The sequence below is a fragment of the Nelumbo nucifera genome, chromosome 1 (genome assembly GCF_055504915.1).
Source record: "Nelumbo nucifera cultivar China Antique chromosome 1, China Antique-T2T, whole genome shotgun sequence".
Taxonomy (NCBI): domain Eukaryota; kingdom Viridiplantae; phylum Streptophyta; class Magnoliopsida; order Proteales; family Nelumbonaceae; genus Nelumbo; species Nelumbo nucifera.
Window position 1 is genome coordinate 189883013 of NC_142649.1, and position 61446 is coordinate 189944458.

The 61446-nt window shown below is 35.8% G+C and overlaps 2 protein-coding genes across 3 annotated transcripts; both read left to right on the plus strand.

The window, feature by feature from the left end:
• The first annotated feature begins 205 nt into the window (after positions 1-205).
• Positions 206-32915, plus strand: LOC104596218 (MADS-box protein SOC1). Of its 2 annotated transcripts, none has more exons than XM_010257287.3 (8): positions 206-668; positions 829-1018; positions 29561-29639; positions 31413-31474; positions 31588-31687; positions 31793-31834; positions 31992-32033; positions 32443-32915. In XM_010257287.3, exons 2-8 carry the CDS (start codon positions 837-839, stop codon positions 32608-32610), a joined length of 675 nt encoding a protein of 224 aa, XP_010255589.1. In that variant the 5' UTR covers positions 206-668; positions 829-836; the 3' UTR covers positions 32611-32915. The 2 variants fall into 2 exon arrangements, with proteins under 2 accessions (XP_010255589.1, XP_010255590.1); XM_010257288.3 differs by having other exon boundaries at positions 540-678.
• A 10327-nt stretch (positions 32916-43242) lies between these two features.
• On the plus strand, positions 43243-45056 carry LOC104596219 (protein STAY-GREEN homolog, chloroplastic-like). Its single transcript, XM_010257289.3, has 4 exons — positions 43243-43507; positions 43622-43795; positions 44083-44250; positions 44363-45056. The coding sequence occupies exons 1-4, from the start codon at positions 43376-43378 to the stop codon at positions 44705-44707; spliced, it is 819 nt and encodes a 272-aa protein (XP_010255591.1). The 5' UTR covers positions 43243-43375; the 3' UTR covers positions 44708-45056.
• Positions 45057-61446: the final 16390 nt, after the last annotated feature.

Sequence of the window (61446 nt, forward strand, 5' to 3'; positions counted from 1 at the left end):
CGCCACCAACGGATTAATTAATTAAATAACGTCCAACAAATAAAGTTGGGTCGGACGCGACGCACAAGGGGGAGCCACGTGAAGCGGTCTGTCTCCATTTGACAAGGCGAGAATCGTGATCAATACTGACGATACGTGTCAACATTTAATTCGAAATGTGCGTACGTAATTGTACGAAGGATATTGACGTGTTTCTAACCCTCGTACGGACAAATTATTTTTTACTTGCGATCATCTGAGCTTTTGCTAGAGCAAACAAAAGTCTTCTCTCTCTCTCTCTCAGTCTCTCTCTCTCCCTCTTCTATTCTTTCCCTTTGCTTGTTTCCTTCGTTTTCGTTTAGTCTCTCTCCTAAATTTCCCGACTCTCACCCCTTTTTTTTCCCTCCTGTAACTGTGTTTGTTGTGGAATTTACCAAAACAGGAAAAGAAAAGAGATGAGATGAGATAAGATTTTGGCCTTCCTTTTTTTCCTCAACTTGTTGCTCTTCTTTTGTTCTCTTTTGACAACTTAATAAAAGGGGAGAGAGAAAGGAATAAGAAGAATCTGGAGTGTTGTAAAATTTATGCGAAACCTCCCTTTTCTGGGTTTTGGGTGCGCTTTGGTGGGATTTCAGTCTTTCCATTTCTGGAGCTGATCGAAGCTTTTTCTAGATTTTTCAGCAGACTAGGTAAGATATGGTAATGTCTTTCACTTCTTTCTGAGAGAATGAACCGTATTTGGGCGATCTGGAATTCAATTTTCATATATCCAATATCAAATCAATCCTTGGCGTCGTCATCGTCTTCCTTTTTCTCCTCCTCTCTGACTGTTTTCCTGCATTTCCAAAGGTGCCAAGATGGTGAGGGGGAAGACCCAGATGAAGCGGATAGAGAACGCTACCAGCAGGCAAGTAACCTTCTCCAAGCGTCGAAATGGGCTGCTGAAGAAGGCGTTTGAGCTTTCGGTTCTCTGCGATGCTGAAGTCGCGCTTATCGTCTTCTCTCCGAGAGGAAAGCTTTATGAATTCGCTAGCTCCAGGTACGCCTTATCTTCTGGCTTCTGCTCTCAAACTCTTCACGAAATTCATTGTTTAGTTGCTGATATTTAATCGCTTCGTTAAGAAAATTGTACCTTTCAAGTTTTATTCATAGATTATAGTTTTTATTTTTATATATTTGTATCAAACAAATTACAAATTACTCGTGAACCGAGATAAGAAATAATACAGACTATGCAGGTATAAGTTTTTCCCGCAATTGTACCTTGATCTCAGGCTTTCTATGTTAAAATATCTTTTTTCTTTTTTCCATTTTATTCTTCTTTTCTCTTTTTGTAATTTATTTTTTATTTTTATTTTTATTTTTGCTCAGCAGTACTGGTTCAGATCTTTACCAACCGGTTTTATTTTCTTTACTTATTAGTACACATATACGATTTTAGCTAGAGATCTTTTGATTCTCAAGTTGCCCTCCTTTCTAGGGTTTTCTTCAATTTTTTTTTTTCTACTCTAGTTTATTAGTTTATAGTTTGTAATTTGTACTCGCAAGAAGGAATAGAAAGAAGAGAAAAACGACGACCAACAGGAACAGCAAGAAGAATTTATTCTAGTCTGATTTGAAACGCAAGGCGTTTCTTTTCCTCTTATTTGAAACCTTCTGCCAAGCTTTTCTCAGTACTTTAGATACCTATGGTGCAATCAGCTCAAAACTCTCTCTCTCTCTCTCGTATTCGTTGCCTACATTTCAATTTTCAAGTCGGTAAATTTCTCTTAATCCAATAAAACCCTACTTGTCTTCTTAATTGGTCTTTGTCTCAGCTTTCATTCAGATGCTTGCTGCACCGAGTTTTGAACAAGAAGTGTGCATAGTTATGTTTAGCTCCTCGATCGATCTATCGATTTAATTCTTTATTCTCATCGTTGGCAAGTTCAGTCATCAGCAATAACTTTTGGTTTTAAGTATCAGTGTGTTTTATTAATTCCTTTGAGTTTCTCAAACTTTGGAGTGTTGATCGCAACCTGCAACGTTGTTCTCTACAATTTTTGAGTCACTGAACTGATATTAGGGTTAATATTAAAACTAAAATGTGTTGGAGAAGCTGTTATCAACACTTCTTCCCTTCACCAAATGTTTTTGAAGCGGGTGTGACATATAAAGCAGAAGTGTACTCTCAAAGTTAGACAGATGCAGGAGGGAGAATGTACTAACGTACTTGTTATCTCTAGCTTTTGTGGGGTTTTACTATATAATAATAGAAATTCTCCTTACAAGTTGCAACACTTATTTTCGCTAATATCTCATGCTTTAGTAAGTCAGGCCTCTTTCTTCTATTTAATCTTGGGTTAAGGCTGAGATGTTGCTTTCCAACTCAAGAAAACTGATTAACTCTTCATTTTGATTCCGAAGATGAACATTACCCAGATGTTAACATCAAACCTTCAAGTCTCAAGGTGAATATATTAATAGGGAAAAAAGAAGAAATATATATGTGCTCTTACTTATTTTACTAACTTTTCTAACAAACTTTGTTATAGAAATTCAAGCGTCCTAATCCTATACATAATACCCTCATCTGGGAGATACCTTTCCAATCTTCAGCTTAGTTATCCTTTTATATTTTTGAAACCCAATTTAATTAGTGTTTAGCCTTGTTACTCACAATCGACTTGATTAGGGCAAAAAGGGTGAAATTGACATAATGTTAAAACTGCTCTAAGACAGTTAGCTTAATTGGTCGGTGGAACAAAATTCAAGGATAAGAATCAGATAAAAGGTAAAAGACCGAAAAATGTCTAATACAAAGGCCATGAAACAAAAAATACACTGTATTTGTAAAATTGTAATTAGTGCTGATGTCCAAGAATGAAGATGGTGTGGAGTACTTTTATCTTTTATTATCAATGTCAGTGTTTCTAAACTATACGCTCATGAGCGTCTTCTCTGTATTCTCCAATTCATGATTCATCAAAACATTTTCAATCTCTTGTTAGATAGCAATTTTTTTTTTTTCAAATCTGGGGACTAGGTTCTAGCCATATTAATGTCTACTAGAGATCTTTAAGTGAGTTTCTGTGGACGCTAACGTAGGTATATATTCTTTTAGAAATAATTTGAACTTTGGGTGCATATGACCTGAAACTGAACATATCCATGAATAGGAGATGCAACTAGCTAGTTGGGAATTCAAAAATATATGCTACTTTTCCAAATAATTAATCAACGGCAGTAATTAACGTTTAACTAAAATATAAAGAAATGTATATCTATTATCTACACAAGTTAATTTGAAGAGAAACATAGAAATAAGTTCACTGTCTTTGTGCTGAATCTGAGAAGATATCTCTTTTGTCAACCTAAAACAACCATTCATTCACAGTATGATATTGTTGAAACTTGAGGCATACATCTTCAATTCACTACTTGTGGATCTTTGATGCCTAATGGCGGTCTCCTTAAACGATAGAGTCCAGTGGAAATATACGAAATGACGAACTAGAAGAATATGCTCAAAGGAAGAAAATTTAACTTAAGTAAAAATAAAAGAAAAGCAAGAGCCAATATGAAAAATGAAACATAAAAAGCATATCAACAGTATCTTGACGAATTTCACTAATTATAATAAGAAGCAGTCAATCCTTGTATATGTACTTTTCAAAAGCGAAAAACAAGCCTTCAATTGTCGTTTCTGTTTCACAACTTCACAGCCTTGTCCTAGTGCATGGCTTTTGATGCATTAGGCACAGTTCTTTTTTTCCTTTTTTTTTTCTTTCTTTAATTTATATTATATATATATATATATAGTTATCATGAACATTGAAGAAAGAATTATAAAAAAAGATTTTAAATTAGATTGAGACAATCTATCTTCCAATAAACTTTACCTATCCATTGAAGAAAGAAAATCAAAGTTGTTTCTTGGTTTCGTTTATTTAAATTAGTTGAGATATTTTTCCTACCGCTCTATTATTAATGCTCCATACTTCATACCCATTTCTATAATTAGTAATTTATTAATTAAATTCGTTAAACTTCCATTGTCATAGACTTTTCTTGAGTTTGTATTGGAAAATGTTGTATGTTTCTTTATTTTTGAACAATCCGACGCCCAAGATGAAAGCTCCTCTCTAATGCTTAGGTTTCATTCATTCTTTTCTCTTTTATCTTAATATTAGTATTTGGAGATTAGCGGAAGCTATATTTTTATTTTTCGAAAGTGAAGGAGGTTTATTGTGAGAAGCAAACTGAACTTTCTTTCCAATCTTAGTTTCTTGATTGTGTACATAAGAATCAACATAGAATGCATGTGCAAAACGTTTTAGAAGAAGATTCTTATCGGAATTACTTATGACTAGCTAATAGTTTCTAATGAAATCTCTTTCCAACATGATTATTAGTTTCTAGAGGGCTTACAATGTAAAACCTCATTTGGAATACATTACAATAATAGAGAGTTGAAGATTAAAACCTAGTGATTTAAGATTTTAGACTTTTGTTGTGTGTTTGCATGCGTGCACATGTGCATGTGTGTGAAAGTGAAGATGTTTGAGAAGTTGAAATAAAAACAAAGGGAGACTATAATAACAAATCATCTTAGGAATGAATATAGAATATGCACATGCCAGTTATTTTCTGATATATATATATATATATATATCATACACTCAACCAAATATCTAGAATAAGTTGTTAATAAACTGTTGCAATGCGGTTAATCATTTAGCTCTGTTGAATGATTTCAAGTGTCTATAGTAATCAAATCAACTTAGGAAGGGGAACAGATATTATGAATGTATATAGTGGTAAAAAAGAGAGCGAGAGAACGAATATTGTAGAACAAATATGAGATTAGGCCTGCAATTTGTTTGTATAACACACATTCATTTTATATGTACATGTATATATTTTTTATTTAATATTATATATTATAAAATAATACATATAATATTTTGTATTATATATATATATATTATAGCATATATTGTATGTCATATAACATAAAATAAAATATTGTGTATAATTAAATTTATTGTATTTAATGAATTAGGCCCAAAGCACGACCCATTCTTGCTCTAATATTGGATGTGCTAAAACATATTTTTCAATATTGTTAAACTTGAACCAGATAGCAGGGAACCAATTTGGTGGTCATGGGTCAGTGGTTTGACCATGCTTTTTGGCCGCTTCATTCTTTCAAATAAAAATGTGAATACAGAAACAAAAACTTAAAAGATTTAAAATGGTTCCATGCTATCTTTTAAAACTAATTTACCATCAAATTACGCTTAAAACAATAAATACGAGAGGGTATAAAATACATTAGCACATGCAAATGCGGTAAAATCGACGAAATAAACATTTCTAAGAAGTGGGCAACCAAGAAACTGTTTTTACTGCTGCTTCCCTGTTTTGGTGGTCCAATGTATTGGTCAGTGTCAACCTGTTAATAATGATAATCTTTATTTTATCAAATCAACTCTAAAACAGTACAAATACAAATATGTACAATGCAATACTTGTATTTGTACTGTACATAATTTGTATTTGTACTCTTTCCAAACTAAGCTTTAATCACTCAATATAAGGGCTTAGAGATCTGACTCTAATTCTCTAACTATTAATCAACTTTTAATTGCTTAAAGTAAAGATAAACCTACGTGTGACTCAAATGGGCATCGAATAAGGACTCCAACTCCTAAAACAAGTCTATGTAATCACTGTCAATCTTACTAAACTAAACAAACAAAAGACAATTACAAGATATAGGCACTAAGGCTGTTTTTGGATGCAAAACCATGTCAGTGCAAATTATTTGAGTGTAAATTCTGACCTATTTTTGTTTCAAATTTTAGATTATTTTGATTGATTGCAGTATAAATGAAGTAAATTAAGACATGAAGCAGAACAAAGTAAATTCAAAACAAAATTGAACAGGAATTTGCATTCTTTTACATTTGGACTCCCATACATTTGTACTAGTGCAAATAAATTTGCACTGCAACCAAACACAGCCTAAAAGTTTTAGATCCTATTATTGATAAAGAAGATTCAAATATAATTGGCTGAAACTTGAAGTGACCAACTCTATTGAAAATAACTAATTTACAAAAACTTAGGTGGGTGCTTGGTTTGTGTTTCTGAAAAAAGGATGGTATGAATCAAGAACTATACCCTTTTTTTTTTTTAAATTGCAATGTTTTTTCTTTTCTTCTTCTCGTACCTAGACAATGCAAAAGCTTTTGCTTTGTTAATGGTTCATTTTTTAAACCATGATATGTGAGTATTGATTATGTGATTAATATGTATATATGCTTTCACTATTTATTTTTGGGGTATTTCATTCATGGTTGTTTGTGTTTCATCTGGTTCATGAACACAACCATCATTTTGTATGCTATTTCTGATTTTGGAACCAGGAATCCTCCTGACGATCCAAACTAGAAAAATGACTTTTTTTTTTTTGAATAAAACTTTTTATAGTCTTTTCAATTAGGAAACATGGTTCACTAAAATAAGCATTGACATGGTAGTTATATGGTGTGTCACACACCAACATGGCTCCAATCACGATGTCTCTATTTGGTGATGATCAAGTGGATCCTAGAGGGTAACACTTGAGATTGGGTATGGGTGTCCGTGAGTTTTTTGTGATTTGGCTTTCATAATTTGATGTATTCACCTCTATTTGTAATAAATTTTGTTTTTCGATTGCAAAAAGAATGATGACCATATGATCACAAGTAAATAGTGAATGTACATGTACACATGATTCATTTAATCAATTACATCTCACATATCATGGTTCAAAAGGTGAACTGTTAGAGAATAAAAACCTATTTAGGGACCTTACCTAATAGTTCAAGCTTTAATATTTCCTTGAGATAGTGTCAAAGCCTGTTTAACTAAGTGGTCTAGTGTTCGATCCTTATCACCCCTTGTAAGAACCATCGTTTAAAATGTCCTTGAAATCCCTAATATTTCCATAGTATATTTCTATTTCCATGGGTAGTGGTATAAAATTTTATTAGAACTAATATATTTCTCAATGAATATTACCAACACTATGTGGAGTACAAGAGATTGTTTCCACTACATAGTTTTATTTCAATTTCATACCTTTATCGCATCATAGATATTGCCTTTAAAGTTGTGTGCATGCTAAGAATGATGTGAAAGTTTTCTTGTTGACTAAAATGCCCTAACTTTGAATTTTCTCCCTCTCTAACTTTAAGGGCATTTGTACTACTTTTCATCTCATTCAATTAGCTCTAATTAAGTCTTATATTTAAGGAATTATCTCCCATTTTCTTTCATTTAATCCTATATTGAAGGTTTTTTAATTTTCATCAATATCCTATTAAATTCAATACTTTTAACAATACAAAACCATGTATTTTAAAACCAACCAAAAAACAAAGGTTCAAAATATTGATACAGGCCGATATACGTCAGTTGGGGCATATTAGCCTGTATCGACATGCATTTTTAAGTTTTTTTTTTTCTTTTTTTCAAACTGGTTTAGGGGGTAACCAGGTCAGACCCCAAAGCACCCACTATAGGGGTGTATCGGGAGGTCACCAATACAATACATATTGATACAGTATGATACGCTTCAATATTCCGAACCTTGCTAGGAACAAAGGTTTTCTTCCATATAGGTGGTGGTATGAAATTCAATCATTTAGGTCGAATGGGTTATCTTATGATGTCATAGTTAAATAAAAAATTTAAATAGAATTAAATACAGAAATTACAAAAGTAGAAAGTTATAGAAAATTAGGCACATCTCTATTATTTTCTGTTAATCATATTAAAGAAAAATGTGTGATAAACAAGATTTTTTATTATTGATGATGGAAATGAAATACCAAATTTAAAACTAACCCAAAAATGATACTGTTTTCGTGTGGTGGCAGGTCAACAATTCAACTTTTTAGATGGAATGTTTTAATAATTGATGTCATAATTAAATCATAAAACTTGTAAAAAGTAGAAAAGTTGTAATAAAACATTTGGGCATATCTCCAATATTTTATATTAATCAAATTATAGAAAAATAAGTGTGATAAACAAGAATTGTTCGTATTGATAATAGATATAAAATACAAAATTTAGAACTGACCCTAAAATGATTTTCTTTTGTTTGATGGCAAGTTAACAATTCAACTTTTTGAGTCAAATTTGTCAACCCTTGATTCATAATTAAATAAAAAAATAAAAATACAAAAAATTACAAAAACAAGAATTTTATAGAAAACATTTCGACACTTCTTAAATATTTTTATATTCATCTTATTAAACAGAAATAAGTGTGATAAATGAAAGTTATTTCTATACACATTAAAATTTTGGACACATTATTACTATCGTCATCTTCATTAAAATTTCCACACGCAAAGCATGTGCGGATTTGTTGGTACACACACACACACACTAGTATAAGGGGGCATGTTAGAAAATAAAAACTTATTCAGGTGCTTCATGTATCATGGACAAAACTTCTTTTGTATTGTGTGGTTCACAATAATTGACATTTGAAAAAAAGGTGTGGTTATAGGACCATACCACCCTTTATTTGAACCATGAATCAAACACCACCTTAATACTAGAATCATTATTGAGCAGAGATATTATTTTTGGAGCCATGGTTCAAAGTACTGGTATGCCTCTGAACCATGTTCAAAGTATCGACACGCTTCGTATCGGTACTTAGATTAACATGGAAACAGGGTTTTTTTAGTTTCTTTTTTTTTCAAAATTTGGTTTTTAAAGACATTTTTAATGGTTTTTTTACTGAAATAAACCAGGGTCCCAAAACACCTGTAAATAGGTATATTGAGACTAAAAGATACGATACGATATGCCCGATATGGGGTGTATGTATCGTATCAATACTTTAAACCAACAAGCATACAAAATGTTGGTTCCATGATGATGTGTACGAAGTAGATGAAACACAAGCACAACCTTGAACATATTACCCCATCTCATTGGATAGATAACTCAAGAACAAAAATACACCAAAACAAAACAAAATAGACAAGTTTTTCCCTCAAGAATAAGTTGGAAGAAAAGTTGTGAAGGAACTTTTAACTTTTAAGAATCTAAACACTCTTTAAAACAACATTTTAGATTAAAGCCCAACTTTGATACTGAAAAGGCATGATATCTTAAAAACTTGTAACCAGCCAATTGGAATTGTAAAAATGGTGACTAGTCATACAATATTTATTCAAATTCATTGGTGGTGAGGTTAAATGGTCATTTTTTCCTGGAATCATAGACATTTTCTTTAAACTGTGTATACACACTACTGTAAGATCACGTGCTATGCACATTTGAAAATAATTTTTAACTAGGGGTGTTCAGTATATGTTCTAGACTGCCGAACCAAATCGAAATTGGTGGTTTGGTCTAGTCTGGCCTTAAACAGTTTGGTTCGGTCTGAGAATTCCTCAGACTTTTTTTTTTCTGGTTTGGCCTGGTTTTTCTAAATTTTAAAAATCAGACCAAACCGTGAACTATATTAAATCGAATTATTAATAATATATTTATTATACATATGTCACAAGTATGTATTTGTTTCAATTTTTAACTAGTAATTTGATACCCAAAGGGCTCTTTATGCTTGAGAAAGTGTAAATGTAATTTATATAATAGTAACATGCGGCAATTGTTAACATTTCAATTTGATATTTAAATTATATTTAGTATATAAGTATGGATGTTGTTTGGGCTTTCCAATTGGGTTATGTCCAATAAAATGACCCAAACTGTATTAGAAATCGGACCAAATTGTAATAGAATGGTTTGGTTTGAGAATTTCTCAAACCGCAATTTACTGATTTACTGATTTGGTCTAAAATCTTCTCCAAACGGGACTGTGAACACCCCTAGTTTTAACCATGTATGATATATGGTATTTGGATTTAATTTTAATGACTAATATGGAGCCTGAGGAAAATATGTATTCAATGGCATAGACCTAAAGCCTGGCCCAGTAGATCTGTTCATGGGCTGGGCTTGGACTTGGCTTTTGTCAAAATTTGAATGGGCCTGTCCTGAAGCTTGAGCTTGAAACAATGTAAATTTGGGCCCGAAGCCCATCCTGTGAACAGTTCTATAGCCCAGATCCATATAGAATCAGGTATAGGTTTATATTTCAGGCCCGGGGTCTAGGCTAGGCCTGGGTATACCCCATATTATAGCTGCTAAGCCTGATCCGGCCCACGATCACCCCTAATGAGAATCCAAATAAATATAGATATATGATAAATAATGTATAGTAGAAGATAAACGATTGGGTATCCAAAAACTCAGAAAGAACGTTCTAACTTGTATTATTCCAACAATAATAGCAATACCAATATTAATGAACCAACAAGAGAACACATTAGGATGAGCTGAAGCATGGATGGAACTTTAAGTGTTCGATCTGCAGCTAAACAAAGTAGAAATAAGTCCACTAAATATATGAAGTAATTAATGGGCAAAAATCAATTTGGGAGACCAAATGCTATTCAGATATAAACATTAGTTCCTTTGGTTAATGCTAAGACAAAGGCTTCCAACCCGGTAGTACCTTGGAGCAACAAATGCCATTTGTTCACAAATTGAATTGTACAACCATCAAAGCAAATTTGGCTACTGATAAGGCTATACTGCTAAGAAGCAACCAATTTTGGATACCTCAGTATTAGGAGGCTGGAGAATTAAAAACGAAAAACGAAAAAGGAAACTAGGGAAAGTGGAGAAAAATAGTTTCTTGCTTTGGGGAATATAAAAACAAAAATAATTTATTTTGAATGGAAAAACACCAAAGCAGCAGCGGTGGTGGAAGCTACACAAAAGGCATTACTTGAGTATCTAAAAGTACATGGTGTTAACTGTTACGAGGAAAAATGAACAAAATGCAGAATAAAAAGAAATCAAATAAAGGTAGAATGGAAATCACCTCAAGAACATGAGGTAAAAATCAATTTTGATGCACCGGCTACAAAGGAACAAAGTGGCAATGTGTGCATAGCGAGATATGATAGGGGAAGACTACTTAACTAGAGATCAAGACCAATAGCAAGAAGTAGCAGAAGCAGTGGTAACAAGAATGCAACGATAATCACAAAAGAAAAACACTTAAACAGCATACGGATCGAAGGAGACTAGGGACTGGTTATAGATATATGTAGGAAAAGATCAAGATTCTATAGAAGATAAGGACACTTGTAGCAGACATAGAGTATACCAACAACAAATCAAACCAAAATGTGACCTTCATACATCTTCAGAGAAGGAAATCAATGAGCAGACTTTTTTGGTGAACATGGATGATCACAATGAATAAGTGAACCTACTTAAATGAAGGACAACATCAAACAATATATTACATAATATTTACTAATATTTGAGGAAGGGCTATACTCAGAATAATGTAGTCAATTCATGTTGTAACCAAAAGAAGTTTCTTTCACCCGATGCTAATCTTGTAAGTTTATAGTTTAATATCTGAAAAATATTTCTTATTTCTCATATTTTCTTTATTTTAGCATCATAATAAAAATGGGCTTAAATGTTTAAAGTATTGCTAAACCATGGTTCCTAGAAAATTTGAAGTTGTAAATATGTCTTCTCCCTATTTGTGGGATAAAAACTTGTCCTTCTAATGGGTTTTGGTATCAATAAATAGGTACCTGAAGTTCCTATTCAGTGAAACTAAGATCGTGTCTATCCAATATAGTTTGAAAGCATTATGGCTCCTATTTTATTATTATATACATACAGTTGTGGATGAATTGAAACCTAGGTGTTTGACAAACCATGGAGGTTTGCCATGACAAAAGGAAAAACTCAGCGTAGAAGGTAGGTTGTGATGAGATTTCGAAAGAATGAAAACAGAAATACCAAAGAACTTCTTTATTTTCATATCATAAATATGAGAGAGATTTTACATATTTATAGATGATGGGGAGGTCGGTTGGTTGAGATCTTAAATCTTGTACAACTGTCTTGCCAGTTTTGCAAGTTTTAGTTTTAACCGCCTAACTGCCGTGTGTCCTCACTAACACCCCCCCCTCAAGTTGGAGTTTGATATGCCCAACTTGGATAGGAGAAAATGGAATTGGTCTACCCCGAGAGCTTTGGTGAACAAGTCTGCAGGCTGGGATTTGGTAGAAAGATGTCGTAGCTGAATGGTCTTCTTTTGTACATGTTCTCGAACAAAATGACAATCTATGTTGATGTGTTTCGTTCTTTAGTGAAACACAAGATTGGTGGTTATGCGTATGACTGCTTGACTGTCACAAAAGAGTGGGATGGGTTGTGTCAATGGGAGAGTAAGGTCACAAAGAACATGTAGCCAAATCAACTTGCTTGTAGCCATTACCATAGCCCGATATTCGGCTTCAACAGGCGAATGGGAGACTATTGCTTGTTTTTTAGTCTTCGATGAGAGGGCAGATGTTCCCAACATAGTAACATATCCACTTGTGGAGCGACATGTTAAAGGACACGTGGCCCAATCTGAATCACAATAAGCATGAAGGGATAGGGCTGAAGAGGAAGAGAAGAAGATGCCTTATGTTGGATCAGCTTTGATATATCGAACTATCCTCTTGGCAACCTGCATGTGTTCCTCTCGTGGGGCATGTAGGAATTGTGAAAGCATATGAACTGGAAAGCTGAGTTTAGGCCATATAATGGTCAAGCACACAAGGCGGCCCACCAATCTTCTATACTGTAAAGAATCTTCTAGTAATGGATTATCTATATCCACAAATTGTCGTTGTTGTTCTATGGGATGAGATACTGTATTAGATTCAAGCATTCTAGTTTTAGTAATGATGTCCAAGGCATATTTACACTGACAAACAGATATGCCTGAGTCTGTTCTAGTGATTTCCAAGCCCAAAAAATACCGAAGTGGGCCTAAATCCTTGAGATGGAAGTTTTCATTGAGGTGGGCTTTGAGGACAACAATTCAAATTGGGTCATCTCCCGCAATGACCAAGTCATCAACATATACAAGAACAACCACGAAGGAACCAGGTTGAGTGGATGTTTAAAGAGAATAATCTGCCACAGATCGAGTGAATCCAAATTTACGAAGAGCATCAACAAACTTCTCAAACCAGCAGTGGGATGCTTGTTTAAGGCCGTACAAGGACTTTTGAAGTTTGCATACTTTGTTCTTTTCCTGTTTAGGAAACCCCAAGGGAATGGACATGTATACTTCTTCTGTCAAATCACCATGTAAGAAGGCCTTTGACATCTAGTTGATGCAATGCTCACCCTTTAATAGCAACAAGGGCCAACAAACAACGGAGTGTTGTCAATTTTGCAACAGGTGCATATGTATCATGATAGTTTTGCCCTTCAATTTGGTTATATTCCTTGGCTATGAGACGAGCTTTATATCGGTTGATTGTATCATCCGCCCAAAGTTTTAATTTGTAGATCAACAATTGTCCATGTATGGTTATGTTCTAGAGCAACAATTTCATCATCCATTGCTTTACACCAATTGGATTCCTTGACAGCTTGAGAATAAGAAGTTGGTTCTGGGGGTAGAGAAGTTGTGGCATTTAGAGTAGTCAAGAAAGTGGGAATGCTGCAAATATAATCTTTTAGGTGTACAAGCTTTCGTCTATCACGTTGTGGTCGTGAAGACTCAACACGGGCGTTATGGACAGGAGTGGGTTCAGAAGGATTTATGGTGGATATGTGTTTTGAACTTTCGATTAATGGTTCAGTGGGTTGCTCCCCTGAATTGATGTTAGTGAAGGAAATGCTAATAGGATCCGTAATGGGGCTAGCATTAACAATATGATGATGGGTTGCTGGTCAATAAAGGGATCATCATTTTGTGGTAAAGGAATGGCAATGTCCGGATTGCTGTCCAATGATGTTGTGTGTTGCTGTTCAAAAGGGAAAACATCCTCATAGAATGGCACATCACGAGATGTAAAGAACTGGCTAGTTTTAAGATTGTTTTGACCATAAGGATAACCGACAAATATACAACGAGAAGCATGTGGGGCAAATTTATCTTTGTTATGAGGTTGTTCTTGTGTATAGCATACACACCCAAATGTGTGGAAATGTTCATGACCAGGAGCTTTGTCAAATAGCATCTCATAGGGTGTTTTTCCTTGCAAGGAAACTACAGGTAGGTAATTGATGATGTAGGCTGCAGTTAGAACACATTCTCCCTAAAATGATATTGGCAGGGAAGCTTGGAATCGCAATGATCTAGCCACCTCAAGCAGATGTCTATGTTTCCTCTCAACAGTCTCATTTTGTTGAGGTGAATCAACACATGAATGTTGATGCATAATACCATTATTCATGAAATAGGACTACATGGGTCCTGATAGAAATTCTTCACCATTGTTAGATCTTACTGAACGAACAAATGTAATGAATTGTGTGCATACCATATTACAAAATAAAACAAAGAAAGAGTATGTGTCTAATTTGTGTTTCTTAAGAAAGATCCAAGTTGCGCAGTTGTATGGATAGAAAGAAACGAGCATCATCATGTGTCGGAGTATGGTAGGAACCCCAAATATCATAGTGAATTAGATCAAATGGAGTAGAGGCTCGAGACACTCTTATTGGAAATGGAGTGCGAATGTGCTTGGCCCGTTCATAGATATGCCAGAGAGATGAGATAATTGCCTTGCTAATGCATGTTCGAGTCTTTTGTGCCAAGTACTGTAATTGTTTGTATTAGTGATCAAGAGAGCAGCTGAAGGATGTGCAGGCTGAAGGTAGCAGATCCCATTAGTCAGCATTCCTTTGCTAATCACAATCATGGATGTTAGGTCTTGAAATATACATGAAGTAGAAGAAAAAACAACAGTGCAATGTAACTGTGTGGTGACTTTACTTGTTTGTATTGAAAACCAGGAACATATAGCACATCATGAATAAGGAATTTTGGGCTTATCATGACAGAGCCTTTGTGTGACAGATAGAACTGAACCATCTGGCAAGTTTATTGATAGAGGAGAAGGTAGCGATTCATAATGTAGAAAATAAATATTTCATTGGGGTCATATGATTAGATGCCCCACTATCAAGAATCCAATCAGAAGGACCACTGTAGTTGAAAACTCTTACCAAACATATTTGAAGCACAGATGGGATACCTGTCCGTATTCAATAAGCATAAGAGTTGGTTGTATTGGTCAGGTGTAAGAGATATTGGCGTGGCTTGGGAAGGTCCACTGGTTGTCGTAGCAGCAACTTGTGAGCTACCGGTAGAATTAGTCTTTGTCGTGGTTCCACGGCCAGGCTTCCGCTTTTCCCAGCCATTAGGATATCCAATAAGCTCATAGCACCTATCCTTAGAGTGACCTTGGCGCTTACAGTGCTCACATCGTATTCTGGGCCGAGGATTGAGGTTTCGATCACCAGATCTGGAGGCAACCAAGGTAGTAGCATCCAGAGGATACTGAGTCTTCAGAGACATCAAAATTTGGTGTTTTTGATCTTGAATTATGAGTGCATAGGCTCGATTGATGGTAGGAAGTGGATCTGAAGCCAGAATGGTGGATCTGACATTATTGAAGACATTGTTCAGACCCATCAAGAACTGGTATAGCCTATCTTTCTCTTGATCTACTATCATTTCTTTGATTGCACTGCAATTAATTCCACAATCACAGTTAGGAATGGGTGACAAATTACCCAACTCATCCTAGAGACCTTTCAACTTTGCGAAATATGAAGCAACTAGAAGATCTCTCTGGTTCAGGTTGGAGAGATCTCGCTTGAGTTGATAGATTCTTGCAGCTTGTCCTTGAGAGAAACGTTCTTCAAGTTCTTTACACATGTCTCTAGCCGACTCCGTGTATGCAACACTTTCATGAAGCTCACAAGCCAAGGAATTGAAGATCCATGCTATCACCATGGAATTAACTTTGATCCATGCCCGTTCTTCCACCATAGATAGACTTGGTCTCTGCAGCAAACCATCCACAAATCCGTATTTATCTTTTGCTCTCAGAGCAACGCGCATTGCACCTTATCAGAGGGATGCAAAGAATACAGAGAACTTGAATCCAAATCTGTAGTCATCTTCGGTATCTTGAAAAAAAGAGTTTAGTGAAGAACCTTGATATCTGTAAACTGTGGCAGCTATCGTGCTAGAATGATGACCACTAGCCGATGGGAATTCATCCGTCAAAAACACGGGATGGACACAGCGAGAAGGGATGCGGCGAGTCTTGGTCGTTGTCAAGGCTCTAATACCATGACAAATCATGGAGGTTTGCGATGACAAAAGGAAAAACTCAACGCAGAAGGTAGGTTGCGATGAGATATCGACAGAATGAAAAGAGAAATATCAAAGAACTTCTTTATTTTCATATCATAAATATGAGAGAGATTTTGTAGATGATGGGGAGGTCGGTTGGTTGAGATCTTGAATCTTGTACAGCTGTCTTGACAGGCCAGCAGGTTTTAGTTTTAACTGCCTAACTGCCACGTGTCCTCACTAACAGTGTTCCAAATTGAAACTCCTCTTCAAATCCTTATTTGTAGGGCTGTTCACGGGTCGGGTTGGGTCGGTTTACTAGCGTTTTTCCAACTGACCCGACCTAGTCGGTTTACCTAGAAATGAAACCGAATTCGACCCAGTACTAAGTAAAATTGACCTGGTCGGTTTGAATCGGGTTGGGTCGGTTTATTGGCGTTTTTCCAACCGACCCGACCTGGTCGGTTTACCTAGAAATGAAACCGAATCCGACCCAGTACTAAGTAAAACCGACCTGGTCGGTTTGAATCGGGTTGGGTCGGTTTTGTGAATGATTCTCTCGGTATGAATGGTAAAGGATTCAAGTCTAAGAAAACAAAGGCTGGATGCCTAAAAATTAAAAATGATTTGATGGATTAAAACTGATATTTTATATATAATATGTATATTTCTGAAATAAAGCTGAAATATATATATTAAAACTGAAATATATATATATATATATATAGTAAAACTAAAATATATCAGATATATATATATATATATATATAGTAAAACTAAAATATATCAGATATATATATATATAATATCTGAAATATATTATATATAATATATATCTAAGTCGGTTTGGGTCGGTTCAGTTTCGGTTTTCACACATGAAAACCGAAATCAAAACGAACCATCGGTTTATGTTTTTTTGTAACCCAAAACCAATCGATGCTAAAGAAAAACCGGTCAACTCGAATTGGATCGGACCGGATTGGTCGGTTTGGTCGGTTTGGGTCTTGTTATGAACAGCCCTACTTATTTGAGATCTAGGTGTTTGAAAATTCAGTATTTTAGGCAAATTAAGTTTTAGTAGTAATAGCGAATTCATACAAAATATCAATTAAATATAATAAAATAATGCTTTCATTATCTATGATAAATTCTAATTAATTTATTTTGTTTCCAAAATTCTATCCCTTTTCTTTCCCTCCCTAAGAGTTATCTATTGTTCTTGGAAAAATTTATTGGTACCAATCATAACATTTGTTTACGCTTTCCATCAATGCAGAATGAAGCATATTGTACATGTTCAGCAACTTATTTTCAGCCTATTTTCCGCTTAAATCTTTTTGTTTGAATAAAAAGATTTACTGCAAAATATTAATATAATATGATGCCCATGTATCATTTACAATATTTGTATTACTAGTCCATTTCTTGATCTTGTAATCCGGATTATTGCCTTGCCTTCGTTAGAATCCTTCAGCATCTCTCTTCCAAATGCTTCTTCACTGGTACACCATTTTCATTATAGTCACAATCACTGTACTCTCATTTCATGGCATCCATCCCTACACTTATTATTCACAATTTGGAGACTTCTTGCTTAGGGATTTTTTTGTTCTTCAATTGTGGTTTAGTTTTTAATAATTTCCATTGATGATCTTCTCTTGCCATATTTTTTTTAATAATTTCACTGTGCCCTCATTGATAATCTTCCTCTGTGCTTTAATTTTAATATATAACTATTTCAAGTTTATAATATAAATAATATTTCAAAAATATTTAAAATCTTACAGTTGGGGCCAGGGTCCCTGACTCCCCATCTCTATCAGAGTAGTCTATCAGAGTAGTCTCCATACCCTACCCATTTTGGGGGGTTGGGGGGTAGTTCTGGGTACCTAGTCGAGATGAGAAAATTGCCATCCCTATTCTAATTTACCTATAGACCCAGTTCAACCCAAAAAAATTAATCCAACCTATTAATTAATGTAATTCATGTAAAGTACAAATTAATTTAAAATAAGGTAACTTAATTTACTAATTTTAGAGTATGTTAATAAAAAGATGTTATTTATTTTAATTAATAAGCTACTTAATAAGTTAATTGTGTAAAGTTGCTGATTTTTAATTTCCCCTACTTTTATTTTTTGTTACTTTTTGATTTTTAACATTTTCTTGATAAATATTGCTTTTAATATGTTAAAAATTTCCATTATTTTTAATGATTTCATGACTTTTCTCTTATTTTATTAATTAATTAAAAAATAATGTTTCTATTCTTTTTTTATTTTTTGATTTTTCAAAAAATGCCCTTTATTTTATTGTTTTCTCTGTCTATTAACAAAATTTTTAATAATGTTTTTTTTTATCTTCCCTTGTTGTGATTTTTCTATTATTTTATAATTAAAAAATTATTTTTAATGAAAATGTCCCTTATTTGCTCTTTTTGTTTGGAAATTTCACAACCGAGTTGAACTGATCAAATCAGATTAGTCTTGTTCAGTATGAACTAGTAATTGAACCTAGTGGATGGATGGTTTCCGCATATTCAAATAACCTGGGCATGCACTTTTTGTTTTCAAAATTTGCTTAAACAAATCAAATTGATGAAACGAGATTGGTCCAGTTCGGTATGAACTAGTAATTGAACCTAGCAGGATGGACAATTTTTGAGTATTCAAATAACTCACCCATGAACTTCTTCATGCATAGCGACTTTTAGGTCTTTGGTTCATTTCTTCTCTTGCTTTCTTCTTCTCTTGGGAAATTGACAAAGAAAAACAACTTGGTCCATTTTTTCTACGCTCAATGCTTCAAAAAATTAAGTTCGTTGTAGTGGAGATATAAGATAAAGGAGAAGTTCATGCTCAAAGAAATTATTTTTAGAAAGTTAGTAGTGAAAATTTCACATAATTTACAAAAAATAATTAGTGGATTTTAATAGAAATTTTCTAAAAGTATAACAAAAACTATTTTATTATGTTGGGGAAGTTACACTATAGTAGTAGAAATGAGTGTAAAACCAATCCCAGGACAGCATGAACTTTTCCCCTAAGTTTGTGTGTGAAAATGGGTATTCCAACAACAATGATAACAAATAAACAATTCAGCCAAATAATAGAAAAACCATGGGACCTATGGTCCGTACAAGTCTCCCACTAATTCAGAAATTAATGGGTACAATAGTCTTCTCTAGTTGCAACTAGAGGCTTACAGACATTAAGAAAATAATCATTGTCTCACAAGAACAGCATTAACATCACCAAATGCAAGGTGGATACAACACAAACAGAGGTTTAAATCTCACAAAGTTGTTGTAAATCTGAACTGAGAAGTAGAGAAAGAAAGAATCACCAAATCTGAACTGAAGTGGGATTCTCAACTCCAGCACTTAATATCATCAATAACGGGCTTGAAACACCTCCGAGCTTGACCTTGAATGGAGCAGAAAAGTCAAATCTCTTATTCTCTTCTTCACACTCAAAAAACCCAGAAACCCTCGGTTTTGTGTTTTCTTTTCTCTCTTGTTTTTCTCAATTCGGGTGGTTACAAAACCTGATGCCCAAAAACAGAAAGGTGTGAGCCTTTAGCTTCCACTATACGGCTCCTTTTGGGAGCAAATAAAGGTAGGGTAGGCCCCTCATATGGGCTGGACCCACACCCAACATATTAAAATGTTAATTAATAGTAAAATTAATATTTTAACAAAAAAACATATCAATTAATAATGTTTCTAATATTTATTTTCAAGATATATTTTTAAAATTTATATAATAGATTTGGCAGACCAAATCAGATCAATCAAGATCTATTTGAATCGGTAATTAAATAAATTGGGACAATCACTTTTTCCAACCCATTAGAGTCATCTTCTTGACCCATTTTCTTGCTACAATGTGAGCACAATAGTGTTTCAATGTTAATACAAATAATGATGTGTGGGACTCAAAACGTCTTAGGGAGAGAGATTTTGTTAAATTATGATAAGATTTTTAATTAAAATATTATCTATAACTATAATAATATTTTTAATTAATTATTAAATTTTGTTGCTTTACTTTTATTATTTGTATTATTTATTTTTTCTCTTATTTAAACATTTTTATTCATCTGACTTAATTATATTTGATGTTGATAATTACTCAAGATAATATCAATTTGAAACTTCATTTTTGATGATACAAACCTAATAAAAGTCATAATAAATAATAAATTGTTCATACGTTGACGAAACAAGTTCTTTTAACCAAAAATTGTCTTGTATACTACTTACAATTTATCCTTTTACATGAAAGCCAGGAGACCTTATATTTGGAACAACAAGAACTAGTCCTGACCCAATTATTAATTGGTATACAAACCATAAAACAAGGAACTTACATAATCAGTTCTGTCGGTTTAGTTTTATCCGGTAGACCTGGCCTATTGATAGCTCCAATGCTTGATATAGTGAGAATTCTCATTGACCTTTATCCTTTTATAAATGTTCACGTCACTTGTAAATTTCTTCTTTATTGTTGTGCATTATTTTAACATCTATTTAGAACTTTACAGGGGATCATTCTTGTCAATCAACAATTCTATGATGAGTGGTGTGAGAGAAAGAGAGTGAAACAAAGAGTAAGATGCACATGAGAAGAGAAGACTTAAGGCAACAAACCAACCCATTATGTTTCTCTAAAATGAAAATAGATGTTTTATTAGGAGTGTTTATGGGTTGGGTTACGTCAGTTTGAGTTATTTTCTTCAATCAATTTGACCTAATCGGTTTATTTATTGACTAAACTGAAATTGACCGATTCAAAGCAAAACCGACTTAAACATGAAGGGTCAGTTTGGGTTTGTTTATCAGTTTAGCTGGTTTTTACATATATTTTAATCTGAAATATCTATATCTAAATATCTATTTATATTTAAGTTTATTTCTTTTTAGTTTTTATGCAAAACCAAAATATATATTTAAATTGATTAGTTTTTTATGCAAAACTGATTTTTTTGTCAATATATATTTAAATTTATACAAAACTGAATTAAATATTGTACTAGGGCTGTTCACGGGTCGGGTTGGGTCGGTTTACTGAGATTTTTTCAACCGACCCGACCTGGTCGGGTTACCTGAAATTGAAACCGAAACTGACCCTGTATTAAGCAAAACCGACCTGGTTGGTTTGAGTCGGGTTGGGTTGGTTTGGGTCGGTTTCGGCTCTAAGTTCAACCATAGTAATAAATTGGTAGATTAGAGAAAGAATATTGAAATTTGATGTAAAAAAGGACACCTAATTCTATTAGAGAAAGAAGACTGAAATTGGTAGGGGGCGGACCAAGTTAGAATAGAAGTTATCAAGAAAATAGAAAGTCAAACTGTATTAGAGAAAGAAGACTGAAATTTGTATATTTCAAGAAACCTTCTAATCTAAGTAAAAAAGGACACCTAATTCTAATTGTATTTGGTTGCCTATTTGGTGTAAAAGACCATAAAAAGTAGGATCCTTTGATTCTTTTCTTTAAACTTTTCCAAAAAAATTTCTTGTCTAGTTGTCTTACAATACTTGCCATTAATGTCATTCCTAACTAGAATGCTAGAAATTAAGTTAGGTTGTAACTAGGATAGAAACAACTTAGTTAAGTAGCAACTAAGTAGGTTGTAAATACTAACTAGGAACTAACTACTAACTACTAAGTCAGTTCGGTTCGGGTCGGTTTATGATTTTTTATAACCCAAAACTGACCGGTGCTAAAGAAAACCCGGCCGATTCGGGTTGGGTCGGTCCGGGTTGGTCGATTTGGTCGGGTTGGGTCTTCTTATGAACAGCCCTATATTGTACCATTGTATTATATTTGTATTGGTTTTGCATTTTAGTTTTTATCATAAATAACCAATTCTTTTTTCAAAGTTCAAATAAAACACAAATAAAATATATCAACATTTAACATATAGGGTAGAGACTAATTAGTAATTACTTAAGCATACATGATCGATTTGGTTTGGTTCGATTTTCGTATTTCATGTATGAAAACTGAAACTGAACCGATTTGCCAGTTTATTTTCTCATACAAACTGAAACTGACCGGTGGTTTTGAAAAACTGACCAATTCGGATTGGGTCGGGCCGATATGGTCGGTTTGAGATTTAATGTAAACACCCCTATGTTTTATATTAAACTAATAAATATCCAAGTTACAAAGCAGTCCCTAATGGGGTAGATTATTAAAATCTTTAATTATAATTCTCTTCCCAAATTGCCCTCTCTCACACTCTCACACTCCCTCCCAAGCTAGCATCAGTTAGTTTGATTAAAAAGACACACTGTAACGTTGGTAGCAAAACAAGCAGTTAGTGTTTCGAAACTCTCGAACAAGGCAACTTGAGAATTTCAAGTATGGCGGCAACCAAACTCTTACCATACACCAAAAATGACCCGATCAGCTTGAAAACACCAATGGCATCACACCCAGCTCTCATCCATGGGAAGACAAGTCTTCAACTGATTAGATGGTAGTCATGGTGGCTCACAGCTCTTAATATTTAAGACACAACGAACCATTAACTTAACTTCTTGGCACATGCTCTAACAATAACAATACATTATAAATGTTAGGGGTGTTTATTATATGGTCCAGACCCCCCAAACTTCATGAGCCAAACTAAAATTGGCAGTTTGATCTGGTCTGGCCTTAAAAATATTTTAGTGTTTGAGAATTTTTCAGACTGTAATTTTTTGATTTGGCCTGATTTTTTGAATATATATTTATTAATGTATATAACATATATAATAAATATGCTTATATATGTATTCATTTAACATTTGAACATATTCCGTAACTCTTAATTATATAAGTATTTTGTTAATGTTTGATGTCCAAGGAGCTGTTTATGTTTGAGAAAGTGTCAATGTAATTTATATAATCTTAATAGATAATACTTGTTAACATTTTTATTTGATATTTAAATCATATTTTTTTTTATTTATGTAGGTATGCATGTTATTTGGGCTTTCTAATTGGGTTAAACTTGATAGAATGGCCCAAACTGCATATGCTAGAAACCGGATATTACGGTTTGATCTAGCTTGTTTTCTATACTAAAATAGTTTGGTTTGATCTGAGAATTTCTCAAACTGTAATTTAGTCTGAGATCTTCAAACCAAGCCAAACCAGATTGTGAACACCCCTAACTATTGTCACAGTGTTTAAACCCCAACTACTACTATTTAAGGAAGACAGTAATACACAGTTAGAGATGTAACATTCCAAATACCCTGACAACATCATAAAGGTTACTTGAAAAATGATGACCCTTAGACAAGTGTTAAGACTCCCCTTAAACCAAAACCTGTAGTCCGTTTGGCATTGCACTTAACACTTTAGCAAATACCTTTACTGAAGCATGTACACCAAGGATCTATTAACAAAGAAGTGTTATAGGAGTTAAAAGTCACAAAATCTCACAAACATTTCTTCAAGGAATTGCCATGCAATTGACGTATACATGCTGAAATCTGCAATTATAGAACAATCACTTACTGCCCATAGCCAACCATTAACCTTCAAATCTGAAATTCCATCCTCTCGGTTAAGCCAAAATTCTCAATAATAAATCAACAGCCCAAAGAAAACACATGCTCCTTCAAATAGACATTTGAAACACTGACTTGAATAACCATATATCATTCTCTACACTTGAAAGGCCAATGGAAATAGCCACTCAACTTTCAAAGGAAAGACAAGCTAATCAAAGAAAAGGGAAAGATAACGAGAGCAAAAACGTAAGGAAATGATATGAGATCTAGGACAGCAATCAAACTTGCAGGACAAATTAGTTTTTCTAAATACAAACCAATGGCAAAAAATAAGGGAAAGTAAATACTTAACATGATCATCATCATCTAAGCCTTATCGCACCTATATGGGGTCTACCCTTACCCGTTCTAGCTAGGGATGTTTGTGCATTGAGGGGTGTTGCCAAAACCAGGGAGCTTGTACATGTTTGTAGGGCTTACACACTAGAGTTGGACACCACTACTAACTCAAAATCTTAAGTCATTAGGTTGTGGACCAATCGTTGTATATAAATCCCTTGCACCTCTCATTTCTTTCTAATTTGGGATTCTACATTTCATATACTCACATGTGCATCCCAATATGGTGAGCATGGGTCGGTTCGGTTCAATTCCAAGGCAGAACCTGGAACTCACCTTGTAACGGTTGATTTTAGGTTTTTGGAGATATAACCAACCCTGTGAAGATTGGTTTCAAGGTCAGTTTTGCCCTTGGCGTTTCTAGGGTCTACTTGTGGAACTTGTTCTTTCTTTACCCCCTCCCCCCCCAAAAAAAATGGAATATGTTTTTTAAAAACTTAATTTTCAATAACAATAAGAATAATAATGATAAGAAGAAGGATATAGTTCAAACCTTACCATTATAATTTAAATTTTGTAAATATTACCTTCTACATTACTTATTATACACATTCAAATATTAAATTGAAGAAAAATGACCAAATCACTCAAGTGACTCGATGGTCCAATAAGACCATGGTTATTGTAACTATGAGTGTTCATGTTCAAAGCTTTACATCCTCAAAGTATTTTGAGATTTATTTCAAGGCAAGTTTGGTTCCAATGCCATCCAAGGCTGGTTCTCTGGATTACATTTGAGTAGGGTAACCTCCTGGACCTTGAAACTGGCCTGAGTAGGGGTTGGTTCCAAGAATTTGCAACCAAATCCCATTGGTAACAGATTGGGTAGAGATGATTCAAAGTCGGTTCGAAGTCGATTCCATTTGGTTCTGGGTAGAATCTACTGATTTGTTCACCCCTAGTTCTAGCCCCTTTGTGACAGGTCACATCTTCTTATGGGTTGTCAAAGGTCTTCTATGAATGTGACAAAACCATCATAGTTAGTTTTCTCTCATTTTATCACTCATTGAAGCTACTCCTAGGTCCTTTTGAATGACTTCATTTTTAATCATATCCTTTCTAGCTTTTATATTCATCCATCTTAGAATATGTATTTTTGCTACATTCTTTTTTGGACATGTTTCTTGACTACCTAATACGTTGCACTATACAGCCTAGTTGGCCTTACAACTGTTATATGGAAATTTCCTTTTAGTCTAAGTTGTATTTGCCTACACATAAGAATATTCTGAATACACATCTCCTATTTGCCCATCCAACTCTAATTCTATAGACTCCTCAATCTTTCCTTTATTGTGCACTATCAAACCAAGTTACTAGAGAATGTCACATTGAGTTATGTTTTGGTCTTCGATCCTAGGTGCACCCCGATTTGTGTTCCTATTATTATTAAATTTACACATCGTATATCCTTGTTTTAATCCTACTAATTTTAAAATCTCTTGTTTCTAAGGTATTTGTCCATAAGCCTAATTTTGCATTTAAGTAAACACTTAACAAGATAATAAGAAGAAATAGATAAAGAGTCTAAAACAAGATCAAATTAAATGGATACCAAACAAGACAAGAACCATAGCAAAATTAAAAAAAAAGACTAGAACATAAAAAGGGACTTAACAAACAAACCTAAACTTAACCAACATATCTGAAATCATTATTGTTGTCATCTTTGTCGTCTTTATCAAAGTCTACCTACTTTGACACCATGTTGTCATGAGTGGTGTGAAAAAGAGAGTAAGATGAGTTTGGGAGTGATTATTTAAAAAATAAGTGCTTATTCTAATAAACGCTCACGAGTGCTTGGTGAAAAAACACTTATTTCAAACAGGGGTAGTATAAGTATTTCCAAAATGATATGGTGGACCAAGACAAGCAAAAAAAAACAAAAAAGCACTTAAAGAGCTCAAATAAGTGCTTATTTGTGTGATTACGGCCCAAAGTATGTGCTTATTTGAATAAGAGCTTAACTCGCAACTTAGCCTAAAACAAAGAGAAAGATGTGTGCTAAAAGAGTAGACTTAAGGCAATAAACCATACCAAACCTGTCTCTCTCAAATGAGAAAGATGTTTTATATTAACACTAGAAATACCCAAATTACATTAAAGTCCTTGATTATAATTTGTTTTTTCTTTTCAAATTACCCCATTTCTTCATACATAATACAATTTGAACACCTACAAATTTTATTTGAAAATGTTTGCTTAACTTATCAATCAAATTATATTAGATTCTTGATTATCATTTATGGTGTCAAGGTGTGCAGGTTGCCAGGCTTGTTTTCATGAGCATTGTGTGGACTACAATGGTCATGACTCATGAGCCTGTCTAGAAACTGATCCTTCATGTACATACATAAAAGATAAACTTCCAGTTAAAAACTAATAGAGAAGAATTTGCCATTTATTGAACAGTTTCCATTAACTAACTTATTAAAGATAAATTGATGTATTCCATAAACACATTACACATACAGATCTACATTTGCATGTACTTTCAAAGTAGCAATTTGGCTAGATGAGGCATTGCTTAGGTGGTACCTCAGTGAGGCCTAGGCTTAAAATGAAGCATATGGTAATTAAGAGGTATCATGCATTATACTACATTTATAAATGTATTTTAGATTTTTAGTGTGCCAAGAACTAGATCAATTAGCAAATAAAAGCCAAATGGTAGTTTACCAGCAAATAAAACTTAACATCAGAGAACCTTGCATTCCGATGCTAAATGATATAAGCTTTGAAATTTTCACAATGTTTTGATTCTAATCATAGGCCTAATCTGAAATGTCATATATGAAAAGTTCATTGGCAAAATTGTCAAACAGAAAACCGATCCTTCACACTAATAGTTATTTTACCTCACGAACTCACCCCCAAGGAACCAAAAGAAGAAGAAGAAGAAAAAGAAAACCTTGGACAAGGGCATCCAGTAATTGGTATTTTTCTAATCTGCTCTCATCTGCTTACCTTGGTTAGGTAGCTAGTTTCATGTAGAGAACTTTAAGTAGCCCATAAATATTCATGGCAATGCTGTTTGGAACTGAGCTCAATATATTCTCTCTTCACCCTCTATTCATGTGAGAAATTTCAGCTTTTAGCTCTTTTTGAAGAGGAGTTTCTATCTTTCAAACTCCTTAAATCCAACCTCTATTTTCTTTCCTTTTACATATAGTTTGTTCAGTTATGTAAATTGATGTAGGCACATGTGGCAGGGCCAGGATGGCACCACGTAGTAGGGCTAGGATGCAATCCTGGCCATCCGCTGCTAACAACCTCCAACCAATCTCAGACGAGTTCAAGTATAAATAAGTGTGTCACTCTCTTGGTAAGATATCTTGTCTCATTCCTACTCTCAAGCTCTCTAGCTTTCAGGTGGTTCCGTCTGAGCTCTCTCCTTAGGCCTCGTCTGACCCCCTATTACGCACTTGACTAACTTGACTGTCGGAGACTCCACCCCTGGATAACACCCGAGGCCTCTGATGTGGTCTCTTATTCTCAGGTTGGGCACATCAGCCATCAGACACGACAAACCCTTGGCTAAGGAAGTGTATTTACCTTGTTGCCCTCGGCCCATCCTTCGCAGCAACATAAATGACCTTCTTTAACAATCCCCTGACTGCAGATCCTATGGAAACTTGTCCAATGTTCTTATCATTATTCTTCATTACAAACCCCAAAATGGTGAGATCCACAAGATTTTTGGAGTTCTCACCTATTAAGAAGTGGAACAATGAGACCTTCAAAAGAAGAAAGAAATGAAAAAATAGCAAAGGCCAGTTGGCCTTTTGAAGCTATGTTTAATAAATAAAAAGAAAAGCAAAATCCAGGATGAGTCTTAGTTTTCACTAAAACTCAAGCTGTCAAGCAAACCATCACAATCCTAAATGGTTTCCAAACCAAAAGTGACAGAGTGGAGAGTGAAAAAAAAATGAATTGAATCAAATAAAAGCAAGATGGTAAAATACACAAAAATCCCTTTGATGTTTTTCTACATTTTTCTCTAGATATTGATGAATTGTTAAGGTATTATTATCTTCTCTTTGTCACTCATACCATAACTAGACTACTTCAGTCTTCATATGGTCATATATCTTCAGTTGAAAGAAACAAGCAAGACCAAGGTACCAATTTACTAAAATAAACTGAAATGTGTATGAGCTACCTACAGGTGGCTTGGAAGTCTTTTTTTGACTGAGAATAGAAGTTTGAGAGCGAGGTGGATGAGATAAGAGAAGGCAAGATATTCCTTTTTTAATTTTCTCTTCTTCATCTTCCTTCTCCTTTGCCTCTTTATTCAATCTCAAATGTGGAGAACTGAGAAAACATCCATGAATCTTTTCTTTGCTCTTTCCTCAAGCCTCTGAAATGGATCATAATAGGTAGAGAGCAGACTTGAGTGGATTAATGAATTAGGAGTTGGTGATATGATGTTTGGTGGTGGTTTCCTATGATTTTGCTAACTTCCCAATTTTCATTGACCATATGAATTTTTCTATTCTCTAATGGAAGTTGTAAGGTCGGAGAAGATGGTGACTGGGGGGGGGGGATTAGGCATGCTTTTATTGGATATATTTAACTATTAGTCTCAATCATCATGCGCCACAATCTGATTTAATCCAATTAACTAGAGTTTTAAGGACTACCCGTTTCCTCTATTTTATCCTTTATAAGGCCATATTTTCCATTATAGAGATTCCCCTCCTTGTTGACTAGAGTATTGGAATGAGTTAAGAAATCTCTTCTGACTTTCTATAACTAGTGAAGGTTCTTAAATTAGTTTAATTGACCTAATTTGGTGACATCCAGGATCGATCATTTTGCAAGATATTAGTCTGGCAATGGATCGTTATTGGAAATATTGGTCCAAACCATCCAAATTAGTGAATGCTTTGAATATGTAATGCAGATAGACCCATGCAATACATTTTATATATTGAATAATTTATATCATGATAAATTGAATTATAATAAGACTAAATGGAAAATAACCTGTTGGACATGAACAATCAAATCAACAGTATATAAGCTAAAATGGAAACATGACTTTGTGCTAACAAACATCGCAATGACATTAATATTCTTTTTAAATGTAAGCATTTGTTGGTACTGATATACTATTATAATCTTATTTGGTTGTTTTGTTAAACTAGTCCAGTAAATCTATTAACCAATCTACCTAGTTTAATTACTTGCATTAAATCAACAAAAGTCAATATTTAAATATCTTTACATTGTTATATGATGTCAAACAAGCAATCCTTTAGCCACAAAGACTTCATATCTAAAAGTAGCTTTGGAGCCATGTTATGTTTGGAATCACTGTGATTGTATTTTATGTTACATTGTTAGTTTAATTGTTAAATGTCCTGCATTTAATTAATTAAATAATTAATTTTTCATTTGCTTCTGAATGCTTCAGCATGAATAAGACCATAGAACGCTATCAACGATATGCAAAAGATGCTCAGAGCAACAAAACAATAGAACAGAATATGCAGGTCAGGCCTTATTTCCTTTTGGTCATTAAGAAGAAAAAAAAACCGATAGAATTATTCCTTTCTACACAAATAGGATTACTACATCTTACTGTCAATTTTAAGCTATTGGGGCATCAATTTTCTATAACAAATTGATCAAGGAACACCAGGAATTTTTACCTTCATAATGGTTCCAATAACTGTTTTGTGTGGTCTACTGATATGAACTTAAGCATGATAAATTCTTTACTCCTTTTGTCCTTATTCTGAGTTATGGGAAATATAGATGAAGCACAATAAAATTCAAGATAACTTTCAAATCATCAAATGGGCCATTCCACCTGCACTGAAATAATCCCATCTAGTTTCTATTTGCATTTGAATACATATATAAATTCAATATTTTAAAAAGGGTTTGTTATTTTAGTGTAATAAAAGGAAGAAATAAGCTTGCTTTTGGGAATGCTAATAACTGCATTTATGTTTCCACTATTATTCCTATAATGGATCTATTTCACATGATGAGCTAGAAATTTAAAATGATAATTAGTTGAAACAATTCCAGTACATGTGATTTCCAGATACCCTTATTGCTCCCAACTTCAAGGGCCATTTAGGTGATCTCAAGAGAATCCTCCGGATAGTGACTTTATGCTAGATGTGACAAGACCACCACCAGCAATTAGTCTTATACCTTGATCGATTATCACTCTCTGAAATCAATTTCTGTCAATCTAGCCGTTGAGTTTTGGGGGGTTTATTAATACAAACTTGTGAGAAATATGTGTTGTCATATCACACGCGAGTGCCATTTCAGCTAGAAAAATGAATGTGTGAGAAACATCAAATTTGATGTTTTAGGTAGAAATAACAATTTGTATTGATCAATTCAAAACATTTCAAGTAGAAAAAGTCTATCTCACAAATTTACATTGACCAACCCAAAACACAACAGCAACACACCACTGTACCAAATACCTCCCTACTTCAGCACCACTTATTTCTACTACCACCACCACCACTTTATTTCTTGGATATGATCAATCTATATCTTTGCATGCCATGGTAGATTAGCACCAGTTTACTCTTTCAGAAGGATGGCCCATGGTTTCTTACATTGTAGGGGTTTTCATTTGTGTTTTAAATACTAACTAACTCAAGCTACCATTCTGCACTGGATCTGTCAAGTTATGCAAATCACCACGAAGGGGCTGAATGTATATTTTGTAAAGACTAATACCAAGACCAATCAATTTCTTCAATGAACCCTAAAATTGGGTCCAAAGATTTTCACATTGGACCTACTAGTGCTGCCCATGTTGGGGTCTAGCTAGAAGCCCTTTAGACAGCCTGCCCAGCCCAGCCTGATGCATTATCACTCCTAGTTATTGAAATATAATGCTTTTGTAAAATGAAGGCGTATTACTAACTTTAACTTCATTTGGCTCTTAACTGTTTCATTTATATCTTAAATTTTACATCAAGTTATAATTTTACATCCAACTGGCTCTCCTACACTTATACCTTGTACTAAGGTCTTAACCAATGAAAATTCACGCGGGTTGGGGCAGGGGACGGGGAGGGGAGGTGATTGGTCAAACCCTCAAAGGTGAGAGTGGATGGGTATGATACCAGAATAACTTAGACCATTCAGAACCCCATCCCCAGCCTAGTGAATTTTGATGATTTTTTTTTGGTTATTATACGCTCAAGTGTAGCAGATCCAGACTGCAACAAACCCCTATCTAGCACCAATTCCTTGTTTATCTCACAAGAATTGAGTTACAAATGCAGCATTTGAAGCATGAAGCTGCAAATATGGCAAAGAAGATTGAGCTTCTTGAAGCTTCCAAACGGTTCGATGACTACTTTGGAACTTTTGAACTTTCTCAGTATATACAGCAGCAATTTCTATTTGTGTATCATATAATTTCTTTGTGGTTCAAAACTTTATAATTTGATTTCTCAGGAAGCTATTGGGAGAAAATTTAGGATCAAGTTCTCCAGAAGAACTGCAGCAGATAGAGAACCAGTTGGAGAGAAGCCTAGTCAGCATCAGGGCAAGAAAGGTATACTATGTCAAACCACTTACACTAGATTTCTCTCTCTGGTTTATTTAAGTAACCATGAGCTGAGCTGATAATTTAACACAGCTAATCTTGCTTGTTCTACAGACTCAATTATTTAGGGAGCAGATTGCAAACTTAAAAGAAAAGGTAATTTATAATTTTGTATAAACTGAAAATTCTTAACATAAAATGCTCACATTACTTCTATTGACTGATTATGACTTGTAAAGATCTTCATTAGAGACATTATGTTCAGAATCACCAAGTTATATACTAATTACTATTATTTTTTCATCAAATTCAGGAAAAAATCCTGACAGAGGAAAATGCAATATTGCGCGAAAAGGTTATTTCTTTTTACTCATTTTTATGAATTTCTTTGGCCTTCTTGAATCAAAGATTTTCAGGTGGCATAAACAACACTCATACTTACCCTACCCATTCATCATCTTCATCCCCAGTTCAAAACTTAAAATTGCAGTTTTGTCAAGGACATAAAAAAAAAAAAAAAAAAATTGATCTTTATCTTGGTGTAATATCATGGACTAATAATAAGTCCAGTAGTGGGATGATGTAATTAACCTCCCAAATCAATAGTTCAAAATGGTATTCAAGGCTTGGAGGTCTTCCAAGTAGGGACTATTGGTTTGGATGATGAGGGGGGTAAAGAAACTAAAGATACATGGAACTTAGTTTCTATCAATCTGTTGAAGAATGGTTGTTGAGTTTACTGATTTTGCATCTTTTGATTCTAGTGTGCACCGCAACATATGGAACACCCAACCCAGAATAGAGAAATTGATTTATATGGTCAAAGCAGTCAGAATTCAGATGTGGAGACGGAATTGTTCATTGGGAGGCCTGAAAGAGCTATTACGCTCTACCCTTTACAGGGTCGATTGGTTGGAGATGGCTCAGTATGAAACCTTCCAAATCTTCACGGGAGGAAAGACAATTCAATGGTGATCCATTTCTGTCTATTTCAATTACGTATGCAGTAATTGCACCAAATTATTTTTCTGCAATCAACCATACAAAATAAATCCATTAAGCATTTATTTAGTGCATCTGTTCGTAGGTTGTTAGCTAAAGCATCTACTCTAGAGTCTGGACTCTAGAGTCAATCTAGCTTATGGAGGATATGTTTTATGTAATATTGTATAATTCTAGCTACTGTATCGTGTACATTTTCTCGTAGAACCAAAAGGCCCAGTTATTTTGTTTTCAATGGAAGCTAAGTTTGACTTTGACACTTTTGACTAGGAATGGCCATTGGGTTGGATTGGGCTTTGTACAAAGCTCCAAGCAATCAACCCAGTTCTTTTGTTCATAATGGAAGCTAGGTTTTGAGTTTGACTTTGATAACATTGACTAGGGGTGGCGATTGGGCTGGACTGGGCCTTGTATAGTGATTGAGTTAGCATGCACTTTGTAGAAAGCTCCAAAAAAAGAATTTTAATTACTTATCGTGTTGTACAACTTTGCCTCTGGTAGCATTCTCATCCCTTTAGAGCCGTGTTGACTGTTGAGTGCAACTACACTTTTTTTCTCTGGATCAGCAATTCAAATAATGATAAAAATATTGGTATCGAGTATCGTATTGGACCACTTGGATATGAATATGTTTTGGAAACGGATGGATATGGACGAAAAATATAGATATGTCAAAAAATGCATATAAATTCATAAATATATTAATAACATTATATTTAAGATTAAAATAGCTATAATTAATGGAAGCGCAGCTAAAGTCAAGATCGGTGTCCGAAGGGAAAATGATGCCTTCGTCCATGGATTCAGATAGAGATTAGTTGAGGATCTTGTAAAGGCCACTACTGGTTATATAGGATCGAGAGGTCGAGATTGAGACTTGAGACAGAAATGGACAAAGAGTATTAGTTTACCGTTTAGTTGACCCATCTCATCTCTTCGCCATTAAAACATGGGAAAAGCACAAACAAACCCATTTCAGATTTTTGAAATCCAAGCCAGTCCATACAAAACCCAAAGTGAGAGCTCACATCCTTTGTGTAAACACTGATTTACTAATTGATAGGAATCACACACCCAATAAGCGGAAGTTGTATTTCTTATATAGAGTTACAAGAGTTTGAGTTTGAGTTGAATTGAACATTTATACCAGATAAGAAAACAACTATACAATCATCAGTAATTAAGGAATCTTAGGATAAGAGATTGATGATCCAAGAGTTATCCGAGGACTCTTAGGATTTATCCTCCACATCCCCTGCAAGATCAACGGGGTAAGGTTGTGCTTGGAGCATAACTGAGAGAAGTGGGAAGATGACAGGCCTTTGGTGAAGATATCTGCCACTTGGTCATGAGAGCTGATATACCGAACATCCAATTGTCGGTTTAGGACCATATCTCAAAGGAAGTAGAAATCCACTTCAATGTGTTTTGTGCGGGCCTTAAACATGGGATTTGCAACAAGGTACATGGTGCTAACATTACCACACCAGACAGTGGGTGGTGATGAGAGTGAGACATGAAGTTCCTTTAGTAAAGAGGTAAGCAATACCAGTTTAGTGGCAACATTGGCAAGTGCCCATAGTTCAGATTTTGTGCTAGAGCGGGCCACTGTCAACTTCTTCTTGGCACTCCAAGATAATAAATTACCACCAAGAAAAACATAGAAACCACTTATAGATCTTTTGTCATCTGGGCATCCAGCTCAATCGGCATCGGTGAAAGCAGTGAGGGAGGAGAGAGATGAGTGGTTGATGACAAGGCTCACTGAGATGGTGTGCTTCAAGTATCATAGGATGCATTTGACAGTCTACCAATGCACTATGGTGGGTCGATGAAGGAATTTGCACACCTTGTTCATTGCAAAGGAGAGATTCGATCGCGTTAATGTCGCATATGCAGCGGTCCAACAATGTTTCGATATAAGGTGGGGTCATCAAGAGGTACACCATCAGATGACGACAAAGAGGAATTTTGTGGGACTGGTGTGGAGATAGGTTTGGAGATGAGCATTTAAGCTTTGTCAAGTAAATTGAGGATATAGCGGCACTGAGATAGAAAGAGACGATCACCGTTGTTATGAACCTCCAATCCAAGAAAATAATGAAGAGGACCTAAGTCTTTGATGGCAAATGTTGGGTGAAGTTGGACCAGTAAGTGATCAATGGCTAGTTGAGAGTTGGATGTAAGGAGTATATCATCCACGTAAACCAAGGCAATAATTGTGACTGAACCCTTATGCAATATGAAGAGAGAGCTGTCACATGTAGAAGCAGTGAACCCCTCTTGAATCTAGGAGTATAGACGAAAAAAACTAGGCCCAAGGAGACTGCTTCAATCCATAGATAGCCTTGTGAAGCTGGAAAACATGGTGTGGATGATCTGGGTCTACAAATCCCAATGATTGAAACATGTATACCTCTTGCGAAGTTCGCCATGAAGAAAGGCATTATGAACATCAAGTTGACAAATGGGCCAGCCACAAGAATGAGCAATGGTGAGAACCGTTATGATGGTGGTGGGCTTCAAAACAGGGATAAAAGTATTGGTGAAGTCAATACCGGGTTGTTGAGTAAACCCCTTGGCTACCAAACGAGCCTTGTATCGATCAAGGGAGCCATCACCTTTCTTTTTAACTTTATAGACCTAGCTACACCCAACAATATTACCATGAGAGGGTGGAGGCACCAAGGTCTAGGTACCATTGTGCAATAAGGCATTGAATTCTTTGGACAAGGCATCAAGCCATTCAGCAAACTTATTAGCTTGAAAGAAGCAACTTGGTTCAGAGAGGGCATCATTATGTTCAACAAGTAATGTGCTAGGTAGGGGATGACGAGTGGTGAGAGCATGTTGGTTGGATCGAACAGCCATATGAGAATAAGGTGGAGGTAGAACAGGTGTAGTGCAATCTAATAATTCCTAGATGGAGTGCATGCCATGTGGCGGTGGTGGTGAACACTTGTCATCAGATGACAGTGAAGAGCCAATAGCCGAAGTAGGATTTGTAGGAGGTGGAGAGGCGAGAGAGGCATCAGTCGTGGTATCCTGTGACATAGTATTAGTAGTAGACTCTTGCAAACACTCATTAGTAACATTAGTATCTAAAGCAAAATCAGATGTAAAAGGGGGTGGAGGTTTGAGTGGAATGGCAACATAAGTATCAGTGGATCATGCAAGAGGTGAAGATGAAGAAGGGAGAGCATAAAGAAATGTTGTTTCATCAAAAGTGACATGGCGAGAAATAAACAAGCGGTTAGAGGATGTATGATAGCATTTATACCCTCTATCATGCGGGTTATAGCCAAGGAAGACACAGGGTTGTGAACGATAATCCAATCTATGCTTATTGTAGGGACGGAGAAGAGGATAGGTGGCCGATGAGCTTTTCAAAGGGAGAAATATGTTGGGCGACTGGTGAGGGAAGGCGATTGATGAGAAAGGTGGCCATTTGTATGGCATCATCCCAAAAATGAAGGGGAAGAGATGCATGGCCTAGTAGTGCAATAGTTGTCTCGATAAGGTGCATGTGCTTCCATTCAAAATGCCCATTTTGTTGGTGGGTGTGAGGACATGAGAGACGTTGTTGGATGCCAAATTCACACAAATGTTTAGTGAGCATGCGATATTCCCCTCCCCAATCACTTTGGAAGGCCTTAATAGTAGAAGAGAACTGATTCTCAACAAGCTTCTTGAACTGCAAAAAGGCAAATGAATACAACGTAATAGCAAAATCCATTGCAAAAAACCATAGGGGTGGGACCCCAAACATTAGAAAAAATAAGATTGAGCGGTGCATTGGAGCATTGTTGAGAATGAGAAAAAGGTAATTGCTTATTTTTTTCCAATTGACAACTCACAAATTGTAAAATATTCATTAGTAGAAGACAAACCATAATGACTAAGGACTCTTTTGACAATAGACAAAGACGGATGCCAAAAATGAGACTCTTTTGACAATAGACAAAGACGGATGCCAAAAATGAGACTCTTTTGACAATAGACAAAGACAGATGCCCAAAATGAGCATGCCACCGAGACATGGACACTTTTTTTTACCAACAAACGTTTGAGGTGATTTATTGGAAGAAATAAACTCAACATCTTGAATGGAAAAAGAATAAGGTAGTTGATAGAGACCATGCATGCTAGGTCCTCATAGAAGCTCCGTCACCGTAGGATCCTTCACAACAAAATGAGAAAGGTGAAATTCAAAAAGCACATTGTTATCATGAGTAAACTGAGAAATGGACAGTAAATTTTTAGAGAGGGAACATGGAGAATATTGTGTAAATGAAAAGTGGAGTTATTATGAGAGAAGCACAAAGAACCAATATGTTGAATACTCAAACATGTACCATCTCCTACACGAACTTGGTCAGTACCAAAGTAGTCTGAGTGTTGCTGAAGGTTGTTGATGTTGGGAGTCTTGTGATTTGTCGCACTAGAGTCAGGATGCCATGTGAGATCATTAGGTGAAGAAGAAGTGGAGGCCTGGTAGGATTGCATGGGAACAGATGCATCAATTTCACCAATATAAGAGATATCAAAATGGCATCGACAGGTCTGAACGACATGTCTAGGCTTCAAGCATAACTGACAAATAATCTTTGGTGTATTACCATTAGAAGGATTAGAAGAATGAGATCTAGAACGACCACCCCTGCCACCGTGATAATCACAACCACCTCGAGAATTGTATCCACCACATGACTAGAAGGTTTGATTCTGATTTGGACGATGTTATTGTGGTCGAAAGGTGACCATATTAGTTGAGAGTAATGGACTAGATGAATCAGTGAAGTGATTCTGCTTCAACCAGATTTCATGACTTATCATAAGTCCATGGAGATATCAACAGAGAGTTCATCGGCATTCATGCGAGTTGTAATAGATGTCATGACGATTCATATTCCGGCCCTAGGCCAGCAAGGAGATAAAGTAAGAGATCTTGTTCTGCTACCAATTCAAAAATAGTAGCCTGACATTTAGCCAAGGATCTGGCATTTTGAACATACTCATTTACCGATTGAGCACCTTTCTTTATAGTTTGTTGTTGACGTCGAAGTTGTAAAATATGAGCCCGAGAAGGAGAACCATACGAATAGGCCAGGGATTTGTAGGTAAATCAACTACTTGTGCAATAACATTTTCATTAAAAAAGGAGATAAGCCAACTTAGAACGAGTTGATCATACCTATGCCAGTTAGAATATGCTGGATTTTGTACCTTTTTTGTGTTATCTATTGGATCATGGATTTCTCTTGGTGGAGTGATAGATTTGTCTACCAAGCCCATCAATTCACAAGAGTTGAGGAGAAGATAGAATTGAGCACACTAGATGTTGTAGTTGTTCCCGTTGAGTTTGATGGGGAGTACCTGAGTTACACTAGGTGTCGATGTTAGATTTGATGAAAAATCAAAGGCTGATGTAGATGCTGCCGAAGGGCTATTAGTGGACATGTTGGTGTTGATGGAAGCCATGAGAACTAAACTTGGATCAACTGGGCGCTTTGATATCATGTAAACACTGATTTAGTAATTGATAGGAATCACACACCCAATGAGCGGAAGCTGTATTTTTTATATAGAGTTACAAGAGTTTGAGTTTTAGTTGAACTGAACATTTACACCAGATAAGGAAACAACTGTATAATCATTAGTAGTTAAGGACTCTTAGGATAAGAGATTGATAATCCAAGAGTTATCTGAGGACTCTTAGGATTTATCCTTCACACTCTGCATCTAGGATGCAGAAAAATTATGCCACGTCATTTTTTTGAAATCCAATAAACTTAACAAAATCCAGACCTTAATGGGGGCATCTAACTCAAAAAAACTTAAACATCCCACCCAAATTTCTCTCTCTCCTATTTCGTTTCTTCCTCTCCCCATGACCTCATCTTTCTCTCTCTCTCTCCTAGAGTCCTAGGACCTCACCCACAATTGTCATTGGCTGCCACTACAACCTCTACTATCTTCTTCTTCTCAACCCCATAGCTAACTAGCACCGCCACTGCAATTGCAACCTTTTCTCTCTCCCTTTTCTTTGACACACCACATTCAGTTATTCAAGTTCTCAAATTATGCTTAAACATCACTAAATATCAAGTTCCACTCCAAATTTAGGTGACCATGAAACTCATGATGAACGCCTTGTAATAAGGAAATCCAAATACCATGCAAAACCAAGACAAACACAAATTGACACAAGAAAGTCCTTTGAGTCCATTAGAAATTTGTCATGTTTATTATTGGTTTACCATTATTTGAGGTGCATCAAGTATTCTTTTCGTTATCTAGCAGGTTCATTACCTTTACTTCAAATATCGTCTTCTCTAACTTTGGTATGGGTGTCATTAGATTTGACACTATATCTTTGTGAAAGTTCACTCAGTATTTATGAATTATCTAAACCTAAAAGATTTAAATCCAATTAATCAGGAAATTCTAAGTGAATGCTAACACTGATATGAATCTTAATGCCAATCCTGCCAAAATGGAGCACTTGGAAGGAAGAGTCATAAAAAATGAATAGGGTTTTGTCACAAAGCATCCCATGAGCAAGCCAGCTAGTACCATTTTGGATCAATCCTTTTCTGTTGAACATCTTTAAATCCAGCCTCTATGAAACACTCATTGTACCATGATAACAGTTTGGAGTGTGGGGAGATTTTGTAATGCTTTCCGTTCTTTTGGTGTATGTTAACACTTGCTCATTCTCTTAAGACAATATTGAATTGAATTGACTAAGAATTGTTGTCCACAAAACACTTTGGTTTGGTATGATTTTGAGTTTTGTTGTCTATTTTATGTGGGAACTTGTTGCCTTTGAGGGGGGTGGACGCAGAACATCAATAGAATACTTAAAAGAAAAGGATGGGAGGAAACTTAAAAGATGGAACTCTAGCAAACATATTACAACAGGAGATGCAAATGTGCTTAAATGTTTTAAGCTTTGGTTGCAGCGATAATGGTTCGCAGTTGCAGTGGCTCCTTCATCAATAAGACCGAGGCGGTGGTTGGAGGGAGAAAGGAGCTCAAGGGGAGGGGAGAGGGGGAAAACGAAATAGGGGAGATAAATATGAGCGGGATTTTAAGTACTTTAACTTTTTGGTGAGTTGCATCCGATGAGTGCCACCGGCAGCTGAGAGTGGCATCCGGTGAGTGTCAATAGCAGCTGTTCATTGATTGAAATGGAGATGGGGAAGAAGGCAAGAAGTAGGATAAGCCAAAAAGTTCCTGTTAACTTGGGGACTTCCATTAAGTTGGATTTTGAAAATTAAAACTGACGTGACAATGTCCTATTGGTGGATGCAGACGATGTGAGCTCCCAAAATGACATTTAAACTCAACTTTTTTCAATCTTAGGATAGATTCCCACGCCAACTTAAGAGATGTTTGTTTCCCTGCCTATCTAGATGTAACTGCCTTCGTTTCTACCGTTTCCCTCACCTGCTTCAACAGTATGGGAGGAGGCAGAGATGTTTGTCTCATTGCCCTTTTAGGCGGATGTTCGACACTTCTCTTCATTGGACTCCTCTATCCTGTAGCATGTTTCCATCTAGACCTTTGTTGGGGAGCCTGATCTTTCTGTCCATCACTCTTTCCACTGCTTTTCTTTTGTTCAGATTCTTTGTTATTGTTTAGACCATTTACAGAACTCTTCAACCTCTCTAGCAATGTTCCATTGGACGAAGAGTTCTGTTCATTTTGTTCAAGAAATTCACCGCGCTAGGCTTCTTGGCAACAATTGTGTTATTGTTCTTTTTCTCCACCTTGGGTTCAGGACTGTCTTCACGAGCTGCACCACCTTTTCCCAATGGAGGGCACGAGCTACGTCTTGGGTTTTGGTTAGAATTCACATTTAAATTCTTGCTGGTAGTAGAGGTTGCCCTTGGCTTGCTTTATATCGATAATGGACTTCTCATCAATCACTATCATTGCTAATGTTCTTGCTGTTGACGGCTTTTGATCTCCTTTCCTCTAGATAACTATCGTGGATGCCTTAGCTGGTATGGAGTTGTGTTTTCGACAAGCAACGATGGGACCTTGATTTAGGTTTTACAAACAATGAATCCATTGGCTCAAAACTCAATTTAGATGGAATAGGAACGGATGGTGGTTGGGGTGGTTCATCAATTGATCTATCCGGTTTTCTAGTATTTCTTCTTGCCATCTCTTTAATGACGAGCTCTCTTAATGCAATGGCAGCGACAAATTTTGAGGAGTTCTTGGCGAAGAAGATGATGGCATTATTGAATAGAAGTAGCAGATCATGGAAGAACTTGCTGCTGCAATTGTTGTACTGCCCTTCTTCTAGTTGGGCCTGCACCAGTTCGAGGTCTACGTATTGCCGCACTAAGCTCGTATACTTGGTCGTATGTTGCAAAGTCAAAAAGTAGTTTATCAACAATTACAAAGTGGTTTCCAAGCATTCTAAGTGGTATTATGGGGTTTTTGAAATCCAAGCCAACCCATACAGAACCCAAAATGACATTTAAACTCAACTTTTTCAATCTTAAAGGGAGAGTGAAAGTGAGACAGAGGGAGAGAGAGGGAGGAGAGAATGAGAGTGGGAAAGAAGAGTTCTGGGTCTGGGAAGAAGAAAGTTGTAGGAAGAGGAGAGTTGAGAGTGGGAGAGACAACGAAAGAGGAGAGAGAGAGGAGGGAGAGCGGGAGAGATCTAAATAGTGAGCCCAACAGGGTCATTTTAGTTTTCACATGTTAATTGGTAATTTCGAAATTAAAAAAAAAGGGATTATAGCCGATAAGGGAAACTTTTGGGCCCCAATATCAATAAGAATAATCTTTTTAATATAATTATTAAAATATGTTAAATTTTTAAAAAAAAAATATCAAATAGGGGCAAAAATACTATTCATCTCCTTCCTCCTTCAAACCATCGAATAAATCTCCCCCAATCCCGATTTCTAGGCTTTAAAAAATATCAAATAGTTCTATTTCTAAATTGCCTGCAAAGAGAGATCTCTGCATCTCATTTGCAAACAAGAGTTCTTGAAGGATCTAAGCGATATGTGGGGTGGGTTGGTAAACCACAGCTCGCCTACAAGGGTCGGACTCATTAGAATCCTTTGTTACAGCAAAACCGACAAAAAAAGAATTGCAAACTCAAGAGAAGTTATGGAAACTCTCTGTAATCTCTCGAGATCTTTCGATGACTGGCAGTACATGAGTATCGACTGCCTTCTGTTTCTTCTCAGGGACCCAGATACGAGGTACAAAGTAATGGAGATGGCAGCTATGCCTCTGGTCGATTTGGTTGAATTGCGAAGTCTCGTGGGAAGATCAAGAGTAGGAGACCCGATCACAGAAGCACTCCTAATGGATTACAAAGAAAACAAATCGAAATTCAAGAACAACAAAAGGGTAGAGGTATTTGAAGAAGAAGAAGGGAGAGAGAGAGAGAGAGAGATTGAGGTGGGAAGATTTGTTTGGTGGTCTGGAGGAAGGAGATGAATAGTGTTTTTGGCCTTATTTAATATTTAAAAAAAATAATTAACCTATTTTAGAAATTATATTAAAAATATTATTTTTATTGATATTAGGGCCTAAAAGTTGCCCTTATCAACTAGAATCCCTTAAAAAATATGGAAAATTGTGATGTGGAATCCAAGTTGGATTACCACCTCATAAGCAAAAGAAAGAAGCTGAGTTGGCGTGAGAATCTGTTCTAAGATTAAAAAAGTTAAATTTAAATGTCATTTTGGCGTGAGAATCTGTTCAGAAATCTGGGCCTATCCGTACTTTTCCCTTAAAACATTTCTTTTTCCGAAAAGAATGGGACGTTGGGAGCTATCATCTCTAAGCTCGCATGATCGTATTCATGCCAAAGGTTACTCGCAGACAGCTAAAGGCGCCACCGGCAACCGAAATCTAAATAGAGAATTCTATATAACCCAAGAAAGAAAAGCGTTTTTTAAGAGAAAAGAAAATACAGAAAATTCTAATGAGCATAACGACCGCCGCGACATTTTGGATCGCAGGACAACATATCGAAGCGTACGAAGATTCCGAAGTGGATCCACTCCGTAGATCAACTAGATCGTTCGTGGTTCGCCCGGTTCGGTTCTATATATAGTCTATTTGAGCTGGGATCAGAGGTAAACCATTTTCGAATTTCGACCAAACAAAAGATTTGTCTTCTTGCTCGACATAAAAAACACGAACATGAACATCTGCTACGATGATCAAAACAGAACTCGCACCATGGTTGGTTTCCGATATGAATCATGATTCATGAATGATGCTTACGCCGTTTCTGGCAAGTGGCAACACAACAGCGATTATAGTATAGTTTTTTTTTTTTTTTTTTGCCTTTCTATTCCTAGAAACTTAGAAAGGTACGTTTGGTTGGGTCGAACCCGTTGTCACAACCCCACGTGGTTAATTGCACGTAGCGCTACGTGCCAATCCGTGCCCACAAAGTTGACACCTCGAAGCAACCTCCTCCGCTTCCGGCTTTGGGGGAGGAAGTAGTACCATTTCCACACGCATCCGCGACCTTTTCCTTCTCAAACTAATTAAACTGTAATCCCCAAGTGATTCAACATTCCAAGCTAAGTAATAATTGATTTCGAAAGCTCCAAGTCATTAAGAACAGAGAGAGACAGACAGAGAGGGAGCACGCTAGACTTGGAGCTTCAAGAAGAATTGAGATACGATTTTGATTCAGAGATGGGTTTCACTGCTACATCTCTACTCCCCACACCTCTGCAATCGTCTCCATCTCTCTCAGAACAGAAGAGCTCGCTCTTCTTCTATGACCACCGCTCCAAGAAGAAAAAATCGAACCGGTCGATTGTTCCGGTATTTCTTCGTCCTGTCTTTCTTCTATTTGGGTGTTATTTTTGCAGTGACTAGTGAGAAATGATGCTTGGTAGGCTTTGGATTGAATTTATGATTCGTTGTGGATTTGTTCAGGTTGCAAGGCTTTTTGGGCCTGCCATCTTCGAAGCATCCAAGCTGAAGGTTTTGTTCTTGGGGGTGGACGAAAAGAAGCACCCCGGTAACCTTCCGAGAGCTTACACGCTTACCCACAGCGATATCACCGCTAAACTTACTCTGGCCATCTCTCATACTATCAATAGCTCCCAGGTAACCCAGTTCTACACAAATCCAGATGTAAACTGTGGTGCCTTTTTTTCTTCTTCTAGTTAGAAACTTCAAATATTTGAATTTTAGTTATTAAGAAAATCATGGGTCTTTGTTTGTTTTAACCAGAAAAAAAGTTGAAAGTTGATAAAAGGAGGAAAACAGGGGAGTTTGTTATTTGAATCTTTTTGAATGGTTTCATTTCTTCTTTAGATGAAGAAATTGAAAGATCTAATTCGAGTGGTTTGATGGAACAAATTAACTGACAAGAAAAGATTCTATATATGCAGTTACAGGGGTGGTACAACAAGTTACAGAGAGACGAAGTGGTTGCAGAGTGGAAGAAAGTGAAAGGGAAGATGTCCCTCCACGTTCACTGCCACATAAGTGGGGGACACTTCCTCTTAGATCTCTGTGCAAAGCTTAGATACTACATCTTCTCCAAAGAGCTCCCTGTGGTACATACTATATTATTCACAACTTGTTCCCTCACCACTCACCAGTAACCCATCTGTTTAATGTTTATTCCTAACTAATTCTGTTAAAATGATCTCATTAATGGTTAAACAGGTACTGAAGGCCTTTGTTCATGGAGATGGGAATCTCTTCAACAATTATCCAGAGTTGAAGGAAGCACTGGTCTGGGTTTATTTTCACTCGAACATTCCAGAATTCAACCGGGTAGAATGTTGGGGTCCACTTGAAGATGCAGCTGCACCTTCCTACGGTGGTGGTAGCCATGATCATCAGATCTCTTCTTCCAGAGAACAAAACAGAAACTGGACTAGGCCAGAGGCCTGCCCTGGTAGCTGCGCCTGTTGCTTCCCTCTCACGAGTTTAATCCCATGGTCCCAAGATTTTAGAGAGGAGAGCCATGAGAATCAACCAACCCTGCAACAACAAGTAATGGATTGAGGGAGGGAGGTGTTTGGGCTCTTTAGCTATTGATCTAAAGCCTAAGAACACTTGATGTTCTTTTCTGTAAATATAAGTAGTACATACAAACTCAACCCTGAAAGCACCAAAGATGGTAAGACAAAATGGGTTGGGCCTCAACTCACCTCAGCTTTAAATTAAATCCCAACCATTTGGGTAAGGGGGTCGGGAACATTCTTTTTCTTTTCTTTTCTTTTTTTTTCTGGTATTTTTTCTTCTTTCTGTAACATTTAGTCTTCCTTCTTCTTTGGCCATGTCTGGTATTGGGAAGGAATATTTGGTGTACCACATGTCAATTTGATTAGTAAATGTGTAGATGTTAAATTAATATGTATGTGTTTTGCTTGTGGTTGCTTAGTGCAAGACTGCTATATATTTGTAGACTGGTCGGTCAGTTGAGTTGAGGAGGTTTCAAAGTGAAGTTGGTCAGGCCTTGTAGACTTGCGATCTGGTCGGTCACTGTTCAGGCTCATTACCGTCCATGGTGGGGGCTGACTTGTAGCCTGAAAGCCGGAGCTTAATTTGTGATCAGGCCACAGCTGGGGTGTGGTTGAATCAACGAGACGAGAGATCTTTCTATGTTTAATCACATCCACCATCCACCATCCACCATTATTGCTCTAGTGGTAGAGACGTATGGTTTTCCACTTTTCCTACTTGTGTAAATAGAAATCTAATGTTTTTTGACTACGGACTACGGAGTACTATGGAGACAAGTAGCGGCGTGAGCACGACTGGAACTGGGCTTTCATTTTTTTTTTTTTTTTGAAAGAACTGGGCTTTCAATTTGGGTGAGTTGGGTTTGACACCTGACATCGGCTTTTGGCCAGTTCCTGTTACTTGGTCAAGCAAACTACTTAGCTTGCCTATTTTCCTTGAGTCGGAAGGTTCGTTCACATGTTGAGTGTTGATTCCTCAAGTGGGAAGATGCAAGCTAGGGTAGCAGTGTGTTGGGTCCCGCATTATATTAAGGCCTCGTTTACTTTTGGGTAAGTTATTTATTTGGATAAATATATTTATTTATATTATTATTAAAAGAGGTATTTTTATTAACTTTTTCATGATGAGAAAGTTAATTTATCCAAAATAAATTTTTCCCATTTTTCATATAAATCCAAAAAAGGAACATTAATGGGATTTACAATTCCACTGACCAACATTCTCTCCTTTCAAAATCCCAAAAACAAACGCCTCTTGAGGATTCTTTCATTTTCTAAGAAGTGGGGGTGGATAAGTTGGTGGATACTATAGAAAAGAAATGAATTTGTGTTTGTATTTCCGTATTAATGAATCCTGTGAGAAAAAAAATGATTTTCCATCAATTTATTTGGACAAATAATACCCTTTTCATGCTTGGATTCTTTTATCGTACAAAATGCAAATTACTGTATTTTGTATTGTATTATATTATATATATTTATACTGTACATATTTGCATTTATAATTCTTTCAATTGAGCCCATACAACCAAAATTGCTAATACGCAATGATTGTACAATGTTAACTGCTGAAATAATATTATCTGAATAAATGTTTTATCAGATAAATGATTTACCAAAACGAGGAAGATGATCCTACTAACTTCATCACATGGCCCACCGTGATACTTGAAAACTAGAAAACCCTATAGAATTAATCAAATAAGTGAACTTCAATCCATCTCTGAAATCTGAAATTACAGTTCCCTCCTAGTCTACTCTTATAGTTAAGTGCAATTTCTCTCTCATTAATTAGTTAATTATTCTTGTAATTAATGCATAATTTTAAATTTAAATTTAAATTTTAGCTTCTAATTGAAAATCTCTTCTCATTAATTTCGATAATTAATAACCCTCTTTCTCATTAAATTAATTTTGTTAGTATAAAGCTACAAACTTGACAATAGCAATCATTGAACCTTAAACATTAAGCTTTAACAACTAGAGATTCACCACTAAGCCACACCGGTTTGCTTGTTATAGGTTTATGCATTTTTATTTTTAAATAAATTTTCTCTTTTTCTTAGTGTATGCTCATCAATAAATGTTAGAATTAATTATTAAAATTTATGTATTAATAAATATAAAGATAAATTAAATTGATTGTTTTAAAACTAATATATATCAATATAAATTTTAGTTTTTTTTTTATGTTTTTTAACATTTTAGTTATTCCATTGTTTGCAAATAGTTACTAAGTGTGCTCCGATATCTTGAATTTTATATAGACCATTAAATTACAGTTTTTTTTACTTATAAATAACTTATTTATAATCATATAAAACTTGTAACTATCTTTATTAATATATTTTTAGGATTTATTTGAGTTTTTTAGCATATTTATGCGTATCTTGATTTTTTTCCGTATTTATATGTATCCAAAATGTATCCCGACACGTCTCTTAAAATCATCTTTCCGATATACCTTACATTTCAAATACTTTAAACCTTGCTAGTAGCCAGCCCCCTATAAACCGCATCCTGCCTGTAAATTTGTGATCAATCTATGAGCAGGATTCATGTAACCTGTACGGTAGGGGTCAGATTTCTGAGGTGGACTGAACTATAAAAACCCCTGTTATTTCTTCCACTCATTACCGACGAATGAAAAAAAAAGTGGAAATTAATTCGAAGAATACAGAAAAAGTTGGAAGGTTCATGCTTGATCGATTAGTTTCAGTTCCAACCAATCTCCAGAAAATAAATGAAGTTTTAAAGTCAAAGATGTCACTTTGAAATGATTCTAGCTGTCGTTTTTGCATTTTTTTTAAGTCATTGGAATTGGACCAGGACCACCACATTTCAATGAAATCATTTCCAGTTTTTCTTAAATCTACAAGTAAATTTGTTGTGGCTTAGTGGATTGAGAAGGCTATTCCATTTTCAGGTCCGTCGTAAGGAATTTAGTGCAGGTCATTTTATTTCATTCTCGCTCTACTACTAGAGACTAGAGAGACACCATTTTACTAGAAATCAAATTAGAAAATTACTAATTTTCAAATTCTTTTCGCAATATCGCTTATACCTAAATAAACCCTAAAGCATCAAATAATTGGGCTTGATCATGGGTTGGGCAGTCCCTTAACAATCAAGCGATCCAGTGGCAGATGCACCAGTTTGAGCCCATGTCCTTCATGGGTGGACCCACTCTGCATCTGCTACAAGCCTACAAACAATGGATGCAACGTTACCAAAAAAGAGTGAACACATACACGCTAGTGATCCGTAAATATAGGGTGTGGGTCCCAGGTAGATTGGTTACTACTTAGTCCATTTTATGTGTTTGTACACGACTCTGTCTTTACCAGATTTCGACCGACCTGAATAGGACCGCCATTTTGGTAAGAAAAGTTAACATGACGATGACATTTTTTTATCAAGCATACATTGGGCTGGTCCTATAGTCATCTGAGCCCAGCTCTCTCTCCTGGGCTTGCATTGCAAATTCAGCCCATGTACTAAGCTATGCCAGCTCACATATTTGAGGCGTACGTTGGTTAAGGAAATACACACTTTTAGGGCTGATAGACCATGAATAGGGGTGTCAATGGATCGAGTTTGGATTGGACCCCATCCGAACCATAACCATTTTGATCAATTTGGACGGCCCAAAGTGTTACATCGGACTGGACTGGTCCAAAATTTGATTGTCTGGTAAATTAGTGGACCAAAACAGATTAGCCCAAATACCCATTGATCCGTTCAATTGTCCATTATCTCCCTCTGTTTCTGTCGAAGCATATGAGAGAGGGTTATCTCTAGCAATGATTTCATAGGTTGTGTTTGGTTTAAAGGAAAAAGTAGGAAAAGGAAGGGAAATGTAAGAAAACTTTTACAAACCTTCTACAGCTTTCCCTTTCTTTTCCTTCAAACCAAAGATTGTCTTCTCTCTCTCCCCCCCCCCCCCCCCCCCCCCCGAAGTCAGCAACGATCTCTCTCTTTCTATGTTACATAGGATTTATCTCCGGCAATGATTTCAGTCCGAGGTGCTCTCTCTCTCTCTTCCATCCCTCCCTCTGGCAGAGTGTTTCTAGACGATCTCTTCTTTAATCACGAATGGCATATTACAGAGCAATCCCAGAAGTTGGTAAGACTAATTGATTATTCCTTTTTTTTTTCTCTCTCTTTTGCAACTGAAACAATCATTGAATCCCAATTTTCACTACAATTCGTCTTTCTTAATCTTTTAAGATTCAATGCATCTGGTTTTATGAGGAGGTCACCACAATTCGTCTTTCTTAATCTTTTAAGATTCAATGCATCTGGTTTTATGAGGAGGAATTTATTGTAGAAGTTTTGGATTTCATTGAAAAGTATGGTCTATTGTGATTTGCGGAATTTTATTTTCTTTTAATATTTTTATTTTCTATTTTGATAAATTTTTATATTTTGTGAAAATTTTAATCAATGTTTTAAAAACTCAGGCAGAATTGGAATCGCTTTGGCCACTGGCTATTGGGTCAGCGGTTCGACCATTTATTTGAATGGACAACCTGTTCCAATCTAAAAAAAATGACCAAAAGTCATTATTTGAGTTAAATGGGTTGACGGTTCAACCGCTTGGGTCAATGGGTTGTTGACCAAGCAATGGTTTTTTCGCCAAGAAACAACGAATTAAGGGTGAAATAGTACCAGTTGCCTTGTCCAACCATCTGGGTCAGTGACAGCTCAAAAACCATGGTTTTAATATATTTCTATAAGTTTTTTATTTTAAAATTTTATATAATTTTTTTATGTTTCATTCGATTTGGACTGAATTGGACCCGATCCGGTCCATTTGCATTTAATTGGATAGAATTGCAACATGTGTTGTAGTCTTTTATATATTCTTTGGATTTTCATGTTATTTTGGTGTTTGATTCAATTTGGATTGGATTGGACCCAATCCGATCCATTTGCATTTTAATTGGACTGGATTAGATTGCAAAAGGTGTTGTAGTTTTTTCATATATTTTTTCTGAATTTCTCATGTTACTTTGGTGTTTGATTCAATTGGGGTTGGATTGGACCCAATCTGGTCCATTTGCATTTTAATTGGATTGGATTGAATTGCAAAAGGTGTTATAGTTTTTTTATATATTTTTTCTGGATTTCTCATGTTATTTTGGTGTTTGATTTAATTTGGATTGGATTGGACCCAATCTGATCCATTTGCATTTTAATTAGATTGGATTGGATTGCAACAGGTGTTGCAGTTTTTTAATATATTTTTCTGGATTTTTCATGTTATTTTGGTATTTGATTCAATTTGGATTGGATTGGATCCAATCCAGTCTATTTGCATTTTATTAGGACTGGATTAGATTGCAGCAGGTGTTGTAGTTTTTTTATATATTTTTTTGGATTTCTCATATTATTTTGGTATTTGATTTGAGTGGACCTGTGAACATCAGAAAAACCGGTTCACTTGCCACCTGGGCAAGGATGGAGTCGCCACCCATCAAGTTAGGAGATGGAGGTGATGGGTCCTCTGGGAAATGATTTTCTAAGACATTTTGTTTTAATAATGACTCCAAAGCCCAAGGCACCGGTCTAACCAGTCTAGGTAAGGGGTTAAGCACCCCTCTCCCAGGTCCAATAGGTGGGGCCCACATGGTATCCCATGACAAGAAAGCAAAACACAGGAATGAAATATCTAACTAATCTGAATCAGTCAGGAACAAACCATGTTAAAGAGAATAAACCGAAAGACTAGAAAAACACAGCTAATCAATTCTAGAGAAGTTACATATTAACTATTATTCTAGCTAATGAAATTAATTGGAAGAAAATCCTTCAACCAGGACTGAAATAATATAAAAGATAACTAATGAACGCAGCATCAAAATACAAAACAGAAATATAAGAAGAAGAACACGAAAGAAATGAACACGGAAAGATGATCAGTACGAAGATGGAAAAACTAAAAATAGTCATGCGAATAACTTGCTACTTGATCATCTTCTTTGCATGATATGAAAGCTGCCGAAGAGAATGCACAACTAGAAACTATCTAAAAAAGAAATAAATAACAGATCAATTAAACCTGCTACTAAGTAGCCTGAAAAACGCATAAGAAAGGCAATGATTAAGCATGCAGCAAAATAATGGCAAAAATTTAAAGATAAAAAGATAACAAAGATTCGGTAAATGCGTCAGAAAAATAAAAGAAAACAAAAGAAAATAAAAGAAAGTAAGGAAAGATGAACACAAAAGTGGAGTAACCATCTAACACTGTGATTTAAACTTAATATAGCATCAAAGTAATTTAAAATAACACAGAGACGGAATAAGAAAATTAAAACTAACAGATGAGCGAATAGCTAACAAAAACTATTAGAATGGATGAGAGAAGAAATTATCAGAAATAGAGAAAAGACTATCAAAAACTATCGGAAATAGAAAAAGACTATCAGGAACAAGGAATTAACAGAGGAACAGAACTAAATTAGAACCAACAAAGAATCAGCTTCTCCTTTCCCTCATTCTTCGACCATGCATAGATAAGAAGCCAGAATATGAAAATGAAAGCATGAGAGCAGCGAGAACAAGTTGAGGGAAGATTACCTACTCACACTTGCTCCCAAAATGTAGTCGGTGGAGTTAGATTCCTTGGTGGGGCGAAGAATGATTTACTTCCAGATTTCAGTGAAACCTGGGTTGTTTGGCCAAGTTGAGATCGACGTTGCAGGTGCTCTGTTCAAACGCAAGTGTACTCTGGTTGGGTTTGATGGTCGATGCAGGAGAAGGGGAAAAGAGGAAAGAGAGGGAAGACGGAGAAAGGAAAGGGAAGAAGGAAGGGTGCCGAGCAAAAATGCACACAAAGAAGGTTCTCTTGCCTGCTCCCCTTAGGTTAAATGAGGCGTCATTTTGCTTTTATATTAGGACATGGGCCATTTTGTAATTTTGAAGAAAATGAAGGGGTTTTGGTAATTTTCAGCAAGTTGGGTTGAACCGGGTCCAGAGATTGAACTGGATTCTTCTGTCAATGATGGGTGGTTCTGGGTCAAGAATGGAGGGTTGAGATGGGTCTGATGGTTGAGAAGGGTTTTGATGCGTAGGCTAACATGATTGAACAAAATGAAATCTTTTTTTATTGAAGGGTTAACGAGGGAATTTTTGACTAAAATTTTGTAGGGTGGGGTTTTCAGACATTCTGTGTTGATTGGTGGGGACAGATTGGCCCGACTAGGTCTGGATCAGGCAGATCTAGAAAGGGTTTGATTCGGCTAATCTAGAGCCTTGGAATGGGATCTATGTTCGACGAAGGAAAAAATAAAGGCAGTTTTTGGTGAAAATTCTCGAGGTAGGGTTTTTTGGTATTCTGGGGTGATTAGAATGGCTTGATTGGTTTAGATTTGTTCGGATCAAGTGGATATGGGTTGTGGGTGGAGGAACGGTCGAAATGAAATCTTTGTTTGATGGATGGGTGAGCGAAGGAATCTTGAGTTAAAATTTCATGGGTAGGTGTTTTAGGATGTTCCGGGTCTGATGGTTGTGCCTGATCTAATGGTTGAGGTGTAAGTGAGGGTCGATCGGGGCCATCAGATAGGTATTGGGTAGGTTTAACGGTAGATTTGAGAGCTCTCAGGGTGAAATTTGGATTATTTGGGTTTTTGGGTGTTTTGGAGAGGTCGAAAGGGTCTGATCAGGTGTTTGGGTTGAATTGGAGGTTCAAGCAGTGGGCTGAGCAAAAATCGAGTGCTGATAGGACCCAATCTGGTCCATTTGCATTTTATTTGGATCGGATTAGACTTGGTTTGTATGGATTGAACTGGATTTGGTCTAATCTATTTATAAATGGACCAATATTAGATTAGACCGGATTGGACCAAATCCAGTCGAATTAACAGCCCTAGTCATGAACATGATGCACCCCCTAAGGACACATAACATATTGGGGGGGAGATTCTACCAACTATAGGAGCAACGATATTCAAGTAGAGATTGTATAAAGTTTTTTTTTTTTTTTCTAGGGATATAGGCAAACCATAGCTTTAAATCTTGTTTGCGTATAGGTGCTTTCTCATTTGTGTGGTTTTATCATTAACACCTCTCTTTCCTTAGAAGCTACTAGTTGATTTTAGTTTTTATTGACAGACCTATTTCTCAATAATATGCTGCTCACTTTCCTACGCGCTAATAGTTATCATACTTTGCGTTGCATAGGATGCCAATAAACCTAGCTAATAGGTCATGACTCGTGTATATTATAACCCTAATGGAAAAGTTCTTTGTCTACTGCTTGGGAGTTGGTTATAGGGACCATGACTCGGTTATTGATTGGGATAAGAATGTTTGGTATAGAGGGTTCCTCACCAAATCCGTCTCAATATATTGTTGGTCGTGTGAAACATTGGTGAAGTGTGTGTAAAAAGGATTCCCAAATCCAAAATCTTATGCGTATAGTCCCATCTATCATTTGGATTGAGAGTCTGAGAGATGCAAATGATCCCAACTCCTAAAGTGTTTCAAGGTGGGGATCCTCATCCCATCCTCTGATTAACAAAGTAAAAAAGGGTTGGCTGAGATGAATGCTTTACAACAAGATCCTAAAACCAAATGATCCCAACTCCTTAGTGCTTCAGTATCTTAACATCCCCACTAACGCATTAAAAAGAAAGAAAATCATGTGGGTTTCTTGGAAATTCTCTATTTTATTTGAATTTAAGTTAAATGTGGATTGGGGCTACTAGTGGTAACTTGGGACCCAGTGGTGGTGGAGGTGTAATTAGAAAGGCTGATGACTGTTTGTTGTTGGATTTTTCAAATTCTTATGGCTATGCTACCTCACTTCAAGTAGAATTCCTTGCTCTGTTGGATGGTCTACGGCATTGCCGCAATAATGAATTAGGTAGAAAGCAACAATTCAAGTCTAGTTTGCATAATGAATGACAAGCTTCCCCTGGTCGATTTTTTATACATTGAAGACAATTAAAACAACGCTTATTGGTATGAATATTGTTTTTATGCACACTCTAAGTGAGGAATCATTGTGCCAACTATCTTGCTAATAATGGTGCTGAGGAAAACAGATTTATCTTATTGATTGAACATTGTCTCTCACCCTCCTAAATCTCTCATTATTCTATGTCGAGAAGATTATATCAATGCTCTTATATTGTATTTGGATTTTTTATTATAGTTGTTGGGCTTGGGCTGAGTTTGTGAGGAGAGTTGTAATTCTCTTGGGTGTGGGGTAAGGCAGGCTATGTCCTCCCTTATTATTTTTTATTTAGGGGTGTTTTGTAGTGTGGATGAGAGATTGGTAGGTGTAGATGGGTTCATATCACACCACTGTTGCAATGACCAATCTACACCACACTACAATATACAACTGTCCTAAACCGTGGACAGGCTTTGTGGACTAATCCAGTCCATACCCACAATGGCGTTATGTAGGCGTGGTCCACACCTTTTGATTCTATGCATTTCATATATAGTTTATGAAGTAATCTATATAATCGATTATAAATGTTTAATTTTTACAGTTTATATGATAAATAAATTGGAAAAAGGAAATTAGCAATTGAATATTAACAAAAAAATATTAATTTTAACAAAAATGGTAATAATTAAAAAAATAAAAATTTTTATTTTATTGATAAAAATATTAAAAATTTATATTTAAACAAATGAAATAATAAATTATTACAAAATAAGCATAGCATCAAACTATTTATACAAATTAATAATCCATTGAATCCCGTATTATTTGGTGAAAAGAAAAACATAACATACTCAAATGGAAAAAAAAAAAAAAACACAAATCCAAGAGTAGAGTTTCGGCAAAAAGTGTTAGTTCAAGTTGCAGCTGGGGTGAACATTCATTGGTGGAGAAGAATGCCCAGATGAATGTTTTGTTTATTAACTAATGCCAAAAGTAGAAAAACATGAGAGAGATAAAGGAGAAAGAGAGAGGTGACATACCGGTTGATAGGGCAAGTCCGTAGGGAGAATCGTCTTCTTCCCTTTGCGATGGAGCCCAACGGCAGAGAAGAGCTTCGGCGATGAAAAATGCCTCGATGAATGTTCAATAGTAAAATGTTGGGTAAAAAATGAGGCATGTGATACATATTATCAATAAAAATTTGTATAGTAATTGAGGATTGAATTCAACCACGATAAAAAAGTGTTGACGAGATACTGAGCTGAGCTGTGGACAGGGTCGGTACACAATATATTGTGGATCAGTCTCGTTCACACCAAACTAAACTCTGTATTCATCCTGTAGTGTGGACCAAAGCGGTCCATGCACAAGATGAACATGCTTCCGAACACTATCTTAATTTTTAAATTTAAGGTGGCCGCCCCTCGAGGAGTATTGACTTCTCAACTCATCATAGCCGCATCCATCCCACAAGTGAATGATATCAACTTCCAAGGATTATTTTGGCAACCAGTCTCGTTCACACCAACCAATTTTGGAATAGCTTTGAAGAAGCTATTGATAAAGGCTTCTACTGACCAATTTTGGCTTCCAGGACTTTTTCACCAAACGTTGCTTATAGTTATAAGCTTTTCTGGTGGGCTCCACCGTGCAAAGCCATAAGCAACGTTGTGTAAGCCCTCTTAAATGGTCACTGGGCTGTTCATTAGCTTAAAACTAAAGGCCTCGCCGACAGGCCCTTAATTTTAAGTTGAGTTCCATTTTGTATTGCTGGTGGGGTGCTTCCCAAGCCCATTGTATCATTTTCGCTTTTTGTTTATTCTGTGCAGGTTAAAGTTCAGGCAAAGGTTTTTTCTATTGTGCAAATATGTCGGATATTTGCTTACATTTTGAATGATTCAATTACATGGTATGGTAGGGAGAGGCAGTGGACCAATATGATGGTTGTGAAAAGAGCGGCCTGAGCATTTATGTCCCGTTTAATTGTGAGGGCTGAAAGCATTGGTTGAGCTGCTTTTAGTGAACAGCTTTGGAAGAATCACTAAAAAAGCTAGAGCGGAAAGCCACGCTTTTGGCTTTCAGACAATCATATTAACACCATCTGGGGTTTTCACAAAACATGGTTTATAACAATCTAAGTGAGGCCCACTTCACAAAGTCAGAAGCTGCTGCATGAAAGCCCTCTGTGCAGAGATTCAGCTTTGACTGGACTGCTTTGAAGAGGCTATCAAAACAAGCTTCAAGCCAATATTTTGGCTGAATAAAAGTGTATATAGCCTTTTCATGTTTTCCACCAAACAAAGCTGGTAGTAGAGGTGCAAATAAATCAGATCATAATTCGATTTTATTTGGTCGAATTTGGATCACCCCTAATCGGATATTTGGATTGGATCGATCAATCAGAAATTGGATCAGATTCAGATCACCCTTATTCGATCCGATATATATTATATATTTATAAATATAAACATATATAATATATATATATATAGATGTTATTTATTTATTTATAACTATATTTTTTATATTATATTTTTATAAATTTGTTATATTATTTATTTTTTATAAAAACATGTATATATATGACGAAAATAATTAAAAAATACTTGTAGTTTTGTTTTAACTTTATTTAAATTACTATATTTTAATTTTCTTTTAATAATTTATTAAATTTTAAAGAAAACAAGTTGGATCAGATCAGATCAGATCCAAAGATCTGACTTATCGATAGGATTTAAATTCAAATCGAGTCCTATCAAATCCAATCGAATCTTCAGATCCGACATAAACAGTGTCGAATCGCATTTGAATTATCTTGATTCGAATCCGATCCAATCTGTTTGCATCTCTAACTGATAGGCTGCCTGTGTGAGACCCACCTAACAAAGCCACAAAGCCCGCTGCTGCATGAAAGCCCTTCCAAACGGATACTGAATAATAATAATAATTGATTAACAATAATCTTAGAGTAATATTCAAGTTATATAGCTCATCCAAGGAGTTAGGACCACTCTACACAGTACGCAAGTAAATTTGGAATCAATATAAATTTGTAATTAACTTGCAAATTATATTTTAGTTTAACTAATTAATGTAGGCCTAGCATTTAGGTTAGCCTCAGCAGCCGTTGCTAATAATAGAGATCTACTCCTACTCCTAGTAGTAAGAGGCTGACCTTGCAACTTAAAAAACAAAACTATTTTAAAAGGTCAAAAAAAAGGCCAGCTGGTGGTTTAGACCAGATCGTAGCCCTACCCCGGCCACAGTAAAATAATTAAATACTTACAAACCTTAGAATGCCTGAGAAGCTTCGGCAGAGATTTCTTTGTACTCAGTACTCAGAGCTATGAGATGCATATATAGATATGCTCCCAAAGTCTAAATTTGTCGGGTGGGGGACTTTTGCTACACAAATCAGGCATGAGTCATGAGTGTTTGTGTTCCCTTTTGCTTTGTCTTTTGCAAGCATAAATGATATTTGGACGAGGATTGAGGCTTGTCAAGCACAAATTTGCGCCTTAATCATGGTTCCTTGCCCCGAGTCCCCGACCTTTGTTCCATTAGAAAATTGTGATTATCGGCTGTTGGTCGTAGATGGGGACAAAGATTTGAGAGGGATTTTTGTCCTTCTTCGTTTCTTTCCTTCTTTTTATGGAGAATCATTGTGACTGTCTCAAATAGCCGTTAAGGTGTAATTAATGAAGAGCAATTGTAGTCAAATCAATCTGTCAACAAGATTGACAATGAGATTGGAAATTAGAGATTGACAAGCTTTGAGATTCAATATTGGGTCCAAGGACAAACTGGAGAATTACAATGAAGGCTTGGGCTTTGGGCTTAGGCCTTGGTTTTGCATAAATTTGGTAATCCCTTGCAACATAATTACATATATATGTCTTTACTCTGTACATGGTTTGACTGAAAATAAGATAAAAAAAATATATGGAAAGTTGTTAAGAAATTTCACAGATTTTATTAACAAATCTGTTTCTCTCTTATTTTCTAAAGCTTTGAAAATAATGAAAAATATTGACCAACAATTTCATAAATAATTTCAACATCTCTATGCCCAAACCAAGGGGGTGTTTGACAATATGATTGGTTTTGTTTTTCAAAAACAGCTGCATCAGCAAAATCAATCCATGTCTTCACATTCTGCAATATGTTAGGGTTTCGTTGGTTGTTAGAAAAGGAAATCTGTTGCATGAAGAGAAAATTAAAAAAAAAAAGTTTATCTAGTATGTGTTTGGTTCTCAAGAATAATATAATAAAATGTAAAGAAATGTTGTGGGTTTCATGAAATGGAACTGGATTATGATTTTTATGTTAAGACTACAATATTTAGTTAAGTTTATACTATGTACGTACTGGGTTTTGGTACAATAGTTTGTTGTATAAGATAAGTAAGGGTGTCGATGGACCGGTTTTGGATTGGACTCCATCCAGTCCAAAATCAATTTGGATGGATTGGACGGACCAACAAGACATATTGGATTGGACAAATCCGGTCCAAAATATTTATTAGATTGGATTGGATCTGATCCGTTCATAACAAATTTATATTGGATTGAGTTATTAAGTCAATATCTGGTCCATTGATATAAGATAAGAATATATGTGTCAATGGACCGGGTTTGGGTTGAAACCAATCTAAATCAAAATGAATTTGAACAGATTGGATGGTTCAAACATTGAATTGGATTGGTCTAAATTAGTCCAAAACATTCATTTGATTGAATTGGATCTGGTCCATTTATAATGGATTCACATTGAACTGGATCGAATTGGACCAAATCCGGTCCAATTGACACCCAATAAGGATATTCTAACCATTAAATGCATTAGAAGGAAAAATTCTCATATTTCCTAAAGGACTACTATTTATATTTATGTAGGAATTCAAGAAAACAATATTGAAGCTCTATATATAGGACCTGTAGAAAAGATCAATCTTCCACTAATCATACTCCCTATTTCTTCTGCTATAATCAAAGATTCTTGCTCATGACTGCCAAAAACTTCAAGGCTAGGGAGAACAGCTTTTAAAGTTTTATAAAGGCTTTCAGAAATCTTATTAAATTAGGGTTTTGTTTATAATAACAACCCAATGTGCTTACTTCAAAAAAAAAAAAAAAACTGATTTTTTTGGAGAAGAAAGTTTTATTTACTTTAGAACATAGTAGGCCCCGCACATGTGAGAACAACAAATAAATGGAACCCACATGTGAACCAACAAACAAGATCCATATATGGGACAAAGGGATTGGAGCCCACATGTGGGACTAATGTATGTTGACCAACAGAGTCAGGATCTGCTAGTAACAAAGAACCCGAGGCACAGCATAGATTTGTGCCACCTGTCTGAAATTTGAGAGTTTTCAAAAATTATTAATGTGAACAGATGGCACAAAACCAATGATATTAATACTAACATTGTTTGTTACTAGCAGATCCACTCTCACATGTGAGACCCATAGGTGGATCCTTGAAGGTGGGGCACGCTTATGTGTGACTCATTTTCCAATTACAGACTTTCTTTTCTCCAATCAAACGAAGATGAATAGAAGTAAGTAAATTCTAAACCCATTAATTATTTTACTCTCCAAATTTTACTACATAGAGGTAAAGTGAGATTTTACTTTGGAACAAAGGGAATCTTTATCAAGTTTTATTTTACTGCCATTGTGTACAATTCTAGAATAATACTGCTAGTGCTAACTGAGCGATTTGTAACAGCTACAGTAAGAACCTCATTGTGAGGCTAGCATTTCTCTCTATTATTTTCTGTTCTGAAGTCACCTTTTCTAAGCAATCAAACAAACTCTTAACTGACTTAGAATCTCCATGATCAAATGTTAGTTCATGCCTTCATGGGAAGCTTCACACAGAGGGAAAGGATGGGGGGGGGACCAGACTCATTTGTTCTTTACTCTTTATCAGGTTATCTTTTGGTGTAATTAAGCATTGTTTTCAAGTAATGATATGGCTTTTTCTCTTCTATGTTCTTACTCTTTCAGGTTATTCTTTCACTCATCCGCTTTGAAAGTAGTGATTAAAGAGTAAAAAAAAAAAAAGAAAAGAAAAATCAGTCCATGTGGAAGAGTGAAGACACTAGACAGTCGTTCCCAATAACCCACTCTATCAAAGCACCAGGGCAGACGCTCCTCCTCTCTGGAGACATTGTCTCCTTATTTTAGCCATCAAAGTTACCAAAATAAAGAAGAATTCAAAGAGAGAGAGAGAGAGAGAGAGAGAGAGAGAGAGCATCTGGCAGTGTACGGGTACATTTTGGATGTTGATCATAATTCATAATAAGACTCCTTCTTCCACTGCTGTTTAGTTTAGTTTAGAGTGGATGGATGGATACATGCAGTTATAAAAGCCAACATATCCATATATACATATATTAGCTCATCATCTCATGTCATTAACATTTACCCGCCGAAGTTAAACTTCTTTAAAATTTGAAATAGTAGAGTTGTCTTTTTATTAATGTTTCTTGCCTTTTATTTTTATATACATGGGTATTCTTTTGTTAAGAGAATCTGCAACCATTCACGCAAAATGATGAAGCAGCTGGAGCCCCCACTGACTCAGATTCACCACCAAGGACAAAGAATGGAAACTGAGGCGTGTTGTGTTCTCCTCGAACACATGCTTCAATGCCCATATATATATATATATATAATAGCCTTTGCTAGCTCAATCATGATATACTACTTACTAGCTATCTGATGGGTACAGCAGCTTCCTTGTTTCTCTTGATGCTCCGTAAAGGATCTCGATCGGTTCTTGTTCATTTGGCCATGGCCATCATCCATCATCCATGCCTCACCCCATTTGAAAGTTGAAACAGCAGCTCTCATCTTATAGCTTAATTCATCCATTTCTCTCACAGAACACTACTGCATAGTTAACCCATTTCTCTAGTACTTGGGTTGAGATGATGGCGTCCTTCCTCCTGCAGTACTCGTACTGGGGGTAGGGTACTAATCAGATCTAGGCCATCAGTTGGCCCTCGAGATCCACAGCACATACAAGATTTTCTCTTACAATTGTCTACCCAAACTACTGTTTCTGTTTGTAGCCTTGTAGGCCCAATTAAAGGGTGGTTGGAGTTGTTTGAATCTACTTGATCAACATCGTTTTTCTTTTTCCAAATTCTTGTATTACAAAATACACAGGCATTAGATTTGGTTGAATCACTCCCAGATGAAAAGCCAAGCAATTTTAGCCCCTGCTAGAACAAAAAAAAAAAAAAAGATATGTTACAAGTTAAAAGGGCCAAAAGAACTTAAAAGACAGAAGCATTAGGTGAAAGTAATATCAAATGATTCAAGTGCCCATAATTTATGGATATGACACTGAACAAAACGAAATGACAAAACAGGATTCATATAGCCAACCCCATATGATGATGATGATAATCCGTGTTCATGGCGCATAAGATGAATCCATGCTTTTTTATTGTGAATGGGAAGCTTCTATATTTTGTAGATTTGAACTCTCTGTAGGTGATTTTGAAATGAGCCAGCATCAAATGAAGTAAAATTTGTGTGGATTGTTACAATGTTACTGAACCAAATTAACCATCCACAAATTTCCACATTAACAAGTACCCACTTGGTTGACAGAATCAGGCAAAGTAGGAATTATTGGAGTGAGAGTTAGACAATGAAGTTGTAGTGTGACACAAAGGATAAATTCAAATTGCTCATCTCATCATCTACACCACCTAGTAAATAGTAAATAGGCAGAGATAGATTTTATAGTTCATTCTTGTTATCTATCGAACATGTAGCATACATATATGATAACTATTGCTTGTACTGATCACTTAATTTGCAATCAATATCAGGATGAAATATATG

Bases quoted from the DNA above. Each gene is read 5' to 3' on its own strand.
- LOC104596218 (XM_010257287.3), top strand. From the start codon at position 837: ATGGTGAGGGGGAAGACCCAGATGAAGCGGATAGAGAACGCTACCAGC. The intron at 31,475-31,587 runs GTTCGATGACTA...TTGATTTCTCAG, and splicing joins CTTCTTGAAGCTTCCAAACG to GAAGCTATTGGGAGAAAATT. The intron at 32,034-32,442 runs GTTATTTCTTTT...TTTTGATTCTAG, and splicing joins ATGCAATATTGCGCGAAAAG to TGTGCACCGCAACATATGGA.
- LOC104596219 (XM_010257289.3), top strand. From the start codon at position 43,376: ATGGGTTTCACTGCTACATCTCTACTCCCCACACCTCTGCAATCGTCT. The intron at 43,508-43,621 runs GTATTTCTTCGT...GGATTTGTTCAG, and splicing joins CGAACCGGTCGATTGTTCCG to GTTGCAAGGCTTTTTGGGCC. The intron at 43,796-44,082 runs GTAACCCAGTTC...CTATATATGCAG, and splicing joins ATACTATCAATAGCTCCCAG to TTACAGGGGTGGTACAACAA.